The sequence below is a fragment of the Vitis vinifera genome, chromosome 9, assembly GCF_030704535.1.
Source record: "Vitis vinifera cultivar Pinot Noir 40024 chromosome 9, ASM3070453v1".
Classification (NCBI taxonomy): Eukaryota; Viridiplantae; Streptophyta; class Magnoliopsida; order Vitales; family Vitaceae; genus Vitis; species Vitis vinifera.
Window position 1 is genome coordinate 19660074 of NC_081813.1, and position 72089 is coordinate 19732162.

General features: G+C 32.2%; 1 protein-coding gene across 5 annotated transcripts; it reads right to left on the minus strand.

The window, feature by feature from the left end:
* Positions 1 to 7305: 7305 nt before the first annotated feature.
* On the minus strand, positions 7306 to 42385 carry LOC100251927 (serine/threonine-protein kinase BLUS1). 5 transcript variants are annotated; one of them, XM_010656827.3, is made up of 21 exons: positions 41929 to 42383; positions 36631 to 36885; positions 36050 to 36174; positions 35683 to 35727; positions 35517 to 35598; positions 35357 to 35425; positions 35097 to 35267; positions 34930 to 34995; positions 29911 to 29979; positions 29708 to 29821; positions 29550 to 29620; positions 29061 to 29297; positions 26886 to 26998; positions 26667 to 26761; positions 26515 to 26556; positions 9110 to 9250; positions 8979 to 9027; positions 8820 to 8869; positions 7913 to 7974; positions 7773 to 7824; positions 7306 to 7679 (listed from the first exon to the last, which is right to left on the minus strand). In XM_010656827.3, the coding sequence occupies exons 1-21, from the start codon at positions 42085 to 42087 to the stop codon at positions 7674 to 7676; spliced, it is 2073 nt and encodes a 690-aa protein (XP_010655129.1). In that variant the 5' UTR covers positions 42088 to 42383; the 3' UTR covers positions 7306 to 7673. The 5 variants fall into 5 exon arrangements, 4 of the variants coding, with proteins under 4 accessions (XP_010655129.1, XP_010655128.1, XP_059595712.1 ...); XM_010656826.3 differs by having other exon boundaries at positions 8820 to 8881; XM_059739729.1 differs by having other exon boundaries at positions 7306 to 7824; positions 8820 to 8881; positions 41929 to 42385.
* Between the last annotated feature and the right edge of the window lie 29704 nt (positions 42386 to 72089).

Consider the following 72089-nt stretch of genomic DNA (forward strand, 5'->3'; position numbering starts at 1 on the left):
TTATTTCCATGATAGCACGTTCTTATTTGTTGCTAAGGTACACTCCCACTCTTACTTCATTTATTTATTCGTTCTCATGCTCGATTTGTTTTATTATTTGATCTTTTCATTAGAATTCATTGATTTTCCTTATCAATTTTCACACTTGTCTCACCATATTTAGTAGATAACTTATTATAGGGCTTAGAGGGGTGCTACGGCTCACCAGCGTACCTTCCCAATAGGTAACCTGACCCCCGGATCCAACTTTGGTTTTCCACATACTGTCTTTTCCAAATTAGGAGTCACATTTAGGGTTTTCTTTCTTATTTTATTTTCCCTTAAAAATAAAACAAAAATAAGTGGCGACTCCAAGTCTTTTCTAAAAATCATATTTTCACCAAATAAATAAAAAACGAATCACATCATTGAGTGGGAATGCATCGTGCGAAATGTGGGTTCCATAGTATTATTTTTATTTTATCAGTTTTGAAGTTTTCTTAAATAATTTTATAAGTTTTGACAATTTTTTGTCCTATCAATATTTTTTTCAATAATTTTTATTGATGTCCTTTTATATTTTGGTAAAATCCAACCAGCCATATGTTTGTGAAAACTAGCATTTTATTCTTGCTCAAATATTTTTGTCTCGTCTTTTTTTTTTTTTTCAAATATTTTGTGAAAGTGTTTTGAGAATTTAAATTCTATTATATTGAATAAAAATACTTTTAAGAAATTTTTTAACCCAGTAAAAGGTAAATAAATAAAAGCTATGATATGGGGTGGTAATATTCCCACCCATCCTTTTGATTTCCATGCCAAAATTTGTTTTAAATTTCTTTAATTTCAAAATATTCTTTTATGACCATAAGGCCTTTTTTATTAAGCTAAGGTTGACCACCAAGATGTCAAATGGCTGTAAAGCATTAGATGTTTAGTGTTGAACAACTCTTTGAAGTAGGGAATTTCTATTCTGAATGATACCATATATGATGAAGGTTTTTTTTTTTCCTATTTTCAAGCATTTTTCAATATTTTATTATGTACTAACTTTCCTTCAAACCATTCCATAAATAATAAAAATTTTAAAAAATAATCATTAAAGAGTGCAATATTTTCATGCATTTTTAAAGTGAAGTTTTCAAATTGAATGGAAATTGATTTTTGGATATAAAAGAAGATGCCTTGTTTAGGGTTGCAAAGAAGAAAATGAAGGAAGAAGAACAAGAAATGGGTGGATGGGTTATTTTGGCATATTGGGTTTGCATTAGTAGATGGGTAAATGGGTGTGTGTATTGGGCTAATGCGTTGTTCATGGTGATACCATAGAAAATGCTTTATTTGAAGATGGTGATGGTGCAAATATATTTCGGGATTTTAATCTAACTCAAACTAAAGAAACTTATCTAATGGTCACCACTAACTGCTTTTTATCTCAAATTTTTGGGGTTGCTTCTTCCAATAAACGTTGGTTACATTTCTTTATATTATTTATATCATCAATGATGAATAAATAAAAAATTTAAGAAGTGGGTTTAAATATATAGTACTTTTCAACCATATATGTGTCAATGAAAATATAGATTTTTATAATTGGATTTTAGGGATATATCAAGAAATATCGACAAAAACTTTAACAAATAATATCAATAATATGGAAATTGATTAAAATTCTTGAAAATATGATTAATTATTTTCTAAGACTTAAGAATAAATTTAAAATAATTAATTTGAATATATTTAAGAATATGAAAGAAATAATTTATGTAATTATTTTTTGTTTTAAAATATATATATAATTTATTTATAAGTATATATTTTTCTTGTATTTAATCATTATATAAAATATATAAATAAAGACTTATTAAAATATGATGGTTTAACAATTACTTAATTTGAATTTGAAAACAAAATAATTAAAATTAATTTTTTATTTAAAAAAAAATGTTTAAATATGACAGAAAATTAGCCCAAATGCCAAGGACCTTGATTTTTTCAAGGGACATCCAGGCTCAAGGGCTTCCAGCCCCTCCAAAAATACAAATTTTGAGTTTGACCGTGGTTACCACATTGACCACCGAAAATTTCGCTCAAAAATCCGATATCCGAATATATGGGTAAAAATCCCGAAAAATCGGGAAAAATGGTAAAAGCGGCTTGATGGATATTTCTCCACCGTGTCGTTCCTAACCGATACACAAAATTTCAACGATATTTCGGGAAATTTTCTTGTAGTGCGTATCGTATCAATAGTTTTTTTTTACTTGGACATCTTAAATAATTAGGGTTAAATAATTAGGGTTATGCTTGGTTCCCGAAAAATACTAAGATAAAAAATACAAAGAAAAATAATTTTCTCATATTTCATTGTTCTATATATATATATATATATATATATATATATATATATATATATATATATATATATATATATATATATATAATCAAATATAATAAAAAAAACATATGTATTTTTAAATTATTTAATTACTTTATTAATGAGTTATTTAAGTAAAATGAATTTGAAATAGTAAATAAAAATAATTTATCAAATTTGAATTTATTTTTTTGTTTACTTCCATTCTTCTCATACATTTTTCCTCAAATTTTCAAAGAAATAAAAATAAAAAGGGAGTTTAAAAAAATAAATTATCATATTAAGAACATGCATAACTGTGCCGGTCATCCAAAAAACTTCTACAAGAACCAATAACAATACAATTTAAAGTTATTTCACGAGTATTTATTAATGTTTTCATAATTGGATCGGACAATGAATTGGAAAAATTTACCGATTCACGATTTACTGATCAGATTGGTTGTTGCACCGCGGTCAAAACGATGAGGTCATAAACATATAATTTATATATTATTAAAATAAAAAATAATTATATATATATATATATATATATATTAAAAATCAATAATATTTATTTTTTATCTTTTATATTATCAAATTAAATCATGTATAAGTATAAATATACTAATATTTTAAATATTATTAAATACAATATGTATAGTATTTAAATGTAAATATATTGAAATTGAAGTAAAATTAAATTATTTAATTTTAATTGATTTATAATTTTAAAAAATATTATATTATTTGATTTAATATTATTAATTTTTAAGAGAAGAATATCTTATTTTGTTTATTACGTTCAACATCGAAGTGCGTGCAGCCTGGTGGTTCTCTGACGTTTTTTGAGATTCATGTCCTGGTTTCGAGTCATACGGGTGGATATTATTTTATTGATTCTTGAGATCAATCCCACATCGAGTCTGAATAAGAAAGAGGAGGCCTTTATATTCATAACTCCTTCGTTCTACCTTAAGGAATTGGATGGGGATTGGGCTTTGCAAACCGTAGCATTTATATTTCATTTTATCACACTAATTTTCTACTTTAAAATATTACAAAAAATTAAATTCTTTTATATATTTATTATTTTAATTTTTAAATTTTATAAATATTAAAAGCATAAAGGTATCGCTAAATAACTAAAATAATAATGAAAAATAAGTTACTAATATTTTATAAAATAGGATTTTAATTTTAAAATAAAAATTAAATTAATAAGATAAATTATAAATATAACTTTCAACAATTCTACGAAAGTCTAATACTAAAATTTTGACATAATATATTTTATATAAATTCTTACTTAAAAATTATGAAAGTAGTATTTAATTTTTACTTTCAAAATGAATAATTTTTTATTTAAAAATTTCATAAAATTAATTTTTATTTTTTAAAATAAATAAATATATATGTATTAAAGGAATTTAGGATAATTTTGTAGAAAATTAGATAAATTTAGATTGATTACCAAATACTAGAATAGTTTTAATTAATTTAAAGTTATTTACTTTCAAATATTATTACAATTTTAAGTTAAGACTTTTAATAAGATATTTTTTTAACAAATTTTAAATAATTAGTTTTAATTTTTAAAAATTCAAATAATATTTTCAATGAAATATATTAGATCTCCTCTAAAAGTAGGGCATGCCATATTCCTGCGGAGACCAAGTCATCCCTTCCACCTAGGTTTTCAATGGCCATGTGATTTTCTCCATCTTCTACTACAAGTAGGTGTTCCATGCTTCATGAGGACTTAAACCTAACACACGCACATAAGAAACACAAAATAAGATATTTTCTTATTTATACTTGAAAATTATAAAAATATTCTTATAATGTTTATCTACCAACTTTCTTAAAAGTTTAAAACATCGATAGAATAAACAGAATTTGGATTTATATTTAATAAACAGGACAAGACAGATAAAATAAATTTGAATTCATATTCAACAAATAAACATGATGATAGGATTTGGATTCATATCTAATAAGCAAATAGTATAAATGCAAATTGCAGTTAAACTTAAGATCTCTTGTCAAATCGAGTTCTGATACCAGATTGAACAACCAATTTTTTTAAAACTTTAAGCTTACAAGAATTGGGCTCAATATGCTTCTTAACAATAATGAACTTTGATTCTTATCAAACTTTATTTTTTGTTGAAGGCGTGAAAAACCAAAAAAAAATGTTTCTTAACAATAATGAACTTTGATTCTTATCAAACTTATTTTTTGTTGAAGGCATGAAAAACCAAAAAAGTGAAAAAAAACAAAATAGTAGTTTTTGTTGATACAAAATGGGGAGAGAGAGGTAAAAAAAAAAAAAATTCAAACACCACTTCAACAATACTATATTAATTATCATGTAAAGGCACAAAGTTTTAAACATTCATGTAAAGATAATTAAAACTGTAAATCAATGCATTGGGATGTATGTAGGTAGAATTGAAGACCCACAAGTACCCAAGGAGGAAAATATCGGTAATCACGGATATATCGGTACTTCGATTTTACGGATATATCGGATATATATCGGTGGATATTTTGGAAAAAAATATCAATAGACTTAAAATTGTTAAAAACTCATGAAAATGTACGGAAAACCTCATAATAATATAATTAGAAGTATAATAGACATTTTAAAGTTGTTTTATTGAAAAAATTGATATACATATGATATAATTTACGATATTAGATGTAATTATATTATGTCGATCTATAAGAAATGTTAATTTTGTAATTGTTCTTATTATAAAGTTACATAAAATACTTCATTTTATTAAATATCAATAATTTGTACACATTACATTGCAATGTCCCTTTAGTACCAAAATGAGGATCGATGTGGTTCAATGGGATTGATAGATGAAGGAACCCCGTCTTGCTGTTGGAGACAATATTGGTCTCAACTCAATAAGCTTCGATTATATTGGTTAAAAATTTTAACATGTCATGCATATATATATATATACATTGATTATTAAATTACATCAAATATTATTCAATAATAATATTGTGATATTTGATTATAATATGTCTAATTTTAAAATATATTTAATATTAAAATTATGATATATTTAATTTAATTGTATTAAATGATAATAAATGTATAATTTTTTAATATTTAATTAATAATATATTAATGATATTAAAAACTTATTTCTACTTAATTAAATGAAAATTTTTTATTTACTTATAAAATAATTATAATTAATTCGTAATTTAAAGGATTGTTTTAATATTTTGTGTATATGAACACTTTTAATATATATATGTATGGTGCCGTATTATAAACCAACAGCAATGTTGCCTGGATGGTTGCTAGGTGTCCTTTCCAACTTTTGGTCGGGGGTTCAAGTCCTGTGAGAAGCGAAATGGAGGGCTTTTGGGCATCAGAACATTTTTAGCTGGTTTGACTCGGTCAACGCTTGACCGACGATATTTCTGTGGCAAATGTCGTGTCGACATGACGATATTTCTGTGGCAAATGTCGTGTCGACATGTACCGATACACCGAAATATCGCCGATATTTCGGCGAAATATCCCGATATTTTATTCCCTGCAAGTACCTAACTTCTTTTTTTTTCTTTTTTTTTCTTTTTTTTTTTTGGGGTGAAGATCACATGAATTCGTGTTCATGGTTTTCCAATTATCACGAAGGGGCATGAAGAGGTAGAAATTGATGCTCATATATGTGTGGTGTAAATAATGGTATCTTCATAGTGCTAAATAAAAAAATTAAAAAAAAAATCAAGAGATAAATATAAATAAAAAAAATGATGTTTTGAGTAAAGATTTTGTTTCTTGATATGTAGTTTGGTTTAAACCCTAAAAGAAATAAGAACAAGTGCTACAAAAGAAAATTTGGGTTTTGGATTATATTTTACCATCTTTGGTTAGTTTTCTTTGGTCTTTATGCTTCTCGGCCATCTTTTGGATTATTGTTGCTCCTTGTTTGTTTGTTATTCTTTGTTTTCTTATATTTGACATTTTTGTGACAAATTTTTTTTTCGTATTTTATTATTTTTGTCACACTATTTTTTTCATAGATTTGTTATTAAGCATGTGCAATTTTTTATTTTTTATTTTTATTATTATTGCTTTAAAATTTTGAAGCTCTCCATAACTAATTTTCTGGGGTTTTCAAGTATAAATAGATATATTTTATCCTAAGCCATTCTCCTTCATCTCTCAAAACCTTTCAAGAACCTTCTAGAAAGTTCACCTTGGCTTGTTAAAGACTTGCATCGGAGAACTTTGATAAGAGTCTTGAGGAGTGTTGCTTCAGGGACAGAAAAAAAGTATAGGTATTGGGTAAAATTATATATCATTTTCTCATTATTAGTAGATTATTTAAAAATCAAAAGGACCACATAATAGTTTTTTTTATACCCCCGCGCCCCACCACCACCCCCACAAGCCCCGGCGTACATGGATGATCTCCTGGATAGTGTTGTAGGTTCTATTTCTGCTTGCATTACTTTGCAATCTAGATCGAGTTCCAGCCGTGGTCCTGGTGATAGCGAGATATATTCCTCTGGCTATGTTTTTGTTTTTGGACCTATTTCTAGACATTGAATATCAACCTTTAGGATGCTTGGTTAGGTTGAGTGACAGGGACAATAAGGATCCTGTGTGTCTCTGTGTGTCTCCCTATTGTTTATAATAAGGATCTCCCAATCCCACTAAAGCAACTATAACAATCATGGCCCTCCTCCTTTGGGCAAATTAATCAGAATGCTAAACCCAATCAATTCGGGCCATCCAAGCAATTATTTAACACCTAGATTTGCAAACAACATCCATCATCTAGACCATTCAAAGCTAAATTTCTAGGTCAAAGTTCTCCAATGCTTCTATTTTCCAGGAAGCAGATTCACCTTCTACTCATCCTTTTCATACTCATTTCAAAATGATGCTATATGCAGCTACACAAGTAACTCAACAAACAGACCAAATCCAACAAAGAAACCGAACTCTGCTACACATGTAGGCAGAAATCATGCCTAATATATCAATCTTACTATAATTACAAACTGAGAAAAGATAGCCATAGATCATATACAGGAACAACTTAATCAGTGACCCTGCTTGGTGCACAACCATCTTTCTTTCTTTCTTTTCTACTTTTTTTTTTGACTGTGCTACAAGTTTTAAAAAGGGAAAAAAAAAAAAGAACAACAATATAATACAGATTAAAATAAAGCCCTAAAAGTCATTTGAGTATTTTTGGCCATCGTTGTTCTTTCATGTTTGTTTTCTCAAGTATAGTTGGGGTTTGAGAAATTTGTAATAAGTCTGCTAAGGCACAAATGGAAGAGTACACGATCATACCTGAAATTAATATGCAAAAATCCATAATTAACAGCCCCAAGCATTGGGTTCAAGAGATATGAAATACAAGAGCAAGGACCAACAAAAGTTGACCTGAGCGTTTTCTGTCTTAAATTTCTGGATTTCTTCCTGAGCACATATGAGTCTACATATAACAAGCAAAAGTTTCAGAGATATTAGTATCAAATAATGGTGCAATATAAATATTTCTGGACATATATCATTAGTAATACCTCCACTGTAATTCAGCCACTTCATGGAGCAAGTCCTTTTCCCTCTCATGAGCAGCCTCAAGCTGCAATTAGAAAGTGAAAAATAAAAATGAATCATTGGAGCTGTTCTAGTTGGCTTATTAGGAGGCAAAAAAAAAAAAAGAAAAGAGCTTAGTGTTAGGCTGCAAAAGGTTTGAAAAGGGAGCTAAATTGGTAAAACTGAAACAGAATTTTCTAATTTTCCGAGTAAGGCAGAAAGGAAGATGATTGCACTACACCATTGATTTGGGTGGTAATGAATTGGAAGTCCAGTTGTACAAAAGGATAAAACATCTTCCATTTGAGATTTTACCTTTCAGACTTTGTAAGAACATTTTTAATGTCTACTAGAAAGGTACAGAACACTCTGAAAGTCTATTGAATAGACTAACTAAAATATGCTAGAAGACTACTGAAGTATAATGGTGCTCTGCAAGGTTATGGAAAAACCTACAAAAAAAACTTATCCTTGATTCTTCCATAGTGCCTTAAATGAGGTTATTTTATTTGACCAAGGTACCTTGCCTAAAGAGCTTGTAAAGCCATATGTAGCCTTCTAGTGCATTACAGTTTATATTCCCTCAAACTCTTCTCAAATTTTTCTTCTCATTTTTTTATAGTGAGTGAAATAATATTAGGAGACTCATAATAAGAAAGGGGTACAACCCAAATGCACAGGAAGTATACAGGGCACCCAGAGGCCAAAATGGAAGTAAAAAATAACGACATATGTCACATAAGTCCCAAAATAGTGTATTTGCAAGCAACATATGCTAGGAACTTATTGTGTCAGCAAATGTCATACAAAGAGCATGCCATTTTATTTTATTGGTTGCATAATTTGTTTGAGATAAACAAAAAAATATTGTAAAGTCCATATTTTACATACCATTGATTTCTCGGCCACACTTGTATACATTGGCATACACCCCCCATCAGCTGCACAGTTAGCTAAAGTGATTAAAAAAATTTCAGTTTTAAATCATCTATTTAGATATCCTAATATGTATAAGATAAATGTTAAGAAAGAAGTATCGTACGCATGTACCTATAAACTCACTAGAAGAGAGATGTCTCATGATTCCTAGGATAGTATCCTGTTGACAAGAATATGATAAATAAAAATTTTCACAAATAATTTGAATTCAAAGAGGTTAAATATATGTGGCAAACCCATACCCTTTGAAGAATATTTGACTGCAAAACAGAATTCAACAACGAAAAAAGGAAATGACCCTGATGATTCGAAGGTGTAGCTTCGGATGGTGATGGTGATGGCAAAGGTGATGAAAGAGAAATTGTAGGAGGCTGATTAAGAACCTACATGATCAATAATATTTCCATAAGTGATTCAGTAACATAACACAAGAAATGCATCTTTACTTCTAAAACAAACTTTGCAGAAAGCTATCAGCTAAGTAGATTAGAGCAATAGGTCTCCATTGTTCAAAGTCATAGGCCTAATTATCTTCTTTCCCATCCAATAAACCTTTTCATGTATTATGAACCACTATATTGACTTCCTCAGTAAAAGGAAATGAAAAAAATCCGAAGACATAACAATTTAATAAATTAGGGGGTTGAAGCAAGCCATTGGGACCTGTACATATGGGAGGCTGAAAACCTAATTTCCCTTAGTCTTAGAAAATCTGTGTTGAAAATAAAACAAGGTAAAAAGATATGGATTTTCAAGGCATTAAAAAAGCAAGTACTAGATAGATATACACATGCTTACATGTGTGTGTACACAAATATCCACACACAGCTCATCTATAGGCTTGCATAGACAGTAATCAAATGCCACAAGAAACTATGAATTTAGATATGAAATTCATCCAAAATAAACACTGTGAAAAGCATATTATTCAGCAACATTCTCAAATCTTAGATATCTAAGGAAGAAAATACATAACATCATAATATAACTAGGGGTGAAAAAAAAAGAAGAAAGAAAATCACTGCTATATCCCTTTATGCATCATGATTTGAGCATCTCAATATCAAAACTGATATTTAATATATATCCCATAAAGAATTGTTGAAATTTGGCCAAACATCCAAGGAAAAATTGGCAAATTACCTACTTGAGAAAATCATCTTCAATTCACTCATTTTCTATATTACATAGGTTTGGGAGTAGGTGTTGAGTGTGAGTATGCGTTTAGATGTCTAAACCTTTACATCCTAAATTTTTGGACATGCGGACTCAGTTGAAAAGATGATCTTGAATGGTACTTGGATACGACATAATAAATGGAAAAGGTTAATTGAAAGTTAATTATAAGCAAAAAGTTAATATATCCTTGAATAAAAACAAAATATCTGAAAAGAATCTCATACCCACATGTTGGCATATCGTGTCAATACAAATACATTGGGTGAAATCAAAGAGTTCAAATATCTCAAGCTAAAATTAATGAGAAAGAGAAGGGTGAAACTCTAAAATAAAGGAGAGAAAGGGGTGTAAGGTTAGGAAATAAATATGTGAAGAGAGAGAGAAAAGGGAGAATCCCTAAGAATTGTTATTGAAAAACTGTCAAGAATACACATTGGACTTGGGTATATATATACATGCTAGTGGGACCCACAATACAGTAAGGAAAGAAAAGGAAAAAGGAAAAGTAAATAACCTAAATAACTATACATTATCTAACACTCCCCCTCAAGTTGGAGCATATATGTTATATGCACCAAGCTTGTTACAAATGTATTTAATTCTAGGACCTCTGAGAGATTTAGTAAAAATATCTGCTAGTTGATCATTTGAATTGACAAAACTAGTCGCCACACATCCTGATGCAATCTTCTCTCTAATGAAGTGACAATCAACTTCAATGTGTTTGGTCCTTTCATGGAAGACTGGATTGGATGCAATATGCAAAGCGGCTTGGTTGTCACAGATGAGCTTCATCTGTTCATCCTTTCCAAATCTCAACTCCCGAAGAAAATGTTTCCGCCATATGAGTTCACATGTTGCCAGAGCCATAGCTCGATACTCGGCTTCAGCACTAGATCTGGCCACTACATCTTGTTTCTTACTCTTCCAAGATATTAGGTTACCTCCAATGAAAAACACAATACCCGGAAGTGGAACGTCTATCTGTGGGTGAGCCAGCCCAATCTGCATCTGTGTAACCAACAACTTGGGTATGACCTCTGTTCTCGTACAACACACCTTGGCCTGGTGTGTTTTTGATATATCAAAGAATGCGGATTACAGCATCCCAATGGCTATCACATGGTGACTGTAGGAATTGACTAACAACACTTACAAGAAAAGAAATGTCTGGACGAGTAATGGTGAGGTAGTTCAGTTTACCTACAAGTCGCCGATATCTCCCAGGATCTCCTAAAGGCTCCCCCTGTCCTGGTATAAGTTTGACATTTGGATCCATAGGAGTGTCTACCGGTTTACAGTCTAACATACTGGTTTCTTCCAAGATGTCTAAAGCATACTTCCTTTGGGAAAGAACCACACCGGAACTGGATTGAGATATCTCAATCCCTAAGAAATACTTGAGTTTCCCCAAGTCTTTAGTCTGAAAGTGGGTGAAAAGGTGTTGCTTTAGGTTCTGAATACCATTCTGATCACTGCCTGTAATGACGATGTCGTCCACATAAACTACCAGATAAATACACTGCCCCGAAGAGTTATGATGATAGAAAATGGAATGGTCTGCTGTACTACCGGACATGCCAAACTCCTGAACAACAGAACTAAAACGGCTAAACCATGCTCGAGGAGATTGTTTCAAGCCATATAGAGAACGGCGTAACCTGCACACTAAACCAGACTCCTCCTGAGCAACAAAACCAAGTGATTGCTCCATATAAACTTCCTCAACAAGATTCCAATGAAGGAAAGCATTTTTAATATCTAACTGATAAAGAGGCCAAGAACACATAGCAGCCATGGAGAGCAATAGACGAACAGAAGCTATCTTGGCAACAGGAGAGAAAGTGTCACCATAATCAGAACCATAAACCTGAGTATAGCCTTTAGCAACTAAGCGGGCCTTAAGGCGATCAACCTGATCATCAGGGCCAACCTTAACTGTGTAGACCCAACGACAACCAACTGTAGATTTACCAGAGGGTAAAACAATAAGATCCCAAGTGCCATTGGAGTGTAAAGCAGTCATTTCATCTACCATTGCCTGTCGCCAGCCTGGATGGGAAAGAGCCTCAGGGGTGCTCTTGGGAAGAGAAACAGAAGATATAGCAGAAACAAAGGCAGAATAAGGTGAAGATAATCGATGGTAACTCAAAAAATTGTAAATGGGATGAGGATTACGAGTAGATCGATTACCTTTCCGAAGAGCAATGGGTAAGTCAGCAGAAGGAGGCAGAGCCGGGGCAGGAGAAGCCGAAGGGATAGGAGGTGAGTCAGCAGGTACCGCGGCCAAAGAAGGAGGAACAACTACACGATGACGGCGATGATAAACCTGAAGTGGGCGAAAAGGCACTGCATCAGGTAGGGAGATAATGGGAAGGGGTAAGACTTCAGAAACAGGAAGAGACTCAGAGGTGGAGAAAAACGGTGAGTCCTCAAAGAAAGTGACATCAGCGGAGAGAAAGTAGCGATGAGTCTTAGAGGAATAACAACGATAACCCTTTTGAAGTCTGGAATATCCCAAGAAGATGCATTTTGTGGCTCTGGCAGAAAGTTTGTCCTGTCCAGGAGTGAGAATATGAACAAAGCAAGTACAACCAAAAACATGAGGAGGAAGGAAATAAAGTGGTTGGTCAGGGAAAAGAAGGGAATGAGGAATCTGATCGTGTAATACAGATGAGGGCATACGATTAATCAAATAACATGCTGTAAGAACAGCGTCCCCCCAAAAACGAAAAGGAACATGACTATGTAGAAGGAGAGTATGAGCTGTCTCAACAAGATGTCGATTCTTACGTTCAGCTACCCCATTTTGTTGAGGAGTATGAGCACAAGAAGACTGATGAATGATCCCATGGTGGGACATAAATGAAGTAAATGGTGCAGAAAAATATTCCCTGGCATTGTTACTGCGCAACACACGAATAGAAATATTGAACTGGATTTGGATTTCAGCATAAAATTTCTGGAAAATAGAGAATAACTCAGCTTGATTTTTCATTAAAAATAACCAAGTACATCGAGAATAGTCATCAATGAAAGTGACAAAATACTGAAATCCTAAAGTAGACGCGGTCTGACAAGGACCCCAAAATCAGTGTGGACAAGTTCAAAAGGAGACTTTGCCCGATTATTCAAACGCTTTGGGAACGAGACACGAGTATGTTTCCCAAGCTGACAGGACTCACACGCAAGCGACGACAAAGATGAAAAACTAGGGACCATTTTCTGGAACTTGGATAGACTAGGGTGGCCCAGGCGATTGTGGATGAGGAGGGGAGCATCAGTGGAAATGCAAACTGCAGATGAAGGCGAGGTGAGGTGATAGAGGCCTTGAGACTCACGTCCTATGCCAATCGTCTTCCCCGTACTCCGGTTCTACAAGGTCACAAATTTATCAGAGAAAGTGATAGAACAATTAAGAGTGCGAGTTATTTTGCTGATGGAAATAAGATTAAAAGGACACTCAGGGGCATAAAGGACAGAATGGAGAGGTAGGGAAAGGAGAGGATGAGCGAAACCAAAACCTTTAGCTATAGTTTGGGAACCATTAGCTAAAGTAACAGTAGGTAAGGCAGAGGTATTAGTAATAGAAGAGAAAAGATCCTTATTACCAGATATGTGATCAGAAGCTCTAGAATCTAGAATCCAAGGTCCAAGAAAAGATGTGTGGGTAAGACAAGCAGAAACATTACCAATCTGGGCAACAGAAGCTGACTTGGTGGCCTGATAGCGGAGATAGTCGTCATACTCACTGTCAGTGAGGAAAATACCCTGAGATGTAGAGGAACTGGGAGGCTAAGACGACTGAGGATCAGATGACTAGGCCACGTGGGCAGTGCGGGGAGGCCGCCCATGTAACTGATAACACCGATCACGAGTGTGGCCAAACTTATTGCAATAGGTGCAATGAGGACGTTGGCCTCTACCTCGGTTACCACTGCGTCCTCCTCGAGAGTTAGTTTGAGAAACTAACACAGAAGAATCTAAAGTGTTATCAGATGGCAAAGTCTGAGTGGAAGAGATACGGAGGAGGCGAGCAAACACATCATCCAAGGATGGAACGGAGGAACTGCCAAGAATCTGATCGTGGACGGTCTCGAGATCTGGACGGAGGCCAATAAGCGTAAGAACCATGAAGAACTTGTCAATCTATATGCGTTGATCCCCAACATCAGTAGTAAGAGGCATCACGGTCAAGAATTCCTCCTTAAGAGAGGCAATCTGGCCAATATAAGTAGATAAATCCATGTCTTGTTGTTTGACATTGACAATAGAAGAAGTCACCTTATAAAGACGTTGGATATCATTCGTGTATAGCCCTTTCGCCTGATTCCAAAATTTAAAGCATGTTTTGTAGGCCCGAAGATGATGCAGAATCTTAGGATCAACTGATTGCCATAACACACTACATAACTGTGTATCTATCTTCCTCCATTGTACTTTGTCAACCTTAAGGATATCCGCCTCCTGCGTAACAAGGTGATCCTCATAACCTTGACCCATAAACCAAAGCTCCACAGAGGCAGACCAGGACAAATAATTTTCACTGCCAACCAATTTCTCCGAAGTAATCATAGGAGATCCAGATATGATAAAGGAAAAAGTGGAACTTTTAGTAGCCATATCTACTTATCTGGTGAATGAAATACGTTTGGATCGAAGAGAGCCCTAATACGGCTTATCGCGGACTTCCAAAGACACGTGCAGGGCTCGGGGTGGAGAGGAAGTCACCGGAGATCGCCGGAAAGGCGGTTTAGAGGGCCGACAGAGACAAAAAAACCCAAAAAATGCACTTTTAGGGCTCAGATGACACAAACGCAAATGGAGGGTGGCTAGACGGCGTCAGGCGAGGCTGGAGGTGGAAGCGCGTGGCCGGAAAGTGCCCCACGCACCCTCACGCGCCAATGCGTGAGATTCAAGCTACCGGAGAAGAGACGCGCGTGGCTGGGATTCTTCCTCCGGTGCTTTGAGAAAAGTTGAAGATCTCCTCCTTGCGCACCTGATGGTATGGTCGATGTCGGAAAAGGACTTCGCCGGGAAAGTCGCCGGAAAAGTTGCCAGCGGTGAGGGTTTTCCGACGGCGGTGAGGGTTGATCGGAAGCTTTAGGAGATGGGAAGGGTGACCGGAATGAAACACGGTCACCGAAAGATTTCCCAGAATGGATTCACGGATAAATCGGAAATAATTAGGGTTTTTTTTTTCCCCCCCTAGGCTCTGATACCATGTGAAGAGAGAGAAAAAAGGGAGAATCCCTAAGAATTGTTATTGAAAAACTGTCAAGAATACACATTGGACTTGGGTATATATATACATGCTAGTGGGACCCACAATACAGTAAGGAAAGAAAAGGAAAAAAAAAAAGTAAATAACCTAAATAACTATACATTATCTAACAAAATATAAGTATTTATTGCTTTAAGGAATTTTACTTTTCTTCCTATTTTTATTTTGTTCCCTATTTCCCTTATTTTCTCCAATGATTTTGCTAGGATTTTATTTGAAACAATGCATTTAAAAACTCTAACAATCCTATAATCTATGTTAACTTTAATTGCATTTATTAGGGGCTATTATAATATTTCTACTGCAATGAAATATTTTGATACCTCATTTTGTTGCATGTATTGCTTTTTTATCATCAACTCATACTTTTTAGACTAGTATGGTTGCATATATCATGTATTTGAGCAAATAATTATATTACAACAAACAATTTTTAAGTTGAGTAAACAAAATTGTTAAAGCATAACAACATTTGTTGTCATGTGCTTTTTAGTTCAAAAACAATAACCTAATTAAAATAAACATATCATGCAAAATGTAGTAAAGTAAAAACAAAATAATGTTTATATTCATAAACTAAAACATAATTTAAAAACTTCATTTATTTTTATGAATACCAAACTCGTTTATTCTTTGTGAAAATTTTTCATCAATTATGCAAATTATATTTCATGATACCAATATTGTTTAGATCAAGATAATATCTCACTGTCACCAAGTACCTTTAAACCATATTTTAGTATTAAATGTAATGAAATATGATTTCAAGTATTGAATTCAATAAAATAAAGATTTTATCTCCACATTAATATTTTGTATTTACTTTAAAGTCATATTTGTTACGGCACACATTATATAATCGAACAATGTCACTAATTTTATTTTATATATATTATTTTCTAAAAAAAAAAAAAAACTAGTTTTACTTGTATTATTCATTGTTTTGTCCTTTTTGTCTAAATTTTATTAAAAATTTTCATATTTCGATGTACATTTTCATTATTTTTTATTTGTTATCAATATTTACATTGATATAGAATTTTTCACTGATATTTCCATAAAATTGGTCGATCGATATTTTCGTCCATATCGAAATTTTCATCATTAGATTTAACCCATACATATGACACTAGATATGGTGGATGTGATGGAAATTTTTTTCATCTAAAAGTTTTTGTTAAATAAGGTGGGGAAAGTTTTGAATTTTCATTCCTAAAGATATTGAGATTACAACATGGATATATATACATACAGCTCTACAAAATTATTCTAGAAAAATATCAAATCAATCTAACCATTCTTCTAGGAGAATTTACAACCTACATATTAACCTGCATATTTTCAAGCTATGTTTTACAACCTATGTTTTAGCCTACATATTTTCAAGATATTGAGAACTATCAATCTACATGTGTCCAACCTATATATCAGTCCATATAATTTCAACACTCCCCCTCAAGCTGGCTCAAAAATATTTTCCATTCTTAGCTTGCCTAGAATAGACTGAAATGTAGAACTTGACAACCCTTTTGTGAGAAAATTTGAAAGTTGACCATTTGAAGCAATATAGGGAATACAAATCAATCTGCTTTCTAATTTTTCCTTGATGAAATGTTGATTTATCTCCATGTGTTTAGTTCAGTCATAATGGATAGGATTATGGGCAATGCTTATGGCTAATTTGTTGTCGCAATATAACTTTATATAACAGTCTAGTTTCGTTCCCAAATCAGAAAACATCATCCTCATCCTAAGTATATGACATATACCTTGAGTCATTGATCTGAATTTGGCTTCTACACTTGATTTGGCCAACAAACACTCTCTAATTTTTCCTTCATGATATGTTGATTTATCTCCATGTGTTTAGTCCGGTCATAATGGATAGGATTATGGGCAATGCTTATGGCTAATTTGTTGTCGCAATATAACTTTATAAGACCTTCTAGTTTCATTCCTAAATCAGAGAACATCATCCTTATCCTAAGTAGTTGATATATACCTTGAGTCATTGATCTGAATTTGTCTTCTGTACTTGATTTGGCCACCAATGTTTGTTTCTTGCTTCCTCATGTGACAAGACTGCCTCCAATGAGCATTTAACACCCACTAATGTATCTTCAGTCAATGGCAAAACCTGCCTAATCAGCATTAGTATAGGCTTCCACATCACTCTTCTCACTTTTTCTAAATAAAATTCCTTTCCCATGTGCTAACTTTAAGTATCTAAGAATCCAGTAGGCTGCTTCCATATGCTTCTCTTGTGGTGCATGCATTAATTGACTAATCGCACTAACTGCATAAGCTATATTAAGACAAGTATGAGAAAGATAGATAAGTCCTCCAACAAGCCTTTGGTATCTTTATTGGTCAGCTTCGGGTTCTTCTAAGAAATCTCCTAATTTGTGATTCAGCTCAATAATGCTATCTATTGGTTTACTCCCAAACATCCTCATTCTCAAGTAGATCAAGAGTGTATTTGCATTGGGACCAAAAAATGCCCATTCTTGAATATGCCACCTCTATTCAAAAGAAATAGTTGAGTCTTCCCAAATCCTTGATCTCAAATTCACTAGCCAAATATAGTCTTAAATTTCCAGTTTCATCTTGGTCATTTCTTGTCACTATTATATCCTCTACATAGATAATTAGATCAACTACTTTATTTGAAAGCCTCTATTTAATAAAAGTGTATGGTCACCTTAATCTATATCCAAACCTCACCATGGAACTTTAGGTGATTGTTTAAAGTCATATAATGGCCTTTTTGAGTTAGCATGCCTTCTCATCCAAAACTTTGTGCAAAAAGGCATTTTTACATCAACTTGCTACAAAGTCCAATTTAGATTAGTAGCAAGAGAAATTAAAATTCTAATGCTATTCATTTTAGCCATCCAGGCAAAAGTTTCTTTATAGTCTATCTTATAAGTTTGAGAGAACCCCCAAGTCACCAACCTAGCTTTATATCTTTCCAAAGACCTATCAGCTTTATGTTTGATTGTGAAGATCCATTTATCACTCACAAGCTTCTTCCGTTTAGGCAAATTTGCAATCTCCAAACTCCAAGTTCCATTCTTCTTTTATGACTCTCATTTCTTCCAACATAACTACTTTCTAATTTGGATTACTAGGGGCCTCTTTGACACTTCTAGGAATTTCTATGATGGACAATTGCAATACAAAGAATTAAAAATTAGGAGATAATTCATGATTGGACAAAAAATTGGATATGGGGTACTAAATCCATGTTCTTTTTCCCTTCCTAAGTGCAATAGGAAGAAGCAAATTGTCATTCGGAGCACTTGAGTGAACTAAAGTAGGATCACCATTACTTGGTTCCCATTCCAATGGTTTAGCATGGATGTTGACAAAAACCATTTTTGTAGGAGGATGATAATATTTATATCCTTTTTGTGTAGATGAGTAGCCAAGGAAAACATGCTTAAGAGCTTTAGGATCAAGTTTAATTTGGTGTTGGCTATGGATATAAATAAAAGAGACACATCTGAACACTTTGGCCATGTTTGATTGGCTAGATGTAGCATGGCATAAGATAAGCGAAGGGATAACATATCCTATCATATGATTAGTTGGTGACAAGATAGGATAAGTTATCCTACCACTTATCCTATCCTAAGTTCAACCAAACATGGGATATGATAACTGGTGGGATACAAGGTTTGAAATTTCAAGATTTTGGTGAAATATTGTCAATATTTCCTGTATCGGCATGGGTTGACACGATATCCACCATCGAAATCTCGAATGAGAGATTTTTCACTTTTTTTTTTTTTTTTGGAAGTATCGTCGATATTTTGAAATTTATTGGTTTTTTTGCTGAATTTTTTGGGATTTTCCTAATATTTTCAACCAATCAACAGGGTCAAAGGGTGCTCCTCTTGTTGATTAACATGGTCAAACCTAAAAATTGATTTTTAACTTTTCAAGAAGAGGATTTTGGGCAACCATTAGGGCAAATCTACTCTTGATTATATATATGCACAAACATTAAGATATTAAAGTCCATCATAAAACCAAAACACTAAAAGAATATTTTAATAAATTAATTAATTCTAATTATTTTATTTTAAATTTCACTTAATTGATTACCAAAAATATAAAAACCATCATTATAATTTTCTTAATAAGTTTTTTTTTTATATCATTTATATGATAATTAAATATAAAAATAAATAAACATTAAAAAAAATCATACATGTATCATCATTTATTTTACATTATTGAATACATTTGAATTAAATAAATTATAGCTTTAATATTAAATATATTTTCAAGTTAGACACATTATTATTCAATGTCATAATATTGTTGTTGAATAATATTTAATGTAACTTAATAATGAATGTACACTTACAAAATTCACAATTTTTATAATAAATTATATCATACATATATCAATTTCTTCAATAAAATAATTTCAAAATGTCTGTTCTTACTTCTTTTACCCTTTTTTAGATTTTTTTTTTCTAACATTTCCATGAGTTTTGATCACTTTTGTCTTATTAATATTTTGTGTCAAAATATCCACCGATATTTCCCGATATATTTCGAAATATTCGTAAAATCAAGTTACTGATATAGCCATCAAAACCAATATTTTCATCCTTAGTGGGATATATTATTCACTCCTTGTTTTGTATCTCTACTACATAGAATATGTTATCCTAAACTAAGATGTAGGATATACATATCCTATCTTATCTTATCCTACAAACCAAACGAAGCTTTTAGGAATATGGTTCCTAAAGATTTTAAATGATGGGAGGAAAAGACTCAAATATTCTAGTGGAATTTGAAAACTAAAAACTAAAGGGTAACCTATTAATTAAATGAGTGGCTATCAAAAGCTTCCTCCCAATATGTCGTTGACACTCTCATTTAGAAAAGTAAAGTCCTAGAAACCCCAAAAAAAATGTCTATTTTTCCTCTCAACAACCTCATTTTATATCAATACATGAAGACTATTGAATGACCCCCTCTTTTTGGCAATTAGAAACCAACTTATTATTGAAATATTCCATTCCATTATTTGAACAAAGAATATGGACTTTTGTTCCAAATTTATTATAAATCATCTTGTGAAAAATGGGCCTCGTATTTGTGCACCAAAGAGCTTTCAATTAGTGATCAAAAAGTAGTTCAGTAATGTTTAGCCATTTCACAAGCTTCACCATGAAAGGACAATTTATTGAAATCAAAAGAGGGAAACACCTTTTTATGGTAGAGAATAAAGGATGACCTAGCCTTTTGTGCAAAAGAAAGATATTTGATTTGTTCAACAAACAACCCTTGCTTGAGCTATTGTCATTTCCACCATTGTTTTCAAGGTAGTAAAGCTCACCACTTTCCTTAGCATGCCCAATCATAAATGGAAGTATGTATACCATACAAGACAAAGCCACATTAGAAATTATAGAACGCATTCGGGTCAAGACTATAACACGCTTATCTGAATTCCCCTAACTCAACACGCTCACTTGCCTTTTGATATACTTGATTGGAACTCTACTTCTTTAGCACTCTATTCCTAGCTAACGACTTTTGAGTGAATCAATGCTTAATACAAGCAGGAATCTCTCTCCGATATGCCCAATAGTCCCGAAACTTCACTTTCTAAAGTCGACACAGCAACATGAGCCAACTGAGCCTTTGATCTTCATTTGAGTCAATAAAATACTTGAAAAAAGGTGCAAACCGACTCCATGTTTCAATTTCTGCTATTAGTGGATTATAGGTCAATTTGGATCTTTCATAAGCTTTGTTCTTGAAATCAGATTACATGTCAATTCAAGGACATGTAGGGCAAATTTTAAGGATATGGTTCTAGACTGTTGGAAAATAAGAAATCTTCTCATTTACACTTTGAAAAATTAGTACAAGAATATATGTAACTTTCAAACTTGTACAATAAATGGAAACATAATAAGACAGCTAACCTACTCCTAAAATTCTTCCTATAAACCCTTTAAATTACAACTTCCCAAATTTACATAGTCAACTAATTTAAATATGCACAGAATATGTACAAAATCAAGAATAAATCAAATAAACTCCATGAAACCAGGATTAATTATTGGATTCCAACACTCCCCCTCAAGCTAGTTCAAAGATTTCTTTCATTCCCAGCTTACCAACCATAGAGTTGAATGTAGAATTTTAAACTCCCTTTGTGAAAACATCAACTAGTTGTAGTTTGGATCCGACAAATGGAGTGCAAATCAGTCCACTATCAATCTTTTCTTTAATGAAATATCTATCAATCTCAACATGTTTAGTCTTGTCATGTTGTACTAAGTTGTGAGTAATACTGATTACAGCCTTGTTGTCACAATATAGTCTCATGGAATTCTCAAGATTCACTTGTAGTTCCCTCAATAGACCCTTTAGCCACATAAGTTTACAAATGCCAAGGGTCATGGCTCAAAATTCAGCTTCAGCACTAGATCAAGCAACTACTTGTTTTTTGCTTCTCCAAGTAACCAAGTTGCCTCCCATAAAAGTACAATACCTTGAAATAGATCTCCTATCAGTAATAGAATCTACCCAATCTAATTTTTTGTAAGCCTCAACTCTAAGCTGATTATTCTTTGAGAACAATAAACCTTTTCCTGGAGTTAACTTTAGGTACCTAAGGATTGGGTGCATAAATTGACTTACCATGCTGACAGCATATGCTATATTTGGTCTCGTGTGGAACAAATCAATTAATCTCCCAACAAGTCATTGATATCTCCCTTTGTCAATTGGTATTCCTTCGATGATAACACCTAATTCATGATTTTGATCAATAGATGTACCCATAAGTTTGCATCCTAGCATCCTAATTTCATTTCGCAAATCAAGGATTTACTTCCTTTGAGTATCATAAATTCCCATTTTTGATCTCACCACCTCAATGCCAAGAACATATCTTAAATTTCTAAGATCTTTAATTTTGAATTCTTTTTCTAACTTTCCCTTGAGATTTTGCATCACTTCTATATCATCTCTAATGACAATTATGTCATCCACGTAAACAATGAGTGCAATAATCTTCTTGGTAATTGTTTGATGAAAAGGGTATGATCTCCATAGCTTTGGTGATAGCTGAATTTGAGAAGAGACTTAGCAAATCTCTCAAAGCATGCTCAAGAAGACTACTTCATACCATACAATGATTTCTTCAATCTACAAACCTTTTTATTTCGAATTTTTCCTTCAGAATCAGGAGGCAATACAAAAATGCATTTTTCACATCAAATTGTTATAAAAGTCAATCAAGATTTTCTGCTAAGGATAAAATAACTCTAATGGAATTCATCTTTGTCACGGGTGCAAAAGTTTCTTGGTAGTCAATTCCATAGGTTTGTGTGTATCCATTTGCTACTAACCTAGCTTTATACCTCTCAATCGAACTATCAATTTTGTATTTAATAGTAAACACCCACCCACTTACATCCCACTAATTTTTTTTCTTTAGGCAAATCAATAATATCCCATATTTCATTCTTATACAAGGCTTTCATTTCCTCATTTATAGCCTCCTTCCACCTAGGATCACTTAGAGCTTCTTATACATTTTTAGGAATTGAATCCAAGGACAAATGAGTGGTAAAAGCCTTATGTTGGTGGCAAAGTCTATGATCAATGTCAAAACCATGATTGAGAAAAGAGATTAGAAAGATTAGAAGTACCTAATTCTGGAGTTGATGACTGGTTGTGTGTAAGAGAGATTGGGTATTGTTCTTGCATTTGTAGCCTTGGCCTCCTAGAATAAACCATCAAGTCTGAATTAGCATTTTCTGCTACTACTAGTTTTGTGGTGTCAGTTTCTATTGGTGCTGCTGGTTGTATTGGTTTTATTACATCAGCTTCTGTTGTTGCTGCTGGTTGTATGTTGTCTGCCTTCTCTACATCACCATGTTTAGTAGCAGCATGACTCCAAACAAGTAAAGGAAGCACTGATCTTCCTGCAATATTTTCTCCCCCTGAAGATCAAATTTCTGGTAATAGGGTTGGTTTTCAAAAAACCTAACATCCATGGAGACAAATTTCCTTTGTGCAGGTGGATGATAGCACTTGTACAAATTTCCATTTTTCAGCTCTGATACCATGTTAGAAAAAAAAAGAAATCTTCTAATTTACACTTCAAAAAATTAGTACAAAAATATATACAACTTTCAAACTTGTACAATAAATGGAAACAAAATAAGATAGTTGACCTACTCCTAAAATTCTTCCTACAAATCCTCTAAATTACAACTTCCCTAATTTACATAGTCAACTAATTTAAATATGCACAGAATATGCACAAAATCAGGAATAAATCAAATAAACTCCATGAAATCAGGCATAATTATTGGATTCCAACATATTCAAGGGAATCAATCCTTGACCAGTGAAAAAACACTCATCACCATCATCTATAGAAACTTTTTTTTCCTACAGAAGGTATATAATTAAAGAAAAAATGGGAAGAACCAGTCATATGGTTTGAAGCCCTTGAATCAATGATCCAAGGGTCAGAATAAGAATCTGAAAAAGGAATTAACCCTTGTGAGATATCACCATGTTGAACATAGTTGGATATGGTTGTGAGAGTGTTCATTTGGTATAGTAAGGCCTTTAATTTTTCCAATTGCTTCTTGTTGAATCCTCCAAACCCTTGACTGCCCATAGAGGTTTCTTCCTTCATGTTCTCCATGGAAAAAAACTTGATTATGTTTCTGACCAGACTTCTCTCCTTTTCCACCAATTTTCCTGACAGAAGAGGGCTTTCCATGAAGCTTCCAATAGGTCTTTCGTGTATGTCAAGGTCTGTTGTGAAAATCAAACCACCTTGTCTCCTTTTCCTTCAATCTCCTTCCTTCTTGCTTCTCAGCTGCAGAAAAGTTATTGGATTGGGGAATTGCAAGAGCAGAATTATCCACAGATGTTTTTTCTTATATCACAATTCAACAACTCTCTTCTGCACATACATAGGAAAACACCTATTTCAATGAGGGGAAAGGTTCTTTGCCTAGAACTTGAACCCTTACTTGATCTAGTTCAGGATTTAAACTAGCCAAGAAGACAAAAATCCTGCCTTCTTCAATCATCTTCTGCAGCTGAATAGCATCGAAAACGGATCTTTAGCCATTGAAAGGAAGAGAAGTGGCTTCCTGATTTCTGGTTGCATAAAGTGAAGCAGCCAAAACATGATCATGAAATTTTCATCTTCCCATGTCTCAAACTTAGGATCACCATCATCAGGAATGAGAATTTTCGCTAACAAATAGCCTATCTTCCTTTTCCTTTTGATGAATAACTTGACAGATTGTGCCCATTCAAGAAATTGTGACCATTGAGTTGCAGGTTATGATTTGGGAACTAGGGTTTTCAATAGGAAAAGTAAGGGGTAGTGTTTACTGGTTAGGTATTTGTTGAGGTCGTGACCGTGGTTTGGGAACAAGATGAATCAGGCATGATTCTCATTATTATGGACAAGTGATGAACAACAAGTAGGGTTAGGGAAAGGAAAGTTAGATTAATGCCATAGGTTGGTGAAGAAAAAAAATTGGGTAGCAAAAACTAGAAATCTAGGAAAGATACTAGGAAATTGAGACCAAGCAAAGACAAGAAAAGAAAGTCTTCACAATGAATGAAAAGCAAGAGGGCAATAAAGGCCACCAGATTCTAGGAAAGAAAAGACTAGAGAACTCTAAGCCTACTCTAATACCATGTGGAGAAATTTGAATTTCATTCAAATATTGAGATTACAACAAGGATATACATACAAATCTATGAAATTATTCTAGGAAACTATCAAATCAATCTAGCCACTCTTCTAGGAGAATTTACAACCTACATATTAGCTTGTATATTTTCAACATGTTGAGAACTATCAATGTGCATATTTACGGTTCAGATTTAAACCAACATATTTTCAACATGTGGAAAACCATCAATCTGCATATTTACAGCCTACATATCAACATTTATATTCTCAATATAAGCTTTATTACCTATGAGGTCAAATAACCAATCTTGAAAATAAAAAAATAAATAAATAAATAAATTATTCTAGAGAATGTAAGGAGTATTATAGATACGTCTATGTAGCATAACTAAGTGGTTGAAGGTTAAAATTATTAAGGAAGTACAAACCTTACAATGTAATCAATGCTTTATCAGTAATATAATAAGCAAAACCAAAGTTCTGTTATCATAGAGTTTTTCCAAATTTATCTTTAAGGAAAAGAGCATCTCAAGCATTGAAAGATTGGGATTGAGGACTACCCATTTTCTTTTAGAATCTTCTAGTCCCCCAATCACTCATTTCAAGTGGAAAAGCAATCTGTCATCGACTTTCTACAGCATAACTAGTTTACCTCATTTTGGTATCAGAGCAGGCTCTTTCCTCATAGTTCTAATTCTGTGGAAAAGCACCAATCTTTGGAGGCAATGGTTAACAGAACAGGAAGTGGACATTGAGGACAAAGGAGTGGTAATTACTTTACTCTTTAGATGTTTCATGAACTGCAGCAGCAAATCCAACACCTAAGAGCTGCATTTGAACAAAGTGGTAATCATAGAAATAGTGGTAATCATGGACTTGATCCTCTAAGGGGAGAGGAAGAGACACTTCATCAATTATCCAAAAGAGAAAGTGAACTCTCCTGATGACAGAACACCTGATATAAGGAGACTAGTTCAGTAAAATATGTAATTTCAATGATGGGAAGATCAGTTTTTATAGGCTCTACAAATAGAAGATGATGTGCAAGTTCAAGTTTCAGAATTTGATGGTAAAATGGAACCAGAAGTGCTAGAGGAAAGTTAAGCTCAACTTCCATTTGGTGGAAATGTGATCATAATGACAGAGATTAGAAGAAAAGGAAAAATCAAAAGTTAGGGCAAGATGAAAGATAAGCTGAAAACACAATTTTCGACTTTAGATGATGAACAAACATTGTTTCTAAAATTGCAGAATTGGTTGAAACGTCACAAGACTGTAAAGGAGAGAGAGCTTCTAACCTATTCCCATTTAACACTAGTTATAGCCTTGCCGTCTTCAAATTAACTTATACAGTTATACATTTAACAAGTACAACATTCCATGCCATTCACCTAGCAATCCGATAACTCAAGTATAATAGGTAATTGGTACTTCAGCACGAATGTGCTGACCTCAAAACTACCAACCTGAAAGCTGTGACTCTTTTGCAGCATTGGAGATGAAACCACCTAAAGGAGAACAAAAAGAAAAGGAAACTTATATTTATTTAAAGCTAAAAAAGGAACACTTACACCACAAAAACAAGAGAAAACCATCTTGGACAAAATCATAAATTCACCTTTTCTAAGTCAACATTCTCAGATGTGACCTTGAAACGTCCTCTTTGCTGAACAACTGGCATCTTTGCTCTCTCATCAGGTTCATCACTGTTTGCTGTCACAATAATATTTTAGTTAAAAGGGAAAGTAGGATAGCCCACACATCAACTAAATCAAAAGTTTGGCATGAATATAATGGTCAATAGAAACCATGAGCTGATGAAAATCATGGCACATGCCTGATGATTTGGATGTCCTAGAAATTATTTCAGAAGGTGCCTCGTCTACTACTGTCACAACTGTTGTTCCATTACAACTTGACATCTTCCTAAGCTGATTTTGCAAGTTACCACTGAAAATCCCAAAGTACTTTATGAGAAGTTTTGAAAGAAGATATTGCAAGAAATGTTAAATACAATAACAAGGTATCGATAAATCTCAAATATGGTAACAGGATGCAATGATATAATAACTGTACACATACAAGAGATTGATGTATGGACAGATATTTCATCACTCACTAACAAATGCATATCATTTTTAGCAAAAATATTGAAAGTACATCCAGCTCATCACATGTGCCAATATGCAGAACATGATGCAAAATCATGGTTACCAAAGTGCCTAAGTAAGGTTAGGAAATGACCACATCAGTAACCCAAATGGTTGCCTAAGAAAACTGTGTCACAAATTTCTTTTCTAAATCAATCATTACATATACATACAAAGCTCTGTATGTAACATAAAACATTAAATAAATTTTGATATTTCATAAAAAATCTGGAAAGACTGTATTTCCTTCCTGAGGTTTGGCCTTGTAATCTGCCTGGGAAGCAAACTTGACAGGAGATAGATACAGGTGATGGAGGGGTCCCATGCTTCAATTATCCCAGATAAAGGATTACTCTTGGGACCTCCTTAGACCAGCTGTAGAGCTGTAGCTAATCCATTGCTTGTATTAAATAATATACATACATAAAGAAGAATAGGCCAAGAAATCAGCAATTAATTTTTCTTCATATGTATCTGAATTCTCCTACCATATTTTCCCTTTCTTGTAAAATCTGACCCATGATTCTTGTACCAAGAATATGGGTAAATTCCACATAGGACCCTTACAATCAGATTGCTTGATTTTAAGGATTTTTTTTTATAGATAGCCTAATTTAAGGGATCTCATCAATCATTATTTGTATATATGTATTGTAAATCATATGTAAAGATATACGGGAGATTATTTTTCATCATGGTATCAGAGCAAGAAGTTTGACTCTACTGAGATCCTTAGAGCCTTCATTGCTTAGCCACATACAACCTTCATCGTTGTAGCTTGTTCCCTCTTTTTAACCAACCTTTATCCTTAGTACCCATTATAATTCCCTCAAGGTCATCTCTTGTTTACTCCAAGAAAAAAAAAAAAAAATACTAGAAACCTTGTTGTCTTTTCCCTAAAACGTCTGAAACTAGTGAAAATACACCACCCTCTCAAACAACCCTACCCTTTAATCCCTCCTCTACACTCTAAACCTTACCACCTTTATCTATCCATCATAATGACAGCCCTACACTCCAAATCACCACTCAAAAACCACAAAACCTAGGAAATTGATATCTTACAGATCCCATGACATTGTCTTTGAGTTCATAATTGGAAAATTTCATTGTCTGTCCATCTGATTCATCACAGTATCTCACATTTTCAAAATCCAACAAACCCAAAAACCACAGAGAGAATCATCATTTTATAGAAAACTACATATATATTCTGTTAGATAAATGGAAAATTTCAAAGGAACAAAGGATGATAACTCCTTCAGAAATGAAAATGTACATGAATACAAGAAGACAAATACAAAAGTTCCTCCAGCATGAAGCTTTCAGTTTACCAACCCTAAGTAAACAGATCACAAAAGCTAATATGAGTTTGGGAACCACATAGTACGAAGCCTTATATGGAATGTGCTAGTAGTTGACATTTTAGCCTAATTTGCAGCACAAAGGAGTGATTTCCATTTTTAACATTTTTCTTAAGTTTCCATTCCATATGATAGCTTCCTCTCTAAATGGAAAATTTTCATTTTCATTGGATATCCAAAACCTACACGATTCTTTAAAGGTAACCTCAACATGGAGAAGGTAAAGCATACACAGATTCATCAAGAAGACAGATATCAACTAAGGCTTTGTAAAATTTATGACACTCCACTAACCAGCACAAGTTAACCGTAGCTCAGGAGACTGAAATATCAAATATTTGAAATGCACATGCTACCAAGAAATATCATGGACAAGAGGGTAGCCAAAAAGCATTACAAAAACAACTGTTTCAACTACAAAATATCAGTAGAATGATCTTTACTAACTGAAAAAAAAAAACATGCCAGAATTAAGACAATGTATTTTAAAAATCAAACCTTTCTCCTTTCACAGGACAATTGACTTCTAGTGAACTGGTGCTGTCAGACGAACTCCCAACCTTCTGAGATTGAATAGCCATATCCAATAATTTTTCACTAATTTCTGGATCAGGTTTTTCAGCCAAATTATTTTCAATTTGATCATCATGACGAGGAGAAGAACCCTGTGAAATATGGTGTTCATGGCTTGAACTGGCAATGCTCGATTCGTCATCAGATTTATAAGATTGAACTCTGGAAAATAAAAAATAAAATAAACTAAAAGAATAACAGAAACATGATGAGAGATTGATTTACTTAATAAATCCTTGTCCCAGCTAAAGTAGCAATTAGATTAAATGAACATTGATATTAGTACAAGCACAAGCACTGCAATTACATATTCTGAAATCTTTACATAAGTAGACTAATACTAAACATAGATAGAACAGACATGACAGCATAATATCAGAGGAAATGGTAGAAAACCCATTTCAGAGAATATACCTGATATTATTAATGGCTGAGTCAACTGATGGAAGAGGAACTGGCAGATTCTGCATCAAATCACTACCTTCCTGCAATATATCATATCATTAGAGGCTACAGAAGACCCCAACTCTCTTCCCGTAGAAGAACCACAACAAGAAAAGTATTAACAAAACCTCTGCAACTTGTGAAAGATGACCCATAGAGGATTGTTTCTCATGCACATCAAGCCCAGACAAAGAATTCGAGCTCCCTCCTAAATCAGACCCAGAATCCTCGACATCTGGGATCTAGAAGAAAGAGAACATATTTAAATGCATAATACCTCAAACTTTCAGAAATTAGTGTCAAAAGCAAAACAGGATGAGTGTCACTATACCAGGGAAGCCTGAGCCTTTACATCTTCAAGATTGAAATTCCAACCACTAATCCCCCGTTTATATTCATTCTACAAACAATAACACATCAAACAGTGAATGATAACATAAATACAACCTGCCAGTAAAAAATAAACAATATCCTGTTATACTGTGAAAAAAGGAATCCTATCACAGAAAGTAAATCCATCTAATTAGGACAAAGAAAGGTGGAGAACAAGTAAGATAGATCAAAATCATTCAAACCATTAATCTTGATCCATTGGCTGAAGAAAAAAATGCACTCATGGCAAACAATAACGTCACACTAATAAAACATATGAATCTTAAAACAAATATTTTTAAACATGAGAACAACTTAGCACATGACTCATGGCAAGGATTGCTTTCTTGGTTGGGATCATGCAGATGGCTAAAAGGAACATTATCAATATTATGCTTAAGTTCCCATGTGTATGGGGAGAACAATGGGGGAAAGTATATGTGGCATTCGACCATTTTAGGCACAACCTTAGATGTTATGGTTGGCAAGGATACTAAATTTCTCAAAGATAACGGTTCAATAGCATCATGATGGTATTCTTTACCCTATTTTAGGTCATTGTCACAAAAAAAAAAAAAAGTATTTGTAGGTGCTCGTCTCAGCACCTTGGTAGGTTGGAAGTTAAATTGTGCTTCTCATCAGAGGAAATTTGGTACTTGTTTGCAATAAGCAACTTCACCCATGGGATGCATTAAGATAAATTTTGTTTGATGTTGTTTAGAGAAACTTGTGCCAAAAAGTATTAGATGTCTGTTTAGAGACCATAGCCGTAGGATCTTAGAGTTTCATTAAAGCATGCTAGCTCAAATTTGACCATTGAACTGACCTTAGCATTATTAAAGGGCTACCAAGGAAAGCTAGGATGAATATTAGGAACCTTACTATGAAGAGGACCAAGCAATTGTGTGATCCTAAGCATCCGAAGGTAGGAGATGACCTTGGATGCACGACCAATAGATAAGGTAGATCTTTGGTGCCTTAAGTGGTTTAGGGTGTTTCTCTATGTAGAAGCTAAGGCTGAGTGGATAAAGAAGCAGATACATTAGCAAGAGAGGTGTCTGCTCTTCTCTGAATTTTATGAGGGACTTTCTTCTTCCATGAGGTTCTCAGTTTGACCTTTATTTTAGGGATTACTTACTAGAGAAAATTCACTTTTATGTTTGCCTTTTGGATTGGATTCTTTGGCACGTTTTTATTTTTATTCATCCTAAGGATTTGTCACCTTGTCTTATGTTTATGAACTTTAACAGTTCATTTAAGGAAGGACCTAGAATCTCCATTTGAAGCTTGGTTAGGTAAGTAGGGATAGAACAAAAAAGAGGTTGAAATGTTTTGAGATCTATGAGGATGTATTGATAGAGCCAGTTAATGTTCAAGGTTAGGCAGGTGGATGGCCCAGGATGGGTTAGAGAACAGTTTCTTTGGAGATCAACCCCAATTAGGAAGGTAGTCATCTTTTATTATAAAAAAATTCACAAAATAAGCGAAAAGCATCTCCTTGCTTGTGCCTTTATAGATGAAAATAGGAGGTTTTTCCTAATTATTCCTTAAAATAATATAATGCTTCAGAGTCTTTACTGTTTAGAGATAAGATAGGTATGGAGGTTGTATAAGGGAGGGCTTTAGTGGTGATGCAATTTCAAGATGAGAGTTTTAAGGAAGCAAACATTAGTAAGCTTGATAAGGAAAGATGTCAGCCTAATTGAGAATAAGATATAGGGGAGGAACCTATAACCCATCCACCAAACCCTTAATAGGGCTTCAAAGCCCTCCACTTTTAGTCACATATTTTTTCAAACCTAAAGGGAGCTTTGCTCCTCCATATCCAACCTTCATCAAGTAAGATAGGCGACTCTTTCCAAAAGAGCACTAAAGTGGCTTTTCCAACCTTTCGACACTAAGAAACAGTGAAGTCTTGAATGAGATTGATTGTCATCACCTCCTCTCCAAGTGTAGGAGCCCCCATTTAGTGGAATATCATGCAATTTCAACTCCTCTGTAATCTTTGAAAATCATCTCATGACAATTGTATAATGTTGATGTTTCTTCTCTCACCCAAGAAACTAACCATGTTAAAGTCCCTAGCAAGACACCAAAGGTCACCCCACAAACCTCTAATGTCCCCTAATTCAGCCCAAAAATCCTCCCACTCCTCACACAAACAAGGTAGGGTCATAAACCCCAATGAATCCCCCTCCACCCCAAAAAAAAAAAATCTTCGTAGCGTCTAAAATGACTTTTTTTTTATAGGTATAAATGTATTAGAATAAAAAGAAGTACACACGACGTATACAAAGGAATCAAAAATGATAAGAGGCTATAAATGCTCCCCACTTCCTTTTTAGCAAATTCCAACACTATGCTATCCTAGAACACAAGGATTTCACATCCAATCCCCCAGGCCTCCGTTGAACCCCATTCTAAACATCTACCTACCCTTAACACTCCTCACTAACTCCACTATAATTTCATGAACTATTGTTTCCTATAAACATAACAAATATGCTTTTTGAGATCTTGTTAGGGATTTAATAGCCTTCCTTTTCTCCTTGACATTAATTTCTTCACATTCCAAGAAAGAATTTTCACTTTCATTAGCCCATTGCAACTAAAGCCCAACCACCCTTTTCACTCCCACTTTCATTCCTTCCTACTCCTTTGTTATTTACAAAACATTCTAGCTTCCGAAATTTCCTCTCAATTTTTGAAAACTTTGCCCTCTTTTTGCGATGCTCCTAGCTTTCTTCACTTTCCATACCTCCAACATTCTTATGAAAGCTAGGAGCCTGCTTGGGAACTATTCTTCAAAAAAACTCATTTGGTAATTTTTTGACTAAAAATAGTTTTATGGGAACTTGTTCACAAATAGGTTGTTTTCTGAGAAGATATTATAATTGTTTTCACTTGTTTTTAATTGTTTTCTAAGGGTTATTTTAAAAATAATTGTATAAATGTGATGAATGATTGAAAATAAACATTACAGATAAAATTTATTTTTAAGAAATATTTGGAAATATAGAAAGTGAGTTGAGAATACTTCAAATTCCAAATAGACTTTTGTTTTATAAAACATTTGAGAACTGTTTTTTAAAATTGTTCTCAAAAAATGCTTTTTGAGAAATTTTGATAACATTCCTAATCAAGCCCTAGAATTTCCTTCTCCAACCCCTCAATTGGCAATACTAGAAACCTACAAAACTCAATTAGCTTGGCATAAGACCCTTCTTCCAATGGACTTGCCTTGCTCAGGTCCCCCCACAAAACCAAAGGCTTCTCCCCCAACTCTTTTGCAACACCCTATGGAAGCCCTTCTAAAATTATCCAAGAATTCCATGAATCTCCCATCCTAAAAGATCATCCTTAAAGGCCCTCTCTTATCCCTTTGATGCTCATTGTCACCCCCTTCCCCCCAAATGAAGCCCTTCAACATGAGTACCACACTGTCAGGACTGAAACAATTCATAAAGAACCCCATTCACTTATCCCACAATTAACTTGAAGTTAGTTATGCAGTCAATGTTGTAAGCCAATTTACACATACCCCACAAACTTCTCATCTTGTGATGGTCTTTAGGAAGCATAGATAACTAACTTCAGTTCTAGGCAAATGTTTGTTTTCTGTTGGATGTTGCCATATGAAAGTGAGATCTTATACTCATGCACATCCTGTTAGAACAGTTATTAAAAGGAAATTCTCTTCAAGCTATTGTACTTCAGTTGCAACAAATGGTTGTTTGGCTTAGAAAAGAAAATGCCCAATAGCTATGTCAAGTTTTGAATCAGAGTTTAAGGCAGGTCGATATGGAATATGCTAGTTTATTGTTTTCAAGATTCACTAAGATAAATAGCCCTTGATACTACAAACACTATAACTTTTGTTCCAATAATAAAGATGTGACTATAATTTCATAAAATTCAATCCAATGATCAAGCATATTGAGATGGATAACACTTTATAACAGATAGTTGAGCATGAGGCTTATTTCCATACACAATGTGCTTGTAGATGTACTAAAGGACAAGTTAGAGTGAAATTCCCTTTCTATCTTGAGGACACTAGCTTAAGGGAGGGGGCAAATATCATGCAAGAGCCTAAGTGGTGTTAAAATACCATGTTCTTTACATTTTAGTATAAATAATATCAAAATGTGAGAATACTTTGTTCATATAAATTGAACAAAACCAAATTCATGATAGTATATCAATGGACATTGGAGTAAAGAAAAGAAATAAAAACAAACAAAAGAAGAAGAAGAAAGAAACAAAAAGATGAAAAAAAGAAGGGAAGTTCCTAGAGAGATGCAAAATGTTTATCTTAATTTTTCTTCTATTCTGTACAATCTAAATACTAAAATGAATGTAGTGCCTACTAATGAAAATAATAATTGAAAGCAAGAAAGAACAAGATGTAAGATCTTGGAGAGACGGAAAATTTTACTCTTTGTTATTATCTTTGTTCTGTTGCAATGGATCTAAACCTATTCCCAATTTGTTCAAGTGGCTTTTGAAACTAGACTATTGCTTACTTAATGTCTCACTCCCATTCTCAAAACTTTGTCTGCTAGGCCCAATATTTAACTTCAATCTAAAGCAAATAGACAGAAGATTCAAGAATAAAAAATGATGATTTTCCAGCTAGAACAAAATGAAGGCGGTGGAACATAGCTATCGACAAGGCTAATATTTCACCTATAACACTGTTGATATTAGATCACTTGCAAAGATTTTCAGGCAAACACTACATTTTGCATTTTACTTTTATCTAGATTATTGTCCCTGCAATACTCCATAGCTTCCAAACAATAACAATTAAGAGGTGCACCTGCATATGTACAATTTAATAGGGGAGATATAATAAATTGAGTATAGAAGACTAGTAACCATAGAATTCAAATTCAGTATCTAATAAACAAACCAGAAAATTGATAGACGAGACAACAATTTATTCTTCCTAGTTATGAAGATCCAAAAATAAAACCTGTGATAGCTCCTCCTTTTCCCCATCTGGCATTTTTTTTTGTGCAAGCATATCTTCTTCTTTCCTCTATGTCAATAAAGACACCACTTATAAGAATAAAATACAAAATCAAAGTAGCATGTATGGATTATGGGTAACAAAATCATATCCCAAAATCAATATCTAACCTTCAATTCTTTAATACGCTCACCAAGATCAGGCAGCCCCTCCAAAAGTGTTCGTCCTATATAATCACTTGACCTAGCTTGCTTAAAGAAAGGATGCTTTAGCAACTTTTTTGCAGAAGGTCGTTTTGAAGGATCTTTTACCAAGCAACTTGCAATCATCTGCTTAAAAGACTAGGGACAAAGAAGGAAAACCAAAAAATCATGTCGAGGCATAACTAACTCAAGACTGATAATAGAACTAATTTATTTTGAAAACATACCTTAGAAAATTTTCTATCTCTTTCATAATCAAGGCCAGGGGGAGCATTTTGCAAAGTCATAAGCAGGACCTAACAATATTAATTTTCTTCAGCTTTAATTAACTCCTGGAAATTTTGTAGAAGATTCTAATAAAAATTTCATGTCCTATGATCCACACACCTTCATAGGAGGATATTTTGAGAAAGGAGCATGACCATGGGCAAGCTCCAATGCAGTTATACCAAAAGACCAGATATCAGCCCTGCAGGAAAATTGTTGAACATTAACACCATGTTATCTAATCAAGGATAAGAGGAAGGAAACTTGCAAAAAACAAAAGACTGACTTGAAGTCATAACCATGTAACTGCTCCATAACCTCAGGGGCCATCCTATGAACAAAGATAGAGAACTATGTTACTCAACAAATAATAAAAACAGTTACACTGAAAATTTTTGGGCTACATATAATGTTCTGATGTTCATGATGCAGTCTCATCTGTTGCTGATTTTCCCCTAGAACTTTCTACCATCATTCAATTTGTTTGTATATTTACTTGCCACAGATTCTATTTATTTTAAATATGCTCAGGCAAGTTCATGGAGGCCAAAGATGATCTATCAAAATTATATTACAAAAAATGTTTACCAGAAAACGTGAAAAAGCCTAGGAACTTGTGGAATGGGTGGGTCAACCTATCAGAAAAGGCATACCAGCAAGGTGTCCCCACAAATGTGTTCCTTGAACGCTGCCTATCACCCGAATCAAAGAGGCAAGCAGAAACACCAAAATCTCCCAGTTTGATTGCACCACGTGCATCAATGAGAATATTTCCAGCCTATCCAAAACATAATTTAAGATACTGATAAATATAGAAAGTCCAGTAATAACAAAGCAATAGTCAAAAAATTCTTCTCACGATTGATGGCATCAGCAATATGCAATTTGATCCTCTTACAAGTCAGATCTTTGCATGCTCATGACATTTGATTGCATTTTTCCATACCCAAGGTTCCTAATGGATTGGCATGCTTTGACATTGTGATTTTTGCTCACTAAAATTAGTTGGAAAAATCTTAGATAGACTTTCATTCACACTGATCATAACAGCCATAGTTACTTGATATTCATTGTTTCCAACTACTTCCCAAAACTACATAAAAAATACTATTAAGCAACCTAGAGGTTTTCAACCATTGCATGCGCTCACAATAATTTATACCATAATATGAGAGCTTCAATTAAGATTTAAAAATAATAATAATAAAAAAAAATTTAAAAATTAAATGCTCACCTTGACATCTCGATGTATGTGCCCATGGTGATGAAGATACTCTAAACCCTTCAATACCTCACGTAAGATTGTTGCGATAACTACCTCCTCTAGACCATCAGGATAGGCAGCCTTCAAAATGTTAAGACAAGAACCCCCAGCCATATATGGCATGACAACCCACAAATTGTGTTCACTAACAAATGAGCAGTGTGATTTAAGAACGTTAGGGTGGTCAACCAGATTCATTGTTTGCGCTTCACGAGAAATATTATTCTGAGTAAAGTGAATAAAAATGTGTCAGAACAGCTAATCGATGTTATCAACAAGATAAAAAATAGGTTTAACCAAATGTACAAATTTGAAAACAATCAGTTTCATTGTAAAATCAGAGTCCCAAACCTAAAATTTTATTAAAACTTTTTGAATGGAATGCCCAAGTTCAAACACATAATTTAGTTTATTTATATATCACCCAGATCCAGAATAACTATTCCCAGAAAAAGCAATAAGTCAAGTCTACTCATTGAAATCACCCTAACTATCCTACAGAACTGCAAATGAAATCATGGACAATTTAGTGGTATGACTCAAGCTAGTAGAAACAACTAAATCTACTTAAAACTCATCACTTAGTGACTGGATAAACAATGTACAGCAAAGCATGAAAGAGGCTTGCAAAGGCCAAACAAGATCATGCTCAAAGAGGCTTGCAAAAGACCATATGAACTACCCATGATTTATTTTATTCTAGTTTTATAGCCTGTTATATGGTCTATATGGCATGTGACGTTTTAAGTAGGCTGAAGGGCTTAGATTATATGGTTTTCAGAATAATCAAGGTTCAGAAGGTCAGGTTGTTATAGACCCAGGATGATACATATTGGTTTTCCCATCTAATTACAAAAATCATATTGTGGCAAAATTTTTCCTTTTTTTCCATTAATTACAGGAAATCCATCAAAATGCAGGTTGGCAACCATTGTAGCCAACAAAAAACAAGATATGATTCTTTTTCTGTATCACATTGATATTTACAGCTAGTTCTTTCCTTGAGCAGGAGATCAAGGTCATAATGGGAACTGATAAATTAATAAATAGCTATCCAATACCTTGAATGATGGGATCATAGACTTCTATAAGTGGGACATCACACTGAACTTGAAGTAGATTTATCTTTATTTGGAGAAAGAATACAGATTAGGAGTCACCAGCAACATATAAAAACATATAAAGAATGCTCTCAAGATGGATTTTTTATTCTTGATTCCTATCAGAAAATTGAAGAATAATTCAATTGACTAGGTCATTAAGGTGGGAACCTCAGGTTTAAAGAATGTGGAATCAACAGAAGATCAAACTAAAGTTAAGTTAGAAAAAGCCTTGGAATTTGAAATTGTTTGTGAACCAAGCATGCCTGCATCAAATTTTGTTATTATATTTTTGTTATATTCTTTAAAAGAATAATTCCACCCTCAAAAGATAAAGGAAGCAAGGGAACTTTACCCATTCAAATATGTCAATAAGCAGCATGTTTGTGGAACTTTTTCAACTAAGAAAGGAGTACAGTGAATGTATGTCACTCAAGGAACTCAAAGAGGAGTTGAGCAGGTCAAAGGCCAAAAACCAAGGCACCAATTCAAGGACAAGCTCTTTCCCAGTGTTGAGAAAAGTACTGAAGTGATGTAAAGGTATCAACTAGATAAACAAATATGATAAGACTTTACAAGGCCAATTTAAGGCTTGTGAGCTCCATGGCAATCAAGAAATGCAAGTTTGGGCTTTGGAAAAAAAAAAATTCATAGAATTTGGGTCCTTCAATGCCTTATTTTAAACCTTATATTTCATACATTCTAGTTTTCCATAACTTCTATTTTAAAACAAGAGAAAATAAAATTATTGCATCCTCATTGTAGTGGGAGATGCTTGTGTTGCTACAGTAAACTACTCTAGCGAATATATTTCACAAATTTGTAACAATGAATCAATAAGGGTTTAGACTTTTAGTTTCTTCTAATTATGTTTTGATTCATGGTTGAGATTAGTTTTGATAAGCTACTGCCAACAATATATCAAGCTTATTTGAGCTTTAGCCCAAACACCCACCCTACAGGAAACCTTCTTAGGGCTTGCACCTAGACTCAATAAATTAGGGGAAATAAACATTTAGTGAGGTTCAAACTAATGACCTCGTGCTAAACAAGGCTTTGATATCATGATAAGCTACCAATTGACTTAAAGTTGTTAGATAACAGGCCAACAATGTATGCCAACTTCATTTAGCCTTTAACAAGTTTGATTAAAGGGCTACTTAACTATTAATAGGGTTATAATCTACTTCCTGTTACTTGTTAGTTAATATCCTATCATCCAACCACTTAATCCCTTCTATCCTTCCAAACATTTCATTTGGAAGTTTCTCACTTGTAAAACAATAATAAACCTCTTCATCCTCCTCATCTTCTCATAGCTTCTTTTAATACAGAAATACATATAGGCTGCATGACATGGTTTTGCTTAAACTGACTTTTCTACATGCATGTTTCAGAATATCACCACATTAAAACAACATAGTAAAAGTCTAAAACAAATTGAAGGGATTCTTAGTTCACTAGAAGTGCCTTGTGATGCTTTCCTGAGTTGTTCCATGTTATTTAAAAATTCATGAATTACCCATGATACGAATGTTATTTTGCACAGATATCAGTATTATTTGCTGAGCTATAAATCTTTTTCGTCTGACCCTCAATGAATTTCAAAGAATATAACTTTAATTCTTGTAACTTATATGATAATTATGGCATAGCAGTTAACAACTCTCTCAAAGCCACCCCCTCACCCACTCTTGATATCTCTAAGCGAGGACAGCTATAATTTCACTGCTGTAATTTCACTTTAAAGGAAAAATTGGGACTCGTCCATTCAGGTATTTTTTTATGTACTGGCCCTCCTGGGTACAATTTTAAGGAGAGGAAGGAGAGTTGAAGCATTTTTGCCTTTGATGAAGTGAGAAGTAAGCCCCTACAGCTTGAAGTGGGAACCTTTAGTTCACTTAAGTCTCAAGGTTGAATGCTCCTTCAGCTCCCCTTGAAGCCTCAAGGTTGTAAGCCTCTGAGAACTGTGGTCCTATGTTTCAGCATGCACCCAACCCTTAGCCCTTGTAAATTCTATCCCACTTCAACGTTAGGCGAATATTTCATGATGCTCATATTTTATTCTATTTTAACTTTCATATTCTTTGCTATTGATATTGCTATGGATGAAGAAGAACAATGCCATTTCATACAAACAGCTCCTCTGATAGACACAACCAGCAACCCCCTTGTCCTTTTTTTTTTTTTTTACCAAGAATAAACCAAGTGTTTGAATTGCCTCCTATCATACAGAAATTTTCAACAAAGATCATATGTCATGAAAACATACCCTCCCTACCACACCAAAAAATTAATAACAAGAGTAACAATAAACAAAGAGTACCATCCTGATTCAGATAATCAAAATCACCATCACACAAAATTAAAAATAAATAAAGAAAAATAAAATTGCACATATGACATGCAACCGCTATCAACTTAGAATTCCTCACAATTTTTTATTTTCATCTTTCAAATTCTTCACCATATTGTATTTCCATTCACAACTTAGATTTCATACATCTCCCAAAGGGAAGGGGAAAACAAGGAGTTTCCTTCTCCAAAAAAAAACCAAGAAAATTATCCAAGAAAAAAGCAAACAAAAACAAAACAAAAGAAAACATCACAAATAACATTATATCTCTTTCAACATCATGAAGCCCTTGTAGATCTTGAGTCACCTCTCCCTAATTAGAGAAATTTCTCATGAATTTCCCCATAATTTTTGCTTTTTATCTTTCAAAACCTTCACCACATCATGTAGAATATCACCAAAAACTAAAAGGCCAAAAAAGCACCATTCTTCAAACATTCCTCAAAAGTCAAAAAACATATTCATCCAATTCAAATAAAGTATAAAAAAAAGCCACTATCACACAACCAAAAGCATTGAAACATCACCACTTTGCAATTAGCAAATTCTTCATGACATGAGAGTTTTTGCTTTTCACCTTTCAAATTATTTGCTATATAATGGAGTAACAAAGTTTTGATACATCTCCAAAACCAAAGAGAAAAAAATTAAAACAAAAAATAAAATTACATTCTTGTTTGAAACCAAATAAAAGATCCAAAAGAATTCAAACAAATTAGAAACCGAATCACTATGACAATGAAACAAAGAAACAATCAAAAATAGAAAGGAAAGAGACCAAGAACTTTAGAGAAAACACTAAATAACAAGAAAGGTTTGGCTCAAAATTGATTCTCCACACAGACATGATGACAAAAGTATAAGTCTTTTGAAAAATCAGGGGTGGATATTACTTATGTCAATTTAAAGCACCAAATTATGTGAGCTTTTTGAGTAATTTAGCATTAGTATATCAGAAATAAAATAAAAATAAAATAAAATCTCACAAAAAAACAAAAAACAGGAAAAGGAAAATCGTGCCACTAACCATAGCTGAAAATCGACAATAAATTCAAAGCAATTAAGATAAATTAAACCAAATGACAACCACACAAAACCAAAGAAATAATACATCCAAACCAATTCATATAATTCAAAACATCAAATCAAATCAAACAGAAAAGGCAACCACAGCAACACAGAACAGAGTCATTACGAGATTGCAACTGTCGCAATATCATGAGCAATTCATCAACTAGGATCTCATTCCAAAAATCCCAGAAAAAAAAGGTCCTACGAACTGATGCCAATAAACAAAACAATGTCATCACCACAACCAAAAGACAATAAAAGTTTTTTTAAAATAATCAACATAAAACCTACAAATAAGACATGCAATCTGATAAATAAATAAAAAATCTAATAAACAGAGAAAAATAATCAGCAAAGAAACCAAAAAAATTAAGAAATACCTACAACCACACCATGCAACCTCATCCGCGAGATAATCATTGCTCATGACTATGAGGACAGTCAAATTCATCCTTCGAAATAGATTAGGCTTGTTCAAAACTAAATAACACGGATCCAAAAAAAATCAGATAAATGAAAAAACAAAATTACCATTCCTCAAAACGATATAAAAATAAATAAATAAATAAAAAATTCGTAACATGCAATCTAACAGAGTCGTGGCATTGTAGAATTGTAATGCTCCAGAAACAATTCTATTCAGAAAAGCAATTTGGATCCATGATACCACTGCTCTTGCTCAAAACCAAATCGCACGTCAAAAAAATTCAATAAAAAAAAGGGACAAATCAGAGAGATTACAAGATCGCAATTGTCCCGCTCAAAGTCGAGGATCTTGATGGCGACGATCTCATTGAGCGGCACGCACAGCGCGCGGAGCACCGAAGCGCTGACGCCCTGCCCTATCTCCTCGTACAGCGTGTAGAACTCCGGGCCGATCGGGTACTTCTTCTTCTCCATCTCTCTCAAATCGCAGCAGCTCACAGATCCAAAAACTCTCAATCTGAGGCTCAGGGACAGAAAACGGAGCAGCAGACACGGAGGAACCTGCAGGCAGCGGAGAGAGCGGAGATATTTCGGGAGATAGAAGAAATCACAAATTCAATGTAGGAAAAGGGAAGGGCATGAGGATGATGATGATGATGAGAAGCGCATTGATGAGGAGGAGGCTGAGTTTCTGCTTTCTCGTGATAGAAAGAAAGAGAGAGAAGGCGTTTGTATTCGAAGTCCCGCCACCTGTTATGGGGGAGCTTTTGTTGTTTGTTGTTGTTTTCCCTTTTTTTCTTTTTCCTTTCTTTTTGGGTTTGCCGTTTTTAGGCATGGAGTGCGCCGTTTCGGAGGGCCCTTTTATGGTTTCTTGTGTTATAAGGAAAAAAAGGAAACGTGACCTGCACGTGGCTGTTGGTCACCGGTAAAAGTGCCAAGAAAATTGTAGTCTGAAGGCTCTGGTCATAGTCAATGGGACTATTTATCGCTTGTCTCGGTCGGATTCTTTCCTATGTTCGTCTATTTAATTTTTGGGTCGGCTAAACTTTAACCTTTACGCTACATGTCGAAAAAGTACTGAGATTATGCCACATGTACGGTTACGTTACTTTATACGCATATCTTACGTGATTTATGATAACTAATTTAATCATATTAAAATATTATTTTAAATATAAGGATGCAATTTCATCAAATTTTACCCAGCCTAATCTAATTTTAGGCATACTTGAGTATAGGTTGGGTTTGACCCGTTTGAACCACGTTCAATCTAAGGTTCCGATTGGCATGAATGAAGTCTGAATGGTTGGAGTCGGGTTTGGGTTAGAAAAATATGTGAAAACAACTTAACATAAAAAATATAAAAAGATATTATTTGTTTATTTATTTATTATTTTTAAATGATATTATCTATTATTTTATTTATTTATTTATTTATTAAACTTAACAAACGATAAACTTTAATGTTTTTCACTTTTTAATTATCTTAAGTTATAATTTATTAATTTTCAATTATCTTAATATTATTTTTATTTAATTGTTAGAATATTTTAAAATATTGAAATTTGAGTTTGTGGACTAGATTGTTAAAATTATTTTACTTAATAACCTACGAAAATAGTGAGAATCTGAATTTCTGAAATATGCATTTGCTTGATTAGTATTGATGATTTTTAAACTAACCTCGATTTGGGTTGGGCAAAGGTTAAACATATCGATGACAAATTTAATATGTGTTAGCCTTCTAATTTGTCAAATATGCATGAATTACAAGTTATGTTATGTTAGGAGATTTGGAACAAATTAACCTTTTAATTCATCTAATCCACTTGAATTACGAGTAATATTATATTAGGAAATTTGGCAAGCATTGGCCTTCTAATCTATCGAACCCACCCAAACTATAAGAGGGTGTTTGGAATACGAGAATAGAAAATGGAAATGAATTTTTTTTTTTCTTATTTTTTGGTGAATGAAACTAAATTTGATAATTTCATATTTAGTATTTAAATGAACTTAAGAATTCAATATTGATATGATTATTTGTTTATACTATGATGTTTGATAATAATATGAATGAGAATGAAAAAAATAAGTAAATTGAGAATAATATGCTTACATATAGTTTAAAATAATATTTTTGTTTTCATTTTAAAAAAATAAAATCTGAGACTTTTTTTTGTTATTAAATAATAATAAAAAATATATAGTCTTGTTATGGGATGAAGAAACATCGAGGCTTCATGAATGAAATGTAACTGTAAAATAATAATTTTTGTATTTTCTTATAAGATGAATGAATCAGAATATTACTTACTTACAACGAATTAAAATCCTACTTATAGATGAGATTTAATTTATAACGAAATCATTTTTTATTCTATTTCTACCTTCATACAATTTATCCAAACATAAGAACGAATGAAGGAAAAAAAAAATGAGATGTTTATTCTCACTCCTCATTCTCATGTACCAAACACCCCCTAAATCATGTCATGTTAAGTTGGTTTTATATTAAAATTAAAAAATAATAATAATAAGAATTTCCTTAACCGGAATACGATCCCTTTATCACATGAATAATACAATATAACTTATTTTATAAATTAATTAAATTGATGCAAATAATTCGTAAACATTATTCTAACCCATTAATCTAATAACATCATCCCGTGAAAATTTTAAAATTTATAAATATACTATTGTTTTTTTTTAGCTTTACATTTTAATAATAATAATAAAAGTTACGGATAAGATGCTTCGCATCCTTAAGTCCCTTGCACATGAAGCATGTCTTTCCATTCTGAGTTTTCCCCAGATTTGAATTCCTAAGGATGTCACGTGGCACTTTTTTGGTACATTACTCAAGCTAGGAAAACTTGGTATCAGCATATTGATGAGATATTTCCTTATATAAAGTGAGTTAAGATATTAAAATAAAATTCTATGTAAAAATAGTAATATACTTTCAATAGTTCTATTAAAATAACATTTGAAAATTAATTTAAATTTAATTATTCATATTTTATAATCTTCTTTCTTAAGTAATTTTCAAATCAAGATTTTTGTTATTAATATTATTTAAAATAATTATTTGAATAGTTTATCACTTACTTTACATCAATTTACTTTCTAAATAAGATCAAATTTCCTTTTATCTGATATTACGGTAATACTAGTACATTTTGAGAATTCTTAATTGACTAATTGTAAATAATCACTGGACTATGGAACAAATGATTATTCGGGACCTACATCGAGGTATACTTATAGTATGTTTGGCCCAAATCAATATATTTTTTTGTTTTATGCCCCGTAACTCTTTCTTAGCAGGCTTGGACAGAATAGCAGAGTAAAACGAGTTTTTTTACAAAGAGCCTTTATTAATAATCTGTCGTTTTGATCATTTGAAACAATTCAATGAATTTAATAGGATTATTACTATGATTTACATCATAACAAAAATCAATGGAGAAACATATTTAACATTTTTTAAAACTTACCATAATATGCAAAAGAAACAAAAATGCTTTTAAAACTTTTATCTTTTAAAATTATGCCACATTTTTCATAATTTCCAACTATGTTTCTCGTTAAATATAGCCAAATTATCAAATAATCTTGTCACGTTTGGTAATAATATCGTCATGCATGGTAAATAAAAATAAAAAAATAAGAAAAATAAAAAAAGAAAGAAAACCAAGCATGGGTATTCATTATTATTGTTTTTCTCCATTTCATAGGAACTATTGGTTGATCTGGCCATCCACATTTTGGATGGGTCACCTCTAAGTTTGAGCAGTGACACATGGCATATATCCATGTTCCCATTATATGAGCTGTTTATTTTTTTTCTATGTTTTTTAAATGAGACATTTTATTTATTTATTTAACAAGTTGTAGTAATATATATGCATATATATATATATATATGGAAAGTAGTAATAAAAGGATCGTTTTGCATATGTATATTCTTATAAGGAAAACATAAACATAATCTAAATATTATCCCACTTAGAAGTAAATGTTTAGAGCAATGACATGGCTGATAAATTATGCCATTGCATGCTAAATTACACTTGAATGGAGTAGTCGTCAGAACATGTAGCTTCATTATCATTCACAGTTTTTATAGCAAAGGATATATCATTACCAAAGAGGGATACATAGGAAGTTGAATTTTAATTTTTTAACATCAAAATAAAATTAAAAATGAATTGCTTTTAAAGAATAGCAGTTGAAAAATCATCGAAAGTCCAATATAGAACACCTAGAGGGGAGTGAATGGGTGATTAAAAAATTTTCAATAAATATTTATATAATATATATAATTCTTTTAACCCAATAGATATCAGGGCATCCCAAATAACTAAATGGGTTATACTTAAAATCTTTAGATATATAAAAAATACTAATTTTTATGTTTAATTGAATTCCTATGATTGTGATTAGTAAGAAATAAAATAATATAATTATTAACATCCAAAATATATGTTGAGAGAAGTTAGGGATAATAATAACTATCAAAATAATCGCCTTAACAAAATCAATAACAACCCAACAAATCAATCAAAGGAAATCAATATAATCAATTAGAATGTAAGCATAAATATAAAGATATGCAATGAGACACAAGATTTTTATGTGAAAAACCCTCACATTAATTGTGGGGATAAAAAACCATGAGGTCTAAGACTGCTGTAGACCCTCAATTTTGTCCCTTTAGCACATGTCTTTAAAATTCATTTTCAATGCTCCACAATAGTTCCTTGGTGGCCCATGGCTACTCATACCACTTACCTTTTTCTGAGTCACCTCGGAGATTCTGGTTGAGGGATTATTTGATCCCTTATTGTGACCCTTGGCAACCCTAACTTAGACTTAGGCTTTTCTTGTTTTTTTAGGATAGCTTTTAGATACACTTGGCCCATTAGGCACTACCCTAGGCCCACTTAGTCTCACCTTAGGCCCGTTTAGGCACACTAGGCCTACGAAGACTTTTATTTTATTTTATTTTATTTTATTTATTTATTTATTTATTTATTTTGTTTTTAATTTTAATTTTATGATTATCATTCACTTTTTATTGGTTATCTTCCTCTTTATATTATTTTCCTTAACTTATTTATTTATTTATTATTTTTACCATTTTTTAATTTATTTAGTTATTTATCTATACATGCAATTATTTAACTTCAAAAATTTCATGTTTTTGCAAGGAAACTTACCATTGGAGTTTAAGGAAGATGGGACTCTCCTTGGAAGGTTTTGGAGGGGAATTTGAAATTGGGAAGATTGCTTTTGATTGGAGGATTTAAAAAAAGAAGAGAAGAAGAAAGGAAGGAGGAGAATTTTCCTTTTTGGAAACAAATTTAGGTCTTGAGGGGTGATATATATAGGTGAGAAAAGGAAAAGAATAGAGAGATTTTTCTTGGGGGCAGAGCACACGGAATTTTGGAAAAAAGCAAGGGACTTCGAACGGAGATCGGGCTATCATTTAATCATCAAGAGAGGATTTTCTCTTAGACTTCAAAGGTTAGTTTTCTATATAGTACTTTTATTTAGCCTAGATTTTTTTTTTTTTTGGAAATTTTAGTTTTTGATTAATTCTTTGTGTTAAAGTTTATATTATTTTCTTTTTAAATCCCCAATTAGTTTAATTCTAATCTATCTTTTAGTTTAAGTTTGTTAATGATTTTAATTCTTAAGTTTAAATAATCATATTGAATAAAGTTTGTATTTTTAATCCCAATTAGTTTGATTTCAATTCATTTTTAATTTAAATGCATTAGTTGATCTTAATTCTTTGTTTTAAATAATCACGTTAAATAAAGTTTGTATTTTTAATCTCAATTAATTTGATTTCAATTCGTTTTTTAGTTTAAATGTATTTTGTTGATCTTAATTCTTTAGTTTAAATAATCATATCGAATAAAGTTTGTATTTTTAATCCCAATTAGTTTGATTTTAATTTGTTTTTTAGTTTAAATGTATTTTGTTGATCTTAATTCTTGACTTTAAATAATCACATTAAATAAAGTTTATGTTTTTAATCTCAATTAGTTTGATTCCAATTCGTTTTTAGTTTAAATACATTTTATTGATCTTAATTCTTAAGTTTAAATAATCATATCGAATAAAGTTTGTATTTTTAATCCCAATTAGTTTGATTTTAACTTGTTTTTTAGTTTAAATGTATTTTGTTGATTTTAATTCTTAAGTTTAAATAATTGTATTGAATAAAGTTTGTATTTTTAATCCCAATTAGTTTGATTTCAATTCATTTTTAATTTAAATGCATTAGTTGATCTTAATTCTTTGTTTTAAATAATCACGTTAAATAAAGCTTGTATTTTTAATCCCAATTAATTTGATTTCAATTCGTTTTTTAGTTTAAATATATTTTGTTGATCTTAATTCTTGACTTTTAATAATCACGTTAAATAAAGTTTGTGTTTTTAATCTCAATTAGTTTGATTTCAATTCGTTTTTAGTTTAAATACATTTTGTTGATCTTAATTCTTAAGTTTAAATAATCATATCGAATAAATTTTGTATTTTTAATCCCAATTAATTTGATTTTAATTTGTTTTTAGTTTAAATGTATTTTGTTGATTTTAATTCTTTACTTTAAATAATCACGTTAAATAAAGTTTGTGTTTTTAATCTCAATTAGTTTGATTATAATTCGTTTTTAGTTTAAATGCATTAGTTGATCTTAATTCTTAAGTTTAAATAATTATGTTAGATAAAGTTCATGTTTTTAATCCCAAAATAGTTTATTTTTAATTTATTTGTTAGTGATTTTAATTTATTAGTTTAAATAATCATGTTAGATAAAGTTTATATTTTTTTAATTCTAAATTAGTTCAGTTTTAACCTATCTTTTAGTTTAAGTATATTTGTGATTTTAATTCATTAGTTTAAATAATCTTGTTAGATAAAGTTCATATTTGAAATTCCGATTTAGTTTAGCTTTTATTTATTTTTAATTTGGATGTGTTTGTAATTGTAATTTAGTAGTTTAATTAATCTTATTAAATAAAGTTCATGTTTTTAATTACAATTTAATTTAGTTTTAATTTGTTCTTCACTTGTATGTGTTTGTGATTTGAATACATTAGTTTAATTAATCCCGTTAGATAAAGTTTAATCTTGATTTAATTTATTTTTTTTAGTCTAGAGGCATTTATGTGTTTAGTTAATCTTATGTTAATTATGGATTGTTATTCTCAATTTATGCGCTTCTTGAATCCTTGTTGCTAATTCTTGATGGATATTTCATTAGCTTATTTGATCTAAATATTAATAATTTATTGCTTTGATAGTTTCCTTTTTGTTCAAAGGCCATTGGAAAATCATGAAGATTGGCCTCTACCATCACCATTATCATTTTTGTTAATTACTAAAAAAATTTTACTTTGAGGTTTCATTTTTGTTTTGTTGGGTATTTTATTTCTTATATTTTATTTTTTCCAAATTAATTCCTTTTATTTTAAAATAAAATACTTTTCTCAAAAAAATCATTTTAAAAATCTATTTCAAAAACTCATTTAGAGTCCTCAGGATCAAAATCTCTTTTTTTTTTTTATTTAAAAATAATATGCAACCATATCTTGTTCGGTTTGCATCATTCTCGGTTTTCAACAAAAATTTTGGTTTTGAACAAAAACACGAATCAAAGCTTGTGGTCCCAAATAATGGGATGATTCTGGGCTAAATTCGTATATATCAATTGGGGAATTGGTGAAACCCCTACATAAGAAAATCTTTTCAAAAATTATTTTTGTTGCCATTTTTGTCACTTGTTGAAATTATGTCTATCTTTTTTAGGAATTGTATATAAGATGTGTGTGATAATTAATGTTTTCATATACTTTGATAATTTTTGTTATGCTAATTAGATAACAAGCATGCTAGGGTTTCTTTATTTTATTATTATCTAATCCCTCATGTCTTATGGGAGCGCATTGTAAGTTATTTATGCTATCCAGGTACGCCCCCCCTATCGCCTACTTTCTAAATTTTGTAAACAATCGTGTCACTATGAAGTATGCATATGTTTGATAATCCTTAGGTGTTTAGATGTATGTTTGATTCACTATGATTAAATACATGTTGTGTGTTATACTTCTATACTAACTCTGATGTTTTATGATAGCGCTTGAGAAGCGGTCCGGGTACGCATCCTAACCTTTCTTTTATGGCAATTTGATCTTGTTTAGCATGCAAATTTTTTGAAATCACCTAGCCTACTTAGGTATCCATAATTAACCGATTAATTGTCATATTCCCCTTAACTTAATTAGTAGAGACCTCTTTAGGGCTTAGAGGGGTGCTACCTCCTAGAGGTACCTTCCCAATAAGTAACTTGATCCCCGGACCAAGACTTGGGTTTTCAAAGACACACTTTTCCAAAAATTATGGAGTCATTTTTTTTAGGGTTTTATTTCTTGTTTTATTTTCCCTTCAAAAATAAAAATAAAATAAGTAGCGACTCCAACTTTTTTTCAAAAAATCAAATTTTCACAAATAAATAAAAAGCGAGTCTCGCCGATCGAGTGGGGACGCACGTGAAAAATGCGGGTCCACAACTGCTAATCTAAATCCACTATTTGAAATCAAGTTAAATAGATTTACTCAATCGTTTTACCCTAAAGACATACTCTCCAATACTTACAACTTGATTCACGTCTATGACGTAGCTATCTCTTATTGCTCCTTAGTAGATCCTTCAGTCACTCCGAAGGAACAATGGTCTTCAACCCAATAACCAAATATCAAATCTTTGAATGAGAGATCGAGAAAAATGTGGCACATTAGGCTTTCTCTCAAGGAGTCCCTCTCTTAAGAATGAGGGGTCTCTCAAATGATATATCTCCAATCTCTCAAAATCTTTGATCTCTAAGATCTCCGATCTTTAATCCTCAAAAGGTTATAATAATGTATTTATAGGCAAATACCAAAAGAATTTCGGTATCTTAAGTTTCCAAAATAGAGTTTGAGTGAAATTCATTCAAAATCTGTTTCTAATCTCAGCAGGACTAACATGACCGCGTGAGTGGACTTATGTCGCTTAAGCGGTCTACTTAAGTAGGCCTAAAGACTTGAGTGGTCCTTGCTTCTTTTAAAAAATTATTTTAAAACATTTTAAGTTTAAAAATAACACCGAACCTTTTTATACCTCAAATGAGCCTAATATGTCACATGCTAAACCTCTTTAAATGTACCTTTGATTTATTGGTTTTACGAACAACAACCCTTGATCTTCAATGAAAAGCAAGTTGCTATCTAAAATGATTTCTATGGCTAAACATAAAAAAGAACAAAATTGCTAACATATAAACAAGACTCAATGTTCTAACAATCTTCCTCTTTGGCAATTTTGTGACAAAACATTGTTACATAAACCCACCCGAATTCTCATAAAAGAGTTTACATAACACACATTAACACTCAATTAAAATTAAACTAAGGGAATGCTTTGCATCACTTTGTAGTACTTATCTTCCAACCTTATAACATGCACACATACAGAAAACTTTACCAATGGTAAAACAATGTGTGGGATAAGATATGATCAAAGCAACATAAGAGGATAAATAGAGACTTTGCTTGATGTATTGTGAAAGCATGAGAAAGGAACATATTCCTATAATGACACCAAGGTACAAAGCAAAGCTTGAGAGGAATATAGATGTATGAAAATCAACCAAATACAATAGAAGTTTGATCAATAGATCAATAATGATGCATAGAGGTCCATCTCCAACTAGAAAATAGGCAATGAAAAATATGGGAAGAAGCTAATGCAATTGAGATTAGTTATGGAGAGATAGACAATTCAAATGGAAATATTTTGTAGGAAACATCTGTGTTAGGTATCTCTCTAAACTAAGTTATGTTTTCATCAGTTAATTTGGTTTTCTCTTGGGTTTAATTTCCTCCAATATTTCAATTAATTTCCATTAATAAACAAATGAGAGAATTCATAAATTATCAATTCTAACTCAGAATTCCAAAATTACTAACTTTAACTCCCCCTAAATTAAAGAGTTTCTTTTAATCCTATGCTTATCCTATCTTCTCTTATTTATAACTTTTTTTTTTTAAAAAAAAATGAATTAGATATTCAATGATCTCCATTTTTTTGTCACAAAAATGAAAAAGTAAATGAATTATAAACACATGTAAACACACAAGAAATAAGGAGAAATGCAAACATCATATATATATACATAAGATAAATAAAATAAACAACTAAACATCAAGATGAGGTGGATGAGAGAAGGAGCTTGGACAACTCTAAGCATGGATCCAAGAAATAATATAGGACAACTGACCTTGGATCTCACAGTCTAAATGTCCTGTGAGTCCAATCTTTGAAGTACTTGAGTCATGGATCCATCTCCTAAGAAGTCGAGTCTACACAAGTCGATGCTCTATGAGAAGCTCTAGATGAACGAGTGCAATCTCGAGTAGATCGAGTCCTATGAGCAACCTCCAGTACTAGTGTGTCCTGCTCTATAGTACAAATCTCATATTCCTTTACAAGCACCTCTTGAGCTACCTATTGTGTCGATGCAACGTCCTGGGGACTATTGAGAGTTGGAAGAGCCATGGGACCATACACATGACTATAGTGTTTAGCTCATTAGCTCTCATCCAATAAGACATGAGTTGCATGGACCCTTTGTGTAGTACGAATCTCAAAACTAACATGCTCTAACAAACGAGAAATGAGGAGCCCAAAAGGAAGTTTACCTCAACGGAATGAATAATCACGGAATTGGGTAATGGTGTCGATGATAACTTGTCCAATATCGAGCTATTGTCCTAAGAAGATGACATGAATGAATCGAGCAATTGAACAATAGTTCTTAGTGCGATAGGTTGAGGGGTAGAATGAATATGTGAGAAAATTAGCAAAGATCCAAGTTGGCTTAGAGAAGCCAACCAATGGAATATATGATGGAAGCTCAAGAGGAACTCCATATAATGAAAAATGAATAGAAACAAACTTTCCTAGAGTAAGAGCCTAAACCTCTGGAAGGAAATCCTAAAAAAACGCATCAAGTCGAGGCATGTCGAGTACACATCTAACTATCAGAGAAGTAATTTGAAAAGTCTGACCAAACATGGTCACCCAAAAGGAATGACTATGTGAGACTGTATGCATGTTCGCATAGAACATATGAACCAGGAGATGATAGGAAGATCATTGCAAAGTAAACAAAGACTCTGAAATGAATGCATAAGGGTGGATAGAATGCTCGACCTTGATATATGACTCTGAAAGAAGGCATAAAATCGATCATGAGACTCTTGAGAGTAGAAACACTCCATAAGAAGATTAGAAGGGGTTAAAAGGACCTTGAAAAGTAACACCTTGAATGAGCTTAGGTGACCTAAGATGAGTCATCTCTTATTGACGCCTACGATTTGATATAACTAAAAGAATACTACAAGACACGTAAACTGAGAAAACTATAGAGAAAAACTAAACCACTAGAAATGCTTTAAACGAAGTGTAGAACAATAATATGAAGTCAAAAACTTGAAAAAAAAAAAACCTCAAATATCAAACAGACAATTTCCAAAGCGCCTGAAAGAAATAGAAAAGCGTTTGAAAACTAAAAAGTGCACGAGATGGGATTTTAAAGTCAAATGTACCATTGGATGCAGATTAGCACTTGAGCGATGGTACTGTTGGATGAGGCACTTAAGTGTTGGAGGCAGGGCTCAAGCGATCTAAACCTAATTTCAATACTTATAGAGGATAGTAGACTCAACCATAATAATTTAGGATCAAGGATTGTCACCAATTAAAACAAATTTTAAAGATAAATCCAAATGAGCAAATAATTAAGTCCAAAAACTCTCAACATTAGATCGATTAGTAATAACTTAAGTAAGTTACTTCAAATAATACACATCAGTACATCAAGAATAAGGTTTCAAGTTCAAATATCAAAGTTAATCATGATTTCAGTTTTGAAAACCCAATGCTTAACCATCAATGTATAAAAAAGTCAACAGAGAAACATAAGTATTGATGTTTAAGGGAATACAACTTATCATCGAGTCCTATATTTTGAAATTGATCATTAGAAAAGATCAAGTCATGTCTTTGGTTAGATTAAAGAACACGTCCAATCAATTTGAATTAAGATCATCAGATTTTTGTTTAACACGGCCTCGTTAATCTATATACAACACAACTTGACTTCCCCTTAATTTGATATCATTTTTCTTTTTCTTTTCTTTTTTGTTTTGAAAGTTGGGGCATTGTACACTATGATTAATATTGATTTTTCATTTTGTTTTCATTCATTGTTACCTTTGTATCCACTTCAGGGATGTTTCCAAATGTTCCAAGTGAGTAGTGTATAGTTGAGAACATGAATTTTGGAAAGCGTTTGAGAGTTATGCTTAACCAAAGATTAAACATTATGCATTGACTCACTTCGGGAAATAATTATAATGATCATAGTCAAACAAGATATGTGGATAATAAGATTTGAGCATGACAACAAATCTTTCCAAAGCAATCAAAGTCTACTTTATGAGTTAAACTTAAGAAGTCTCCCTCTTAATCAAGTTCCAGATGTAACTAAGGTTGAAATTCCACATACAAAGACATTTAATTATCAAGAATCAAATACATTAATAATGATTAACAAATATCTATGAATCCATCCACATCATCTCTTGTAGATATAGTATATTTCTCTAAATCACAAACTCAAGGTATCATGAATCATGCTAATATATCAAGTAAATAAACAAAAATCATATGCCCAAAGTAAAATAAGGACAAAAGAAACAAAAAAGATATAAACACTAAGCTCAAAAACTTTGAACCCTATTTCTAAGATGATCAATGGATAAGGCATATGCCCAAGGATTTCCTAAGGTACTCAAACCTAAGAGAATCCAGGGGTTTGGTAAGAATGTCTGCCAATTGATGTTTAGTGGGGATAAACTTTAGATAAACAATTTTTTCTTCAACAAGATCCCTAATGAAATGATAACTGATTTCAATGTGTTTAGTACGAGAATGAAGAATAGGATTCTTTGAAATATTTATAGCATTATAGTTGTTACAGTGTATATTCATGGTCCTTTGCTCAATTCTATAGTTTTTAAGCATTTCCTTCATCCACAAAATTTATGTACAATAGCTTCCAACAACAATATACTTAACTTCGACAGTAGATAAGGATATAGAGTTTTGTTTCTTACTAAGCCAAGCCACAAGACAATCACCAATAAAAAAACAAGCATCAAATATGCTTTTTCTATCCTCACATTTCTAGCCCAGTCAACATTGGAATATCAAACAATCACAAGAAAAAAATCATAGGGGTACCACAAACCATAATCAAGAGTTCAATTTATATAACGAATTATTCTTTTAACTATAGTTAAGTGTGACTTTTTGGGGTTTGCTTGATACCTAGCACAAACTCCAACACTAAAAGATATCTCAGGATGACTCGTTGTGAGGTATAATAAGCTTCATATCATACTTCTATAAAACTTTTGCTCAACATTTTTTCCAGATGTATACTTTCTAAGCTTAGTGGTTGTGTTCATAGGTGTTCTAGAGTGTTTAGAAGATTCTAGACTGAATTTCTTAACTAACTCCCTAACATACATGGATTGAGAAAGAAATATTCATATCTTTTAGTTGTCTAATCTGCAATCCTAGGAAAAATGTTAGTTCAATACCATGCTCATTTCAAATTCAGTCTTCATCTCCTTAGCAAAACTAAGGGCAAAGTCACTAGAGGTAACCCTAAAAATTATATCATTAACATAAATATGAGTTATTAACAACTCGTTTTTGGACCTATTTATAAACAAGGTTCTATCAAACCCCTTTTCTCAAACTTTTTCTCCAAAAAATAGGTTGTGAGCCTCTCATACCAAGCTCTAGGAGCTTGCTTTAATCCATAGAGGGCTTTCTTTAACCTATAGGCATGATTTGGTAATTTTGGATCCTCAAATCCCTTAGATTGCTCAACATAAACTTCTTCACTTAGAATTTCATTTAGAAAAGCACTCTTGACATCCATTTGGTAAAGCTTTATCTTCAAGAAGCATACTATTGCCAAAAGTATCCTACTTGATTATAATCTTGCAAGGGTGAAAATGCCTCTTCATAACCAATCCTTTTTATCTATGAGTATCCTTAGGCGATCAATCTTGCTTTGTTTCTCATAATGATCCCATTTTCATCCTACTTGTTCTTGAAGATCTATTTTGTACATATGACATGTTTATTTTTAGGCCTAGGGACTAAATGTCATTCATCATTCCTAGTGAATTGGTTTAACTCTTCTTGGAGTGCGATAGTCCAAGCGTCATCTCCTAAAGCTTCATCCACATTCTTTAGCTCAATTTAGGAGGTATAACATACAAGACCCATTTCGTTTAATCTTGATTGTCTCCTAGTAACCACACATCCACATTACCTATAATATCTGAGATTAGGTGGTTCTTGGGTATTCTAGGTTTATGCTTATTCTTTGTTTCTTCAGGAGTATCATCTAGAGGTCTAACTTCATCCATATTAGGGTCAATGTTTCTTTCAGGGATATCAATAAAATTATCTTTAGTAGTCTCCACATCTTTAAGGTTATCTCCAATTGATTCTTGAGTTAAAATTTGATTATCAATTATATCCTAATCATTCCTAGTATCATTTATAACCACATTAGATGACTCCTGGAATTCTGATTATAAATCCTATAGGCTTTACTCATAGTAGAATAACCTAGGAAGATAACTACATTAGATTTAGCATCAAACTTTCCAAGATTCTCCCTACCCCTGTGTATGTAACACTCATTGCCAAAGGTCTTAAAGTATTTAAGATTAGGTTTTCTCCTAGTCCATAATTCATAACATGTCTTCTTGTTTCAAGCCTAAGAAAAATCCTCTTAGTAGTGTAACATGCTATATTGATTGCTTCTACTCAAAATTACATAGGGGTATTATGCATATGATTCATTACCTTAGCCATTTCTTGTAACACTTTATTATTTCTTTTAGCCACTCCATTATGTTGAAGAGTTCTAAGAGCTGAAAATTCATGTTTAATTCTTTTAAACTTGCAAAAGAGGTCAATATCTATATTGTCAAACTCTTTCCCCCTATCACTCTTAATCCTTACAATTGGCTAGCCTATCTCCGCTTGTATTCTATTAAATAAAGACTTTAAGTGCTCTATGGTCTCTAATTTCCCCCTAAGAAAACTCACAAAAGAGTATCTTGAAAAATCATCCATAACCACAAGGACATATCTCTTGCTACCTTTACTTTCAGTTCGCATTAGACCCATGGGATCCATGTGAAGAAGGTATGAAGGTCTAATGATCTTTATCTCGTTAAACATTTTGTGTGAACTCTTAGTTTGTTTACCTTTCATACACTCATCGCAAATGGGTTTCGGTTCACCACTAAGTCTAAGGATATCTTTAACTTTTTCAGTATTCACTAAGTGCACAAAGTCCTAATAGTTTATGTGACCTAGCCTTCTATGCCAGAGTTCTGTACGATCTATTTTTTCCCTACTATACACAAGAGGTTTTCTAGAGTTAGGATTTATAGTGTAATAGTTATCCATTTTCTTATGTCCTGTGATGACTATCTTTCCTTCTTTTTTAACTACCTGGCATAAGTCTTGGCAAGTATTCACCCTATGGTCTTTGTTGCACATTTGACTAATGTTTGGGAGGTTTTCCTTAAGTCCTTCAACATAGAGAACTCCATCTAGTATAGGACAACTAGGGATGACTATACTACCCTTACCTTTCACTCGATCTAGGCTTCCATATCCAAAAACAATAGTCCCACCATTATAGTTTTCAAGAGAAGTGAAATAGGTTCTATCTCCTGCCATGCGTCTAGAGTAGCCATTATCAAGGTACCACTTACGAGAAGATTTAGCTTTAAGAGCATTGAACACAACTTGACATTTAACCCTATCTTTTCTCAACAAGACTTGTTTAGTCCTAGATGGCGACTTAGATGAACTAGGTTGACTTCCAGGCTTCTGATTAGTTTTATTTTCTTTTCCATTATTCAAGATGTTATTTTTAAGGGAATTGAAGTCATTCATAAGTCTATTCTTTTGAGTTTCAAACGTTTTTAGGAACCTAGTGTAGCATCTAAATTGAGAATGTCCAGTTTTCTTACAATGTGTGCATAGTGATGGTTTTTTAAAAGATTCTGTTAGGTTAGGGGTTTCATATTTGCCTTTAACAAACATAGTTTCTCCACTAGAGAGAGTTTCATTTTTGTTAATGTACCCCAAACCTATTTTATCACAATGAGTTTTGCATTTATCAAGTATTTCATTAGTACTTTAGTTTCAGGGTGGAAATTTTCATTCACTGATGATGAAGGCTTATTGTTCTTGATCTCTTAAGTGAGAACATTATTTTTCTCAAGGAAAGAACGATGCTCAGAGTAAAAAAATCTAATTTTATCAAGTAAATTAGTTTTTTCTACATTAAGCATATCAATCTTGGTTTTATAAGCTTCAAGAATATCAAGAACTTTCAAATAGCTCTTAATTAGTTTCTCATGCTCAACAACAAGATCACTCAATAATTCAACCCTTTAGTCATTAGTAAACTCATCATCACTATCACTATCACAATCACATGCATTCACAGATTCCATAGATGCAATAAAAGCTAAAAAGTCATTTGGATCATACCTTGCATCTTTGGAAGTTGTGGAAGCACTCTTTTAAGAGTCGGTATCACTCCATATTGTCTGCATAGACTTTTTGGCATCTTTGAGACTAGGACAATCATTAGCACAATGTCCCAGACCTCTACAGTTATAACGCTCAATTTTCTTACCTTTAAAAGAACTTTTTTCCCTCGTCATTAGAAGACTTTTGTGGCATTTGTTTATTCTTTCTTTTTCTAGATTCTTTGTTTTTATAAAACTTTTTGTTAAATTTCATGACCTTTTTTATTGTTTTAGCTATATGTGCTAATTCATCCCTAGTTATATCATATGACATTTTAATATATTTCTTCTTATTCTTAGAGGCCTTAAAGGCAGAGTCTTCAAGCTTTTTAGAACTAGGTAAGGTCATCTCATAAGTCTATATGGAGCCTACAAGTTCATCTACTCTCATGGAATTTATTTCCTTACTTTCCTTTATGACAATTACTTTAGGTGTAAATCTCTTAAGGAGATATCTCAATATTTTTCTAACTACCTTAAAATCATGAATAGATTCTCCAAGGTTAAATAAGCAATTAACAACATCACTTGGTTCAGAATAAAATGAAGAAAAGGTTTGATTTTCATGCATCCTAATATTCTTAAACTTAATAGCAAGCATTTACAACTTAGAGATCTTTACAGCAAACATACCATCATGAGTAACTTGAAGAATATCTTATGCTTCCTTTGCACATTTGCAATTTCCTATTATGAGAAACTCATATGGATAAACTCCGTTAAAAATATTAAATAAAGCCACATCATTGGCTTCACTACCTTCATTGTCGGCTTTGTCCAATTCGTTTGTAGGTTTAAGTTCTCCTGTTGATCTTCCTTAAGCATCAAGGATTAATGGCGGTCCCCAACCATATTCAACTGAATTTCATACCCTTTCACCTTGCATTTTGATGAAAAACATCATTCTTGCTTTCCAATGGGAATAGTTATTCCTATCAAAGTAGGATGGACTATTCAAAGGAGCACTACTTTTTTACTGTTCCACATTAGACTTACAGGATCAATAAAAATTTAATTTTTATCCTATGTGATTAATAAAAATTTGAGTGAGCCTAATCACTTGAGTGGGCTAATCGCTTGAGTGGGATAAGTTGTTGGCATCGTGGATCTTAGTAACAAAAGCAATACCAATTTTTTTAAAATTGATCTTTTAGGGTTAAAGTATTAGCTTTTAGGTTTGAATGTTCTTAAACCTTAAATTCCAAGTGTTGAAGACAACCTTGAAGTTGTTGGAAGTCTCATAAACCCATGATCTTCCGCTCGATGACTCAACCTTATTCTTGGCACACTTCCGATTAGAATGAAAGGAGAGTGAAGGCTATGACTCTCTTTCTCTCTAGATATTGGAAGACAAAAGTTATGAAAGCCCTAACACCTAGGGGGTATTTATAGGGATCGTAATTGAACTTAAGTGACTTGAGCCCATATGGGCTTGCATCACTTAATCTAGCCCAAAATGGGTTCTAATTGATTAATTAACCCAATAAGGTTTACTAATTAATCAATTAGCCCAATTCAGAAACATTGTTCACTTACCCTGTGCAACCTTGCATAATTACCAAAATATCCTTATGCAAAAAAATGAACTTAAAGTCAATTCAACCCTCATAATCCGCGCCAACAAAATATATGAGCTTAGAACGGGGACCACCACTAGGACCTATAAGAGTACTAGCTCCCTCATAATCCAATTTTGAAGTTGATTCAACATCCCACTATAGATAATTAATTGAACTTCAGTATCCTATGTAAATAAAAACGAGACACTAAGTGCTCGAGTCTGTGACTTACTATCCACTACATGTAGACTCCCTATGAACTGGTGTTTGTAATCTAACACGGTAGTACTATCACATATCAAGATTACCTCTCAAATAATTGAGTTACAGATTTCATTTATTATGTGATAAAATGACATTCTCTAGCTCGCATATGTTAAATTTCACTAAAGGAATTACTGTGACCACAGATTTCATGATCACATTTCCTTTGGATCACCCAATGGGACATACTATCTCAATCTCATGAGATATCATGGTGCCTATTTGAGAATACTTGTTTTCACCATCCTCCTGTGGACCCGCATTTTTCACGTGCGTCCCCACTCGATCGGCGAGACTCGCTTTTTATTTATTTGTGAAAATTTGATTTTTTGAAAAAAAGTTGGAGTCGCCACTTATTTTATTTTTATTTTTGAAGGGAAAATAAAACAAGAAATAAAACCCTAAAAAAAATGACTCCATAATTTTTGGAAAAGCGTGTCTTTGAAAACCCAAGTCTTGGTCCGGGGATCAGGTTACTTATTGGGAAGGTACCTCTAGGAGGTAGCACCCCTCTAAGCCCTAAAGAGGTCTCTACTAATTAAGTTAAGGGGAATATGGCAATTAATCGGTTAATTATGCATACCTAAGTAGGCTAGGTGATTTCAAAAAATTTGCATGCTAAACAAGATCAAATTGCCATAAAAGAAAGGTTAGGATGCGTACCCGGACCGCTTCTCAAGCGCTATCATAAAACATCAGAGTTAGTATAGAAGTATAACACACAACATGTATTTAATCATAGTGAATCAAACATACATCTAAACACCTAAGGATTATCAAACATATGCATACTTCATAGTGACACGATTGTTTACAAAATTTAGAAAGTAGGCGATAGGGGGGGCGTACCTGGATAGCATAAATAACTTACAATGCGCTCCCATAAGACATGAGGGATTAGATAATAATAAAATAAAGAAACCCTAGCATGCTTGTTATCTAATTAGCATAACAAAAATTATCAAAGTATATGAAAACATTAATTATCACACACATCTTATATACAATTCCTAAAAAAGATAGACATAATTTCAACAAGTGACAAAAATGGCAACAAAAATAATTTTTGAAAAGATTTTCTTATGTAGGGGTTTCACCAATTCCCCAATTGATATACACGAATTTAGCCCAGAATCATCCCATTATTTGGGACCACAAGCTTTGATTCGTGTTTTTGTTCAAAACCAAAATTTTTGTTAAAAACCGAGAAGGATGCAAACCGAACAAGATATGGTTGCATATTATTTTTAAATAATAAAAAAAAAGAGATTTTGATCCTGAGGACTCTAAATGAGTTTTTGAAATAGATTTTTAAAATGATTTTTTTGAGAAAAGTATTTTATTTTAAAATAAAAGGAATTAATTTGGAAAAAATAAAATATAAGAAATAAAATACCCAACAAAACAAAAATGAAACCTCAAAGTAAAATTTTTTTAGTAATTAACAAAAATGATAATGGTGATGGTAGAGGCCAATCTTCATGATTTTCCAATGGCCTTTGAACAAAAAGGAAACTATCAAAGCAATAAATTATTAATATTTAGATCAAATAAGCTAATGAAATATCCATCAAGAATTAGCAACAAGGATTCAAGAAGCGCATAAATTGAGAATAACAATCCATAATTAACATAAAATTAACTAAACACATAAATGCCTCTAGACTAAAAAAAATAAATTAAATCAAGATTAAACTTTATCTAACGGGATTAATTAAACTAATGTATTCAAATCACAAACACATACAAGTGAAGAACAAATTAAAACTAAATTAAATTGTAATTAAAAACATGAACTTTATTTAATAAGATTAATTAAACTACTAAATTACAATTACAAACACATCCAAATTAAAAATAAATAAAAGCTAAACTAAATCGGAATTTCAAATATGAACTTTATCTAACAAGATTATTTAAACTAATGAATTAAAATCACAAATATACTTAAACTAAAAGATAGGTTAAAACTGAACTAATTTAGAATTAAAAAAATATAAACTTTATCTAACATGATTATTTAAACTAATAAATTAAAATCACTAACAAATAAATTAAAAATAAACTATTTTGGGATTAAAAACATGAACTTTATCTAACATAATTATTTAAACTTAAGAATTAAGATCAACTAATGCATTTAAACTAAAAACGAATTGAAATCAAACTAATTGAGATTAAAAACACAAACTTTATTTAACGTGATTATTTAAAGTAAAGAATTAAAATCAACAAAATACATTTAAACTAAAAACAAATTAAAATCAAATTAATTGGGATTAAAAATACAAAATTTATTCGATATGATTATTTAAACTTAAGAATTAAGATCAACAAAATGTATTTAAACTAAAAACGAATTGAAATCAAACTAATTGAGATTAAAAATACAAACTTTATTTAACGTGATTATTAAAAGTCAAGAATTAAGATCAACAAAATATATTTAAACTAAAAAACGAATTGAAATCAAATTAATTGGGATTAAAAATACAAGCTTTATTTAACGTGATTATTTAAAACAAAGAATTAAGATCAACTAATGCATTTAAATTAAAAATGAATTGAAATCAAACTAATTGGGATTAAAAATACAAACTTTATTCAATACAATTATTTAAACTTAAGAATTAAAATCAACAAAATACATTTAAACTAAAAAACAAGTTAAAATCAAACTAATTGGGATTAAAAATACAAACTTTATTCGATATGATTATTTAAACTTAAGAATTAAGATCAATAAAATGTATTTAAACTAAAAACGAATTGGAATCAAACTAATTGAGATTAAAAACATAAACTTTATTTAACGTGATTATTTAAAGTCAAGAATTAAGATCAACAAAATACATTTAAACTAAAAAACAAATTAAAATCAAACTAATTGGGATTAAAAATACAAACTTTATTCAATACAATTATTTAAACTTAAGAATTAAAATCAACAAAATACATTTAAACTAAAAAAACAAGTTAAAATCAAACTAATTGGGATTAAAAATACAAACTTTATTCGATATGATTATTTAAACTTAAGAATTAAGATCAATAAAATGTATTTAAACTAAAAACGAATTGGAATCAAACTAATTAAGATTTAAAACATAAACTTTATTTAACGTGATTATTTAAAGTCAAGAATTAAGATCAACAAAATACATTTAAACTAAAAAACAAATTAAAATCAAACTAATTGGGATTAAAAATACAAACTTTATTCGATATGATTATTTAAACTAAAGAATTAAGATCAACAAAATACATTTAAACTAAAAAACGAATTGAAATCAAATTAATTGGGATTAAAAATACAAACTTTATTTAACGTGATTATTTAAAACAAAGAATTAAGATCAACTAATGCATTTAAATTAAAAACGAATTGAAATCAAACTAATTGGGATTAAAAATACAAACTTTATTCAATATGATTATTTAAACTTAAGAATTAAAATCATTAACAAACTTAAACTAAAAGATAGATTAGAATTAAACTAATTGGGGATTTAAAAAGAAAATAATATAAACTTTAACACAAAGAATTAATCAAAAACTAAAATTTCCAAAAAAAAAAAATCTAGGCTAAATAAAAGTACTATATAGAAAACTAACCTTTGAAGTGAAAGAGAAAATCCTCTCTTGATGATTAAATGACAGCCCGATCTCCGTTCGAAGTCCCTTGCTTTTTTCCAAAATTCCGTGTGCTCAACCCCCCAAGAAAAATCCCTCCATTCTTTTCCTTTTCTCACCTATATATATCACCCCTCAAGACCTAAATTTGTTTCCAAAAAGGAAAATTCTCCTCCTTCCTTTCTTCTTCTCTTCTTTTTTTAAATCCTCCAATCAAAAGCAATCTTCCCAATTTCAAATTCCCCTCCAAAACCTTCCAAGGAGAGTCCCATCTTCCTTAAACTCCAATGGTAAGTTTCCTTGCAAAAACATGAAATTTTTGAAGTTAAATAATTGCATGTATAGATAAATAAGTAAATAAATTAAAAAATGGTAAAAATAATAAATAAATAAATAAGTTAAGGAAAATAATATAAAGAGGAAGATAACCAATAAAAAGTGAATGATAATCATAAAATTAAAATTAAAAACAAAATAAATAAATAAATAAATAAAATAAAATAAAAGTCTTCGTAGGCCTAGTGTGCCTAAACGGGCCTAAGGTGAGACTAAGTGGGCCTAGGGTAGTGCCTAATGGGCCAAGTGTATCTAAAAGCTATCCTAAAAAAACAAGAAAAGCCTAAGTCTAAGTTAGGGCTGCCAAGGGTCACAATAAGGGATCAAATAATCCCTCAACCAAAATCTCCGAAGTGACTCAGAAAAAGGTAAGTGGTATGAGTAGCCATGGGCCACCAAGGAACTATTGTGGAGCATTGAAAATGAATTTTAAAGACATGTGCTAAAGGGACAAAATTGAGGGTCTACACCTCCATCAATAGTGACCTAATCCATAGGGATATATAAGCACTTTAGGGTCTTACCCAAATATCAAAGCCTCCTGTTGATTTTGGCACAGACTCAATATTCTCTCAAGGTTGAGAGTCCATGTAGTATACTAGCATGGTGAATCATGATAATTGATAGCCTTAAGTCATGATTCAACGTAGGTCTTGTCTAGTGTGCATCACATACACTAGTATACTTACCATGAGAAACCCGGCCCGGCGGCCAAGATAAGTCATTCCTCTAATTAGGAGGTGATGCACTATAGTCTCTATTAGATTGCCCAAATCCATGAACCAACTGTGGATAACTTATCTACTTACAAAGAACTCATGACTTGTATCTTCTATGTAACTCTTAATGCACCCAAGTCATGTACAATGTAATAAATATGGAGTGAATGCTCAAATCAATGTCAATACACCAAAAGGATAACAAGGGGATAGTTAAATCTAACTTTGTTACATCATGTCTTGCTTTTAGGGGCTCAATCCCAACATTAGCTACTTGAGTGACCCCTACTTTTTTTAAAAATATTTTAAGTCTAAAAATGATATTGAACTTTTTTTTTTACCTCAAATGAGCCTAATATGCCACATGTCAAACCTCTTTAGACATACTTGTGACTTCTCAGTTGGACAAACAACAACCCTTGATCTTCAATGGAGAGCATGTCTCTATCTAAAAATATTTCTATAATATAAAAATGAACAAAATTTCCAACATATAAACTAGACTCAATGTCCTAATAGAAACCATATAATTATTACAAAAAAATGAAATTTCTATAATATGCTACTTCATTGTCCAATCCATGAAACTTTAATGCCATTTTCATTCTCCAGAGGCAGAAGCCATGGAGGTAGTTCAAATTCTTCTTAGAGAGAGATATGTCATTTTCATGGATGCTTATTACTTTGTCTTCACAATGCCTCATTCCTTCCATGCCATTGATTAATTATGAAATTTCTTTAGAGGAAAGTGGAGAAGAAGATACTGAAGCTTTTATTTATATACTAGGAAAACAAGATTCTGCATGAATTAAACAATGAAAAGTGTCATATGAATAAAGAAAATTCATACAGAAGTTAGAGTAATGAGACATACCAATCTTCTATATTGTTGACCTTGAACATGTCTATGATAAATAACACCAAAGAAGATGATCCACATAGGCCTTCTATTGGAACTGCAAGTTTAATTTGTTTCATCAGCATTTACATGGGATGAATATCAATAAAATGTGGTGGAAATAGCTATAAGAGCTAATAGTTATAAAATAAGAGAAGTCTTTATACTCTAATTGATTATAATCTTGAAAATAAAAAATACCATGATTAAGATGCATACCCACAACAATTCATGTTTCACCGATGTCAATTACTATCATTGATTACATAGCATGATATGTAATTGACTATATCATAACTTTGTACGGCATAAACCTTAAAAGAAATGTCTGCACACAAATTATACATAATTGATAATACAAGGCATCATAGCAACTATCCTCTAATTCTTAGTCATGGTAATGGGTTATTATAACTTGCATGGTTGTGACTAGCTTGATTCCAACGGGAACAACATATTGTTTTTTTAGACATGAATTGTGATTCAATTCGACCGTTCTTAGGTCTCCTAGGAGGTTGTTTTGTTAATGAAGGAAGAAGTGGAGGAAAAATATGTCCTAAGTTGTCACATACAGAGTCATCTACATGTACTGTTGGCATGTCATGAGTCGCCAAAGTATTCATGTTGCCTAAGTAGATCATCTCCTAACATTTGAACTTAAACCATTCATTAAAATTTTCAGAAATATCTAATCTTATTCTACGTATAGCTACACATGCGTGGTCACATGGGATTCTTGACATTTGCCATACTTTGCATATGCAAGTTCGGTGTTTCAAGGCAACATCGAGGTATGTTTTTCCAATCGAGACTTTGATGGAACCACCTATATATACATGAGTGGGGTAGTTTTCACCCTTTGCAATGTTTAAAGCAATTTTCTCTTTGATCTTTGGGCCAATGGATTCTTTTGCATCTTTGGAGGGCATTATGGTGGTTAACAAGAAGAGATCGTACCTTATCCATATGCTCAATAAAAAAAACACAAATATTGTGATGACGTTTTAACCTATTCAATGTTAATCATAAAACACTAACCCATTGTTAGAACATGTTGGATTATCTAACAATCTAACTAATAGCATCATGATCTTCAATATTGAGGCATACAAATTCATATTAAATATAATCATGCACTTCCTGACTACTATAACAGTACCACTACTTATGCAATTTATAGTTTAGCCCATGGAAATGTTGCATTAATGTTCACAATCATATATTATGCTTCTTCACATGTAACCTTATACAAATTCCCACACGACACAATGGTCCTGAATTTTATAACACGCACTTTGTTGTAAAAAACAAACATCATTGGTATGTAAATTTAAGAAACATCTAATGTTGATAAACTATCACTGTCTATGCTACTATATTGATTCAATACAGTTTAACATAGGTATGACAAATTCATAAACATCACTTAAATTCATAAAAATTTATCACATCATTTCCTATCAATCATTTACTCATAAATTCTAAGCATATACATAACTATGATGCTAAACACTAATATAGATTGTTGTAATAATATTAATTCTATGTATTTCTTTTTTGTACTCACACAAAATTGGTACATTACTTAATCAATAATGTTAGTTTAAGCCCAAAACAGTGTCACATTTACATTACATTTTTTCTACCCTTAACCTATACAAGGGTTGGATAACATGTCGTGGTCCAAATCATCCAAACAACCAACCAAGAATGAAACCCTAAGTCAATCTACAACCTAACTCACATGATGATGGTATATCATTCAACCTACATTTGTACTTTTAAGGCCCAAAATAGTGTTGTTTTATTCCAAAAACACTGTTACTTTTACATTACCATTGTTGTACCCTTTACTTATACGGGCTTAGGTGGCAATCCTAAGTTCAAATTAGTAACAAAAAAAATGGAATGAAGCCCAAAGTCAATCTCAACCCCAATTCACATGAGCTCGGTACATCATTTAACCAACAATATTACTTTAAGGCTGAAATAGTGTTATATTTACGTTACATTTATTGTATCCTTAACTTATACAAGTATTGGATGACATGCCCTAGTCCAAATCATGTAGAATGCCAACCAAGAACAAATGCCCATGTCAATCTTAAACCCAACTCACATGAGAATGGTTCATCATTCAACTTGCATTAATACTTTAAGGCCTAAAACAATGTTATTTTAGGTCAAAACAACTGTTACTTTTAGATTACAATTGTTGTACCCTTTACTAATATGCAAGGGTTGTGTGGCATCCCACTATCCAAATCATGCAAATAATGAACTATAAATTAAAACTAAGTCAATCTATGCCCAACTCACATGAGGATGGTTGATTACTACCAAAAAGTGCTATTTTGTAGACCTAATTATAATGGTTTTAAGCACCTTTGAGTAGTAATCATATTCATTTAACCCAATTAATTCATTAAGGTCCTTAGTAATTGGTTTTAACCATTTTGTGGCAAGTTTACATGTTTATATCAGCTTGTGAATCAATTCAAGCATGCCAAATGATAGAGGAGCTACTTGGACAAGTTATGGCAAAGCTTTTGGAAGCTCAAATTCATGAAGAACCAAGCTTTGGAGCTCCATAGCCCTTTGCCAAATTCGTTCAAAGTATGCAAGGAAAGAACAATGGAGAAGAGGAAAGCAAAGTAAAGAGAAGCAAGGAGGAAAACAGAGGACAGCATCTGCAGTCTTCTTTGGCACTTTTGGAGCACTTCCCGAAGTCTATTTTCTACATACTATATACCGTTTCAAAGCTCAGGAAGTCAAGAATCCAACGCTTCAAACCGTGTACGATTTGGAGCTGAAATGAGGAAGATATGGCCTTCGTAAGACAACTGCTCCAGGGGTGTGCGAAATTTTCGCACAACACCTTCCAAATTCGCACACCCCCTTGCATGGTGCGAAATTTCCCCTGTTTCTGCCGACTCCACACGAGATCTTTTCTTTTGGATATTTTTGTATAAATTTCCATTCTTCTCCTTGTAATCCACCAATCATAAGATTTCTTAGCTAGGAAGGTTGGAAAAACTTCTCTATATATATTCCCTTGCATCCACTGTAACATACATATAGAAGTATGTAAAATATCGATCAATATATAGAATATACAGAGCCTTGCTCTGTTTTTCTCTCTTCTCCTGTTCTTCCCCATTTCTATTTTCTTAGTAGCCAAACAGCCTCTGAGGGCTTTTCCTCAAAGGATGATTGGCTAAAACTTTTAGTTTCTCAAATTATGGATGTTATGTGATGGCTTGGATGCAATCCCATGGAAATTTCTCGCACCCGGAAGGTAAGGTAGACGTTTTTTCATTAATGGTTCATTAATGCAAAGTTTGGTTTTTATTTCCTTTTGACAACTTCCAACGGCCAATACTTGATAAGCTTTTGGATTTCTATCCATTAGTTATCTTCTACGAGCTATTGGAAGGTGAGGTTTTCAATTCCAAGTTTTGCATTAATCCGTTAGAACCAATTTCAATGGCCATTGAAAGGTGAGTTTGTCACTTGGAATGACTTTGAGTTGCCAATATTTGGTAAGCTTTTGGCTTTAGACCATTAGTTATCTCTTACGAGCCATTCAAAGGAAGTCTAAGGTGAATAATCATTGATGAAATTCACTACCATCTGTTTTGCCATTTTAAAGGATTAAAACTTGATTTGCTAAATCCATACCGGTTCGGGAAGCAAGCATCACCATAGTTGCAACCCCAACGCGAGGAGCCTATCCTGAGATTTCCAATTTGCATAAGAGCCAGAGCATAGCTATCCTATCTTTGAGAAACTTGTTTTTACACCCTTTCATTTTAGTCTTTAATGTTAGCTTAGATTAGTTTAAATCTTTCTAAAACATTTACATCTTCTTTTAAAGCTAACATCCATAAGAAAATCACCTATTTTCCTAATTTGAATATCACTTGTGTTTGCGAAAACCCTTCCCAGTGAACGATCCTAGAACCACTATGCTATAGTAGCTTGGCTACTTTAGTAATAGTATTCAAGGTATAAATTTTGTTGATACGCCTTTAAAGCTAAGCTACCATGAGTCGAATCAATGGTACATCATTCAACCAATAAAGGTATTTTAAGCCCAAAACAATGCTACTATAAGACCAATACACTGCTACTTTACATTACAATTGTTGTACCCTTTAATATTTTCTAAATACTGCATGTTTACATAATTCCCCCTAAAAACAATCCAATTTATAATGCAAAATAAGTAACCTAAACTCAAGTGCAAAGTGAAAACCAACTCTATGCTCATATTGTAAACCAAATTGATCCATACTAGAAGCAATCTCATAAAAAGTTCTACAATGAAGAATTTAAATTGGTCGTTTAATAAGATTAACATTACAAAAGTAAAATCATTAATATCACAACTAATCCATAAACTATTCAACTTCAATAAGTATTCTAAAAACTAACCCCAAAATAATTAAGGAACCAAAAACAAAATCACAAACTCCATAAATTTCCTTTCCCTAATGACCTTATCCAAAACTCCAAACCATACAGTGTAAAAGCAAAATAAATCATATATTATTATCCGTAAAAAAAAACTAAACAAAAAAAGAAAAAAAAAACTAAAACAAAAACAAAAATTCCACCAAAGTGCTAATGATGTATTTTATTCTATATGGGATTTAATTCAAAATTAAAAGTTAAAAAGGTTAATTCACAAACCTCAAAGTATTAAATCGTGTATTTGGAGTTTAGCAAATTCAAATTCAATCCCAAGTGTGGATTAAGGACCTAAAGAGAAGGTTTCAATTAGGTTTTCAAGTTCCAATTCCAAAAAAACTAACACAACCTCATTTGTGAGGTTCAAATAACAAAACTTGTAATTTTTTGAGTTCATCCCTAATTTTCATTAAGCGAACAATACCGACTTTTTCGCATATAGTTCAATACTTCGTCCATTATTACCATATGCCCTAAATATTTTGAAAAAAAAATGCCTAATTTAAAAAAAAAAACATAATGATGTCATACAACCATCTACAAAATGCTCTGATTATATGTTTTCATATTTCTAACATGCATCCCCATCCTTTACATCTACTTACCATATATTCTCCAAATTACTTTAATAATTCTAGGATACTGAATTTATTAATATAAGTTATAATAAATCTCTATGCATGTATTTCTATACGCAAATTCTCAAAGTACATCAATTTTCATTAAACAACCCATTTGGTTTACGAGAAAACAAAGGAAAAGAAAAGTTCTAATCTTTCATATTTTGTGAATTAGAAGATGAAAAAGGAAAATGTACAAAGTTTGAAGCCTAACCAAACTGAGCTAGGCTCAGTTCAACTAAAACAAACATTAAAAAACTTCATCCCTCTTTATTTTCCCATATTTCTCTATAACCAAACAAAGAATAAAGTCAAATTGAATTTAAATTCCCTAACGACCCATCAGGAAAACAACTAGTTCCACAAAAACCCCCCAACAACTTCCAAAGAAATACCCCAAGGAACCATCACAAAAACACATAGTAGAAGAAAAAACCTTGAGAAATTCTAAATAAATTCCTCTACAAAATGTGAAAAAAAAAAAAACAAAACAAAACATAGAGAAGACTCGTTCTAGGAGGATGACACAAGTATAAACCCTAAAAGATCGGAGTTTAGTAGGATATTAGAGTTGTTGTTGGGAATCCATGGTGTCTCTACAACCTCAGGAGATAGAGTTGTTGAAATTAGAGAGAAGAACAATAAATAGTGATTGCAAACATAAGTCCCCTATAAATTAATAAATATAATCTAACTAACAATTTTTCTACTACTTTCGTTTTCATTCTTGTTTGAACGGTTACAAATTTGAGAGAGAAGAGGTTGTCGTCCTTCCTTCTCACTAACACGACGTCAACATCGCAACCAATGAACCTCATGTAGAGATGGAAAATTGGCAAGGCCACTTTCTCCAAGACATGAGGGTTAGGGGTCCACCAAGTAAGTCTGTTTCGTGGGGGTAAGGCTCTACCAAAGAATAAATGTTGATTCATCTTGGTTTTCATTTTAATATGTTTTTAAATATATTTTATTATGGCTATAAATTGGTTAAGTGATAATTTAAAGTCAAATTGGGTTGGTTGATGTGGTTGTATCTTTACCTTGTTGGTTGTATGAGCACTTGGCAAAAAGCACTCCATGGGTATTTTCAACCAATGTAAGGATGACACCTATATTAGTGCATGGAATGAGAATTTTCCCAAAAATGCACTAACCATGAAAGAGTTATTTTCAGGTTTTAAAAACAACAATAATTTCTAAA

Bases quoted from the DNA above. Each gene is read 5' to 3' on its own strand.
- LOC100251927 (XM_059739729.1), bottom strand. From the start codon at position 42,087: ATGGAGAAGAAGAAGTACCCGATCGGCCCGGAGTTCTACACGCTGTAC. The intron at 35,426-35,516 runs GTGTGTGGATCA...TAATATTGTTAG, and splicing joins CAAAATATCCTCCTATGAAG to GTCCTGCTTATGACTTTGCA. The intron at 9,251-26,514 runs GTTGGTAGTTTT...TTGATCATGTAG, and splicing joins AAAAGAGTCACAGCTTTCAG to GTTCTTAATCAGCCTCCTAC.